The 72,089-nt window shown below is 36.8% G+C and overlaps 2 protein-coding genes and 1 long non-coding RNA gene across 3 annotated transcripts; all 3 read left to right on the top strand.

The window, feature by feature from the left end:
* The first annotated feature begins 18,629 nt into the window (after window positions 1-18,629).
* On the top strand, window positions 18,630-28,731 carry kcnj16a (potassium inwardly rectifying channel subfamily J member 16a). The gene is made up of 2 exons (XM_055177049.2): window positions 18,630-18,741; window positions 26,527-28,731. Exon 2 carries the CDS (start codon window positions 26,538-26,540, stop codon window positions 27,699-27,701), a length of 1,164 nt encoding a protein of 387 aa, XP_055033024.1. The 5' UTR covers window positions 18,630-18,741; window positions 26,527-26,537; the 3' UTR covers window positions 27,702-28,731.
* A 3,546-nt stretch (window positions 28,732-32,277) lies between these two features.
* Window positions 32,278-38,112, top strand: kcnj2a (potassium inwardly rectifying channel subfamily J member 2a). The gene is made up of 2 exons (XM_055177048.2): window positions 32,278-32,450; window positions 34,754-38,112. The coding sequence occupies exon 2, from the start codon at window positions 35,018-35,020 to the stop codon at window positions 36,299-36,301; it is 1,284 nt and encodes a 427-aa protein (XP_055033023.1). The 5' UTR covers window positions 32,278-32,450; window positions 34,754-35,017; the 3' UTR covers window positions 36,302-38,112.
* Window positions 38,113-54,475: 16,363 nt separating this feature from the next.
* LOC141363646 (uncharacterized) lies at window positions 54,476-56,160 on the top strand. Its single transcript, XR_012369128.1, has 2 exons — window positions 54,476-55,160; window positions 55,948-56,160. It is a non-coding gene; the product is annotated as an uncharacterized lncRNA (long non-coding RNA).
* Window positions 56,161-72,089: the final 15,929 nt, after the last annotated feature.

The following is a 72,089-nucleotide window of genomic DNA, read 5'->3' as shown; positions in this document are numbered from 1 at the left end:
ATTTTGTTGTTTTTTCCACATTTAAGTGGAAATTTTTCATTACCGCAATGTGTCGATGACTGGATTTGGGTTCTTTGACATGTAAATATTTATAATTAAAAAATCTAAAAAATTTAAAGCTTCAGTGCATGTTATACTATAAACATTTACAGTAAAAAAAACATGTGGTATTTGGTTCTATAAAGTATAATCCCAGAGAGAGACATAATGAAGATACTCTCTTTAACACAGTGGTTCTCAATTTTTTTGCTATGTGGCTGTACTTGTGTACGGTGCAACCCTTTCTGGCCCCACAAAGTAAATTTATGACATAAACCATTGTAAAACATTTGAATTAAGCAAAATATATTGTTATACAATGTAGTGCTGTTGGTTAGTAGCCTTATTTTTTATTAGGTTTAATTACAGATAATTCATGACAAATTCATGTATTTTATAAAATGTCCCCCATGGCACAATCTCGCGGCCCCCAGTTTGAGACCACTGCTTTAACGCACTGAACAATCATAGTTTAACATTTGCCTGAAAGCATGTTGTTTAATAAAATCTTCAAAGATGGAACTGGGTGATTCTCGCGAAATTAGACTTATGAGGTGTCATGAAACATTTTGATAATAAAAGTAAATGCTCAAATCAAAATAAGAAGCATACAGTTACAAACATCTCTTCATGTACTATTTTGCACATGATTTGACATCATACAAACCAATTTTGTTGTTTTTACGACATTTAAAAGGGAACATTTTCATTACCGCAACGTGTCCATGACTGGATCTGGGTTCTTTGACATGGAAATATTTATAATTAAAAAATCTAAAAAATAAAAAGCTTCAGTGCATGTTATACTATAAACATTTACAGTAAAGAAACATGTGGTATTTGGTGATCATTGGTAAATGGAGAGACAATAATAGGGAATATAAATGTGTCCAAGACCAATTTTCTCATCCTCCGCAACAATTTTCAATCATTGTTTAAGCCCTCAAGAAACTAACATTTAAAAAACAATTGTTGGAAGGGACATACTTGACTGTGACACTCAAGATGGCTACCAGGTAAGCAGTTCTTATTTTTTCTCTCCAGATAAAAGTAAAAAAAATTTTTGTCATAGTACCTAGACAACTTTTTAGATTTTTAGTTCTCATTACCGAAACATGAGTTTGTAAATGCATATATTTAATGTATGTAATGTAATATCATGTTGCGGTAATGATAATGTTTGATAATGCTTAAATCCTTTAAAAATAATGGTTATAGTAAGTTCAGACCTTAATCTTTTACAGTATGTGCAAAAAAGGGCTTTTTAAAAATTCAGATGCTGAACACCTTCTAAATCTGGATTTCGTGAGAATTACCCAACTGGTTGGAAACAAGAAAGACCAATGTGATGAATTGTGTGCTATAGTATTATATACAGTATAAATATGTGGATTTATCCATTTACACTGTAACTGTGTGAGGGTGTAAAAACAAGTTCAAAGTATATTATCTTCAAACCTTTGTTACAACTCCTCTTTCAGCTACAGCAATGGAAAGCGTGGAAAAGTTTGATTGCTGGAAACATTCACATGACTGTTTTTCTCCTGTGTTTTAATCTGCAAATAAACAGCAGATTTTCCAAAGCTATGTGCAACACAGAGAGTGATGGTTTGTGAGTGTGTGCATGTGTAAGAAAGAAGTGGGAAATGTACGAAAGGGTCTAAAATCTGTCATTTGATTCATTGATTGTAAGTATACACATGCAAACATACATTGGGGGAAACACACTGACTTTTGGTCAGCATCGTTTCATCAGTGCAATATTTAAAATGCTTATAATGCTCACCCTTAATAACAGTGTAACTTCTGTAGCAGTCGGCGCTCCATAAGTATTTTTCCCATTCATTTTCTCTAGAGATTCCCAAGAATTCTTCAATGACTTCTGAGCCTGGAAACAAACATATAACTTCCAAGATAAATCAAAACATTGGATTTGAATTACATAAAGTATTTGAAAATCACTAAAAAAGAAAGGAGAATGTCTACTTATGAGGGAACGATTGAAGTACTTATCCTGTGTAAAAACTGTAATGTAACAGAATGAGGCTAGGATTTTGTGCCGTTTTAAAGGATTTTCTCATCAATAAACACAAGAATCGTCTTTCACTGTGTAATACTGTGACATACCTACAAATAAAAAATAAAAACATTAATATTAGTTAATGATACGTTTTCACAGTGTGCAGATCATATAGCCAAACTTTAATGGGCGGTTTCCCAGACAGGGATTAGCTTAAGCCAGGACAAGGCCTTAGTTAAATTATGATATTTAAGTCATTTTTCATATGTTCTTACCTCAACTTAGATGAATTAATACATACCTCTCTTTTTTCAATGCTTGCACCTTTAACCCTTGTGTGGTGTTCATATTTTTGTTACTTAGACAATTTTTGTTGGTCTAGTGGACCCAGAGCATTATTACCTTAAATCAATGCAGTCATACAAATTTATGTAATAATTGTTTACAGATGTTTACTTTAGCCTTATTGCAAGTAACATAGACTTATGATTTATATTTATGACTTATGCCATAGATTTATGGTTAATATTTGTCATTTACCACTAGTAGAGGACTATTATAAACTAAAGTGCCATTCGTTTTTTGTGGTAATATGAAACAAAAGAAGAAAATTCTATTCTGATCCAGATTTTGGGGGGAAAACATGTTTATCTTAAATAAGTATAAATGAAAAAGTTTTTATCACTGTTGATGTTTAATTCTTTGAACTTTTTGAAATTGTACACATTTGTGTCAGTCTACACAGCACAGGACCCATCCATACTGAACACATAACCTGTTCATGCTAGCCAACACAACACATAAGAAGCAGATTTTAAATGTGTAGCTGTGTTGTGTATGCATTTCTTGCATTTTATACACATATACTGTGTCCATCTGGTCCACACACATTGCAGTACAATGTGTTGCTATTGGCCACAATATAAGGATAATATTTTACTTTCTCTATTATTCACTCTCTCTCACACACTCATGCACACAGCTGACATTTGGTCCCCACAATGTGATAAATACCAGGTACACACACACACACACACACACACACACACACACACACACACACACACACAAACACACACACACACACACACACACACACACACACACACACACCATAGGTTTTGTTGTAAACTCGTGGTTTTACAAATGGTAACCAATATACCAAATAACCATAATTTTACTACAATAAAATTATGGATTTTTTGTAAGGGAGATAATGGTAAAATGTAGAATTGTTCCTGTTAGACAGAAGGTAAAGTGTTTGGGACAGTGGGTACAGACAAATTTTCATGCATGATATATAACATGTTGGATGCTTGCGGCATTACAGCAAGAGCAGAAGGACAAAACTCTGACATGCATCCATCACATATGTACAGACATAAATACAAACACACTCATGCACTCACAGGAGTCCCAGATAGGAGAAAAACAGAGTAAAGTTACATAGCACATTAAATTTTTACACTCTTATTAAACCCGGGTCCAGTGGACCCGAACACCACATATGTAATATAAATGTGTAGGGGGGTACACAGTGTACAGTAATTATAAAGTTGTTTATTTTTATGTTCTTCATAGAAAATGAGCCAAGCCCAATGAATCTGAGGTTGAAACAACAATTAATTGCATAATTTTTCTTTCAGTAAACATTAAAAACGGGTCCCACAGACCCGAAAACCACACAAGGGTTAAAGGAATAGTCTATCCTTTTTCCACATTAAACTGTTATTACCTTAACTAAGAAGAGTTGATACATACCTCTATCATCTTGGTGCATGCACGTGAGCGCTGTGGCGCGTGGCGACACTTTGATAGCATTTAACCAAACAGAGATAAAGTTAGAAGTGACAAACACATCAACGTTTTTCCAATTCAAGACGAGTAGTTATACGAGCAAGTATGGTGGCACAAAATAAAACGTAGCACTTTTTTAAGCGGATTTGAAAGGGTTATGGCGGAATAGCACTTTTGGGAGTACTTCGACTCGGCGCAGTAACCCTTTCCCTCTCATTAAGAGAGGGAGAAGGGGAGCGGATTTTTCAGGCGCGCGCCACAGCGCATACGTGCACGCACTAAGATGATAGAGGTATGTATCAACTCTTCTTAGTTAAGGTAATAACATAGTTTAATATGGAAAAAGGATAGACTATTCCTTTAATCTTTGTACAGCGCTTCTTGAATGTATTAGCATTTAGCCTGGTGGCTTCGAAATTCATCCCTGTTTGGAGCCATAGGAATGAATGGGGCTAGGCTAAATGCTAACTAGAGATCGACCGATATATCTGTTTTCCGATATTTCCCCCGATATTTGAGCATTTTCCGATGATCGGATATCGGGTTTGTAATATCGGATTGACCGATAAACGAGAGAATTGAGAATTGCGCGCTGGACGCATCTGAGGAAAAGAGCTCACAGCAGCAGCAGCAGCGTGCACAGCAAATATGACGGCGGAGTGACGCGACTTCATTAAAAGGACTTTGAGTATACTTACTTTGCATCTGAGGCATTTATAACACATCTTATTTGTGCATTAATGCATGTTATGTTAAATAAGTTGATATATTAAAAGCAATGTATGCAGTTTGTCCAAGAATAGAGACGAACTCACAAAATCACGTGCTGTTCACTTACCGGGGTTGAAGGCTGAAGCTTTTAACAAGATTTACCCTAAGTTATATTAAAATTTACCAGATAAACATTATTTTGCTAAAATATCTATATAAATGTCTGTGGATATTAATTAATTATTTATTACCTCCGCAAGCGGTCACAGTTTGATACAGTTAATGCGTGAGTAAATGCATAGACAAACAGCGCTGTCAACAGCCATTTCATAAGCTAAAACAACTAAATATTAATTATTCTGACATCAAATAACATTACCAGTTAAGAAATTCAGTGATATATAAGCCGTTTGGTTTGTTACTTTCCTGAATGTAGTATTTCAGTCAGTGATATTATTTGTATAACCTCTTTGCCAACTACTTGTTGGACTGCTGAAGGCTACATGTTGCTGGTCAAAACAACCATATTATTCCAAAAAAAGGCACTTAATCCACCTGTTTTACTCTATAAACTATGTATAACAAGCAGCCAACTCCGCTATACTTTTCTCTCTCCCGCTGCCAACCGCAGGGCGAACTTTGGATCAGTCCATTTCTGACGAAATGATAGGGGTGTTTGGAATAGTCCATGTATTGGGAATATAGTTTCTACATTATTCATTAAATTAATATTATTCTTCACTCTTTCAGACCCCTCTATTTATTACTTTGTATGCAAAGATGGAGTGATTGTTGTGATGATGATTATTATTATAAGGGTTTGTTCAGTTCAGTAGTGTTGTAGTAATTATTATGTCAAAAACAGAAGTATAACAGTAAATAAAAATCGGTTTAGCATATCGGTTATCGGGCACATAAGCATCCAAATATTTGTTATTGGCATCGGTTTAAAAAAATGAGTATCGGTCGATCTCTAATGCTAACACATTCACAAGGCGCTGTACAAAGATTAAGTGCATGCACTGAAAAAAGATCGGTATGTATTCATTTGTCTAAGTTGAGACAAGAACACAGTAAAACATTGAAAAACTGTGGCGTTTTCCTTTAAAGGACAGTTTAAAATGGACTACTTGCATTTGCTTGTTTGGAGTGGTTTACCCAAACCATTTGGCTTTGAATTTTACGTTTTACCATGAAAAATAAAACTTAAGGTGGATTTCAAAAGGCACATATTTGTATACATTTTCCCGCTAGAACGAAATAAAATAGCCTGCCTCTGATTGCAAAGCTACAATCTTTCTATGCAACAATGTTAGAGAACACATTTACCCGAATCTTCAACAAAATTGAGTATCTATCTGTTCAGTAGTTTTTTAGTGGCATAGGTTAGATTTCAGTATGATACCGGTTTAACATCAAAAACATTGTGACATACAGCCTTCCAACTATCAATACTTCATCAAGTTATTGTTTGGGGAGAGGCCCGGTGCGATATGCTTCATTAGACCATTTCGGCTTTATGTACTGCACTAACCTGCATAATTAGCATATTGAATCCTTCCAAAGTGCAAATGGAAACAAGACTGCTGGGCATTCGTCGTAGAAATAACTTTCCAAGTAGAAACTGGAGAAGAAAACAGAGAGAGAAAGGGATATAGAGAAAGACGAAATGGTAAAATAATTGTGCAGAAGTCTAATTTGATATCGCATCATTCTGAAAAACAACATATTTCAAACATTTGCAACATTACCAATGTTCTCTGTGAAGCATCCAAAGTAAGCTAATAAAGAGCACACAGACCACCACGCAGACCTCCACCACACAGAACGAAAACAAATGGTATTTTTAGTGCAGTCATTTATATCTTACTATATCAAAAAGTGAAATTTCTAAAAACCACTCAGTTTAAAAGGGTTGGCAAAGGGTGATCTGTTCAATTTACGCACATAAAACATAACAAACGGCGGACAGAAGTGTTTATTTTGTACGAAAAACGAATCCTGACGGATCTAATATAGCCATGGAGACTGATGAAGTTTAAAAAATGGACATTAAAAATAGAATCGGTCAAAAACAAACTTACAAGCTCTCGTCTCGATAACAGGTTGATGCGTGACACTATTCACTACCAGTACTCTTGGATGAAGATCTTAAATATGGAAGCAAAACAGTCTGACAGGATGGTGACATCTTTATGAGGACTTCACGAAGGCCAGCAGACCTTTCAGTCTCACCGTTCCGAAACTTTAACTCAAATCACGGGGAAACGAAATCATGTGGATTCTGACAGAGGAATGAGATAATAAAGACAAGCTAGGACAAAGAAAATGGAAACAGAAAAGGACTGAATGTGAAATAGCCTATAACATGGAAAAACCAGGTCTGAGATGGAAACATGCATGCTGAGCCAAGCACTCGGGTCTCTCACAGGCAGGGCTGAGGAAGGGTAAAAACGGCCAGGGAAAAGTGGCTATTTCCCTTCGCCGTGCTCCATCAGATTAGCATCAATACGCGGCCTCATCGGCAGTGACGTGAGAACCGTATGAAACTGGGACACAAATGCAAACTTTAGTACAGAGACTCATACAGACACATATATAGCACTATTGTCAGACTTTCTTAGTGTGCATCCTGGAATCGATTTTCAGGGGCATTTTATGAGAGAATATTTCAAGAGTTTGGTTCCAAATCGCGATAAACGCCATAAAAAAAAGAGTTATTGCCAAAATCGGTATTGTATCAGTTAAAAAAAAAGTAAAAGTAAAGTAAAGTAAATTCTTAATTTCACGCAAAATACAATATTTCCTGTGTTATTCTGTCATCTTTTCTCCCTTTTTTCCCAAAACGCAATAAACCCCACTCAATAAATCCGCTCAACAAATCACAGCGCACCATTCCACGCATTGTAAACAATAATAGCGGCACGTTAAATACACGCGGAATCCTAGTTTTCTTCATCTACTTTGTACTTTCTGATCAATTAACAAACAAAATAACACTCGGGAGACGGAAAAATGCGGCTGTTGCATATTCTCCCAACAGCATCAAGCTTCTATCATGCTAACACACATCGACCTCAGGGGATCTTATGAAAACTTTCCATTATTTTACGTGAAGCCAACGAAAATCGAGCAGGACCAAAACATTTTACAGCTGATCGCTGTGAAAAAAGTTCAGCGACGACGTCCCAAGGATGACAGCAGCAATGACAGTGTTCTTAAAGTGCCCATATTATGAAAAACTCACTTTTTCTGGGTTTTGGGGTGTTATTTTGTGTCTCTGATGCTTCCACACGCATACAAACTTGGAAAAAAATGCATCCATGCTGTTTTGAGTGAGATACAGGTTTCTGAATGTCCTCTGCCTTGAGTCTCAGATTGCACGAGTTCAAAGTCAGCGCCGTTGTGACGTAACTAGCCGTTTCGTCACATTTCGTTTTAATTTTCCCGCCCACTACCCCACTCGCAGGTCTCCATCCACCAGGGAGCTAGAGAGCACAGAGCAGTCACTTTGCTGATATCCTCTATACTGTTATCATGGCTCACGGAAATAACAGCGCTTTGGATATTATGGATTATACTCCCGCCTACTTTTTAAAAACAAAGTTTTAACGCGTGTTTATTTAAACCTAAAACGTGATCTCATATACAGTGTGTTATGACGCAAATAGTCCTCAGATTGTAGGCGATAAGACGTTCATGCGAAATCTGATGTAAACAACATCAGTATATATATATTTCAGACTATATATCTATATTTCGCGGATTATACGCATTTGTGGACAAAAATGGTCATAGGATGTTTTTTATTGGACTTTCATGGATCCTTCACACATCGTTATATCAACACAAAAGGTAAGAAGTCACGTTATATTTTGCATGTTGTCATCTGTCATAAAATACTACATTTATGATGCTTGAGCATCTGTATCTCAAAACAGAGACCATACATTGATGCTTATCCTGTAAATTATACATTTTAAATGTATAGTGATATTATTATTGTTTGTAGACAGTAGGCTATATAGATATTTTTTGCAGGCTAGATAGTTTGCAGCGTGGTTTCGAAAGTTATAAAAAAAATTTAACGGCTTTATTTTACGATTCTACATGAACTAAGTAATAGTGCTTTGCCAAACTAAAAGTGTTTTGCCAAACAAACCGAGACCGGGCCTTACCGACCCGGCTTTTCTGACGAGGCTAACGTAACTTACCCGCGAGTCTCTTATAACGTTTTACGGTCTGGACCTCCCGCTAGCTTCTAGCAATTAGCACGCAGTCCACAAGCAGTATAAATCCCCCGCCGGGTCTTAATTTCTGTAATTTGCGAAAATAATGCATTTGAAAATGTTTTATAACGGGAATATGTTAGCATTGTCCAGGGAAAACGAGTGTATTGTTGAAACTGCTACATCACAATTTACTCTGGAATCATTATGTGTCATGAGTTTCTTCTCCTGGAGTGTACTTATTAGTGATACTTTTTTGCTTGATTTGTCTGTTGGCAACATAAACGGTTAATAATAATATATAAAAATAATAACACAGTATGGTCTGTACTGCTCACGATATCACTGAGCACGCGCACATGACGTTAGTAGTAGGGCGTGGCCAAAGGAGCAGCAGCTCATAAATATGTAATGACCACCTCAAAATGGCACAATCTGAAATGCACTGAAAAAGAGGCTACTAGAGATGGGTAACAATCTTTTCCTGCAAGCTATTTCGAGCAAACAACTTTTGAAACATGCTTTATGGAACTCATACACCTATTTAACTTGTGGAAAAGCAGTCATAATATGGGCACTTTAATATGACAAAATAAGTGTTTTGATTAATGCCATTAATGTTTAATCAGTGTAAACCACTAGTCAACTAAATTTTGAAAAAAAAAATATCATGGATTTATTGCATTTTGTGAAAAAAATAATCAGTTTTTATAATAAATCTTATTTTTTCATGTTTTTATAACCTTAAGATGCTATGTGAAAGTTTGTAACAGAAAATAGTGTTTTTTATCTTGTCACACATTTTTACCAAAATTAGTCAAAATGGATTTATTGCGTTTTGGAAACAAACTTTTATTTTCCAACCATATAAAAACATATACTTATAAAATATACATATACATATAAGAAAATACTAACTGAACCAATTAGGCCTAATTGAAATAAACTGATCATCTAAAAATTTAAAGCTGTTAATTATAAAACCAAATACATATAAAATTAAAGAGCACAGATGCAAAAGCCGTTAGTGATTTACTACAGTTTGTCTTGTCCAAAAAAGTGCAGATTTTTGCCAAAAAAGCTTGCATGCATTTAGATGGTTTTGCAGCGGAAGACAAATGAAATGACTAAAGTGACATTTGTGAAAATAAGGCATTTCAATTTCTGACTAATAACCTTTCATTGCCAATAAAGTGAAATTACTAATTTCTCACTAAACATGTCAGACGCACTTAAGAGGGTTTTCATCTTTAAATATTCACATTTAAATAACTATTTCTGACCGTTTTAGTAACATTTGGCCCTGGTTCATTTGTGACCTTTTGCCACATATAACGGCTCATTATAAATTACACAGTTTCTAGTGTTTATACGGAGATAAATAAATTGGGATGGAGGCCACAAACTTCCTGGTCAGGACCCCACATGTGAGTGATCACAGAACAATTAGCATGCCTGCGATTTATTTACTGTAAGCACGATAATAACAAATATCAGATTAAAAGCATTTCAGAAAACAAAAAGTAATAATTAAATTAAAGGCAACAAAAACATAATTTTGCATGCTTCTTAAGAACTATTCGAGTTGCAAAACCTAGGCTGTGTCCGAAACTATTACACTGTATTGGACATTATCGAGTACACATATTCAATATCATAAATCACCGCAATAACAATGATGTGAAAACTTACTTGATTCACTGTGGGGCTCATGCCACATATATTTACGCCTCTCGGCACACATTAGTCCCTGCAGCCCTTCTGACGCGCACCATGCATAAATTCACTGGTTTTCATTCACTGCTCCAAGTGGACTACAGTATTAATTAAGTGATGTTCGAAATAGTGAATAAAGATATATTTACAGGTACAGTTTTTACAACCACTTGCAACTTAAAAGCATAAGCCCTTTAAAATATTACATTTATGTATACGACATGCTTTTATCCAAAGATACTCGCAGTGCACTCAATCTATAAATGTTTATGAAACCCAGCTCTGAGCTACAAGAACACTTGATATTACACAAGGTCCTTTTCTAGAAGCACATCCATACAGAAGTCTGGCCCGTTTTTTCTTCTAATAGCTCACATGTGAGACAAACAAATGACCCACAGTGAACCAGGACTGACACCAGTACAGTGTTCTGTAGACAGGGTGGCCCAAAGGGTCCTTGCAGTAAAACTGTTTGTTTGTTTGTTTGATTTACTTGAAGAACAACATATAAATGGGGTATGCTTTCTGAACCATTGGACACCAAATACCTTGAATAGACTCACTGACACGCACAAGCCTTTAAAATCATTAGAAGAATGAGTACAAACCGTGACTACAGTATGTACCATGTTGAAGAGGACCATAATATAAAGCAAAAAGCCAGAAGAGGATATCACAGTGATTGTTTCCATAATTTAGAGTCTCATTAGGTTCAATGTTTTTTCTAATCTTTCATAAAAATGTAACTTTTCATCTAAAACAACCAAACCCAAACCAAACTAAACATAATTAACATAATTAAGTCCTGTCCGTTTCAATGTCATATTATAGGAACATGTCATGTTTTAGGAGTAAAATTCCCCGCTTTTGTTATGTAAAGGATGTTATAGCACTAGAAAATTGTTTATGTTAGCTACTGGAGACAATTTAGTAAGAGACACACAATATTTCTGGCTAAATATTATACAGACTAAACCCATACATTCCACATGGGATGAACACATTAGAAAGTATAACTATTTTGGTCTGCATGAGAAGCCGTGTGGGAACTGCACTATTGAACAACCCAAACACTTTAAGGTCAATGGTTAACAAAAAGGACAGTGGATTTGACTTGTCAGAACATCACCAATACACTGTACTGTAGCTCATGCGCCCCTGTATTAAACTCTCATATAAATCTGTCCACTGTACTACATCACTATGGAGGACCACAAGAGTCATGCAAAATGTAATAAAAAACTTAAATATTTAATAACTACATGGACAATAAAAAAAGCAATTAATACATTTGTTTAAAAAAATCATTAATTTATAAATAAATAGACAAAGTTACAAAAAAAATCATTATGTAACATTTTATTAGGCAATAAAAAGTGAGATTATAAAAATAACATAGAAATGAAATATTAATCCATTAATAATTAGTTCAAATTAATATAACAATTTACAAAAACAACATAAACGCTCAATAAGTTCATCATTTTAAATTGCATTTACAAATTGTTAATTAAATAGTCACGGAAAAGCTAAATAGAGAGGCTAAAATGAAAAGCAAATTGAATAGCGAAAAGAATAAGGAGAACCATCGGGAAATGAAAACAGAAATGTTAAACGTAAATGCCCTTTTAAATGCCTAATTTAAACCTGTATTTGTAGTTCAATTTATAAATCCAGTTTATTTCTCTTTTTAAATCGCTTTGTGAAATACATTTTGAAATTACATTATTTAATTAACAATTTATAAATGCAATTTAAAATGATGAACTTATTGAGTGTTTTATGTTGTTTTTGTAAATTGTTATATTAATTTGAACTATTTATTAATGGATTAATATTTCATTTCTACATTATTTTTGTAATCTCACTTTTTATTGCCTAATAAAATGTTACATAATGGTTTTTTGTAGCTTTGTCTATTTATTTTTAAATTAATGAATGAATTTTTAAACAAATGTATTAATTGCTATTTTTATTGTCCATATAGTTATTAAATATTGAAGTTTTTTATTACATTTTGCATGACTCTTGTGGTCCTCCATACATTACAACTCTTGGTATACTGTATGTAACTTAAAATGTTAAGTTATATACTTAATTTTAAAAAGGCTTTAATAATTAAATAGTGAATTTATAAACTACTAGCTAGTGTGAATAAATGTACATGTGTATTTCGAGTTCAACATTTAACATGTATGGGTCATTTTTATTAGTACCATGATGGAAAAGCTCCGGAGGCTGATGTGTAATCTCTTGTTTCCGCTGCCGGTAGGCACAAAACAGCAGCAACCATTTATAAGTCAATCTATCAAATTTCTTAAGCCATGGCGAGACAGTGAGATACAGTAATGGTCCTGCAAGTCTAAAATCTGAAAAAGAGTCTGCTTCTAAGAGTTGCCATGACCAGAACAAAATAATGTGGTCTATACAGAGACCGTTATGATAAGTGCTTTTGAGAGAATAGATGAGAGAAAGTTGAGTTAAGTATGACTGTGTTTACGTCGCATTCGGTTCAGCAGCCATATGAAAGTAAGTTAGCTGTAACTGTAGACATCTAACAACAAGCTCTGCGGGTACAGAACATGCCTGTGTTTATTGTGACAACATAGCCTCACTCCCAGGAGCACATAGTACAAGCTTTTTTTACTTCATGACAATTTTGTTACTTGTATGCATTTCTATATATACATGTCAAAGCCAAATCAGAGTTGCTTGTTTGTACTTTAAGTGTTTTGACAGACATGAAGTGACATTAAACAAGGTGTAAATGAATCCAAGCCATCTTAGATAATAGATTTTTGCAATGCTCCTCTTAACAAACTGCAGTTTCGCTGCAATTCAGCAGCTAGTTTTAACTGGAGCCAAGTTTGGCAATCACATAACCCAATTCTTGGAGACGCGACACTGGCTTCCTGTCAGGTTCCGTATTGCTTTTAAAATTTTAACATATAAATGATCTTTTAATACCTTATTCGCCAAATCTGTGTTTCTCTCAGTGGCTATGTTTGCATGCACAAAATTTTGTCAATCCGACTGAATTTAATCCGATTGAAGGTTACGACAATACAGTTTACATGCTCCATAAACATTGCAATTTGATTAAAATGTTAGTTTACATCAGTGCTTTAAGTGGGCCGGAACGCCCCGGTACTCAGTACCGCCACTTCTAAAAATAGCTCTTGAGCGTACCACCACATCTACGTGCGCCCAGAACGTGCTTTTAGCGTACCGGAACGCTCATCTGTTTAAAAATCAGAGGTTTAATTTAATCATTTGGCTGCGCTCCGCTTTTCAGAGCGCCCTTAATGTACGCTTCCTAATTAGTTCTACCGAGAGCAGAGACTACATTACCCATACACCCTTGCGTTTACAAGTTAAAAGCGCATGCGTCCTTCAGTCAGTGTCAACGTGCTCTGGAGATGTGTGTGTTTGTGTGTGAAACGCGCAACCATAGCCGCTCGGTTAAAATGAAAATACAATGAACACGTAATATGCCCTCCTTGTTTTAGACTCTGAGTAGTAAAAGAACAAGGTCAGAATCAGAGGACTCGCTGACATCCCACCAAGCCAGAATGATAGCTGCAGGTCAGACGCAAGCCTTGTAGGTACGTGATAATCTCCGCTGTCGCGGCTTTCAGTTTGGTTCCCCTCGACGCAACTTCGGATTTCCTCAGGCGATGTGCAGAAAACACTCTTGAAATTGTAATATACATTTAGTTTAATTGCTAAACTAAAAGTAAACGAAATTTCAATTAATTTAAACGACGTGCACAGTAGTTTTACCACTCGCAAAATGGAAAACAATGGGACAAAATAAATGACTTTAATTAGAGTTTCAAATGGCCAGTATTTGGTTATTCTTGACCCCATAGACATGGTCTTGGTGTCATTTTAAAGTTTTTTTTCAAGCTTTTTCTATCTGAACCACTAGTTTTAGCATTTAACCATGCTGAAAATTTTACTCACATATCTACATTTTGCACATTTTATTTATGTTTAAAAACTCTTTCTACAGTAGCTCTTTCTAATGGTATTTTTTTCAAAATCCTTTTGCACATTTTATTTATGTTCAGTGGCTATTTCTAGCTCAAGCAAATCCACAAATTTATAAAAGGATTAATTATTTTTTACAAGGTCGTCTGTTGACTGCTAAATATAAAACCCCTTCAATATAGGAGTCGAGTCAGCAAAAAAAATAAATAAAATAGAGTACCGGCACCTCTTTTGGGCCACTTAAAGCACTGGTTTACATGTAATCCAAATCGAACGTCTGCGCAAGCGCACAGCCAGGGTTGCCAGCTTTGCGTATCAAAACCATCGCAATGTACATTCAAAACTAGCCCAGAAGCCTCCCAATGACTATTCACAGTCCAAATACCAATAACTAATGAACAAAATCCTTTTATCTTTAACCCGCAGGAAAAAACAACCAGCGGAGACAGTTTAAACAGTAGCCAAATCTGAACTCGAAAAGAAGCAGAGTACTTGGCAACACCACCCAGCGCTACAGCATCTCTCGTCAAGTTCTCTCTGGATAAATGTACAAAGCTGAGTCGGAGAAAGTTGTTCTTAAGAAGTTATTAGATATAGGCAATGAAAACAAGATTTTTTTAAAAGGCACAGCACTATTTTATTGCTTTATGTATTGCCTTGAATTATGTGAGACGTAAATCTGAGGTAAATATAAGATGTGAACTTAACTCTTTCGCCGCCATTGACGAGATACAGTTGTGTTCAAAATTATTCAACCCTCCAATGCTGTTAAGGGTTTTAGGGAATTTAGTGTACATTTGTAATTGTATTCAGAATGAAATCCTACAATGACTTCTTAAAGAACCATATGCAACTAAAATGACATCAATTGGTTTTGTAATATAGTAGTAAATGTTTCTTTTGTGAATTCTTCATTGACACAATTATTCAACCCCTTAAAGAACTACCACTCTGAAGAACAGAGGTTCATTGAAGTGTTTTCAATCAGGTATTGAAAACACCTATGGATGTCAGGGAACAGCAATAAAGCCTAATAAGCACCAATTAGGCAGCTTTAAAATGACTGTGATACTCAACTCCTTCTAAACATTTACTGGTGTGGTTACAAACTTGGTGAAGTCAAAAGAATGGTCCAGGAAGACAAGAGAAGAGGTGATTAATCTTCACAGGAAGGGCAATGGCTATAAGAAGATTGCAAAGATGTTAAACATACCAAGAGACACCATAGGAAGCATCATTCGCAAATTCAAGGCAAAGGGCACTGTTGAAACCCTTCCTGGTCGTGGCAGAAAAAAGATGCTAACTGCGACTGCTGTGCGCTATCTGAAGCGTAGAGTGGAAAAAAGTCCCGGTGTGACTGCTGAGGAACTGAGAAAAGATTTGTCAGATGTGGGTACTGAAGTTTCTGCTTAGACAATACGGCGCACCCTGCGTACTGAAGGCCTCCATGCCAGAACTCCCAGGCGCACCCCCTTGCTGTCTCCAAAGAATAAGAAGAGTCGACTGCAGTATGCCAAAAGTCATGTGGACAAACCACAGAAGTTTTGGGATAGTGTTCTGTGGAAAATTAGAACTGTTTGGGCCCATGGATCAACGCTATGTTTGGAGGAGGAAAAACAAGGCCTATGAAGAAAAGAACACCTTGCCTACTGTGAAGCATGGTGGGGGGTCAATCATGCTTTGGGGCTGTTTTGCTTCTGCAGGTACAGGGAAACTTCAGCTTGTGCAAGGTACCATGAATTGTCTTCAGTACCAGGAGATATTGGATGACAATGTGTTGCAGTCCGTCACAAACCTGAGGCTTGGGAGACGTTGGACCTTTCAACAGGACAAGGATCCCAAGCATACCTCCAAATCCACTAGAGCATGGTTGCAGAAAAAAGGCTGGAACATTTTGAAGTGGCCATCGCTGTCACCAGACTTAAATCCGATTGAGAACCTCTGGTGGGACTTTAAGAAAGCAGTTGCAGTGCGCAAGCCTAAGAATGTGACTGAACTGGAGGCTTTTGCCCATGATGAATGGGCGAAGATACCCGTAGATCGCTGCAAGACACTTGTGTCAAGCTATGCTTCACGTTTAAAAGCTGTTTTAACTGTAAAAGGATGTTGTACTAAGTACTAAGATTGAATGTCACTTGGGGGTTGAATAAAACTGATAATGATGTGAGCACAGAAAAGACATTTGTGGTTATTTCATTATAAATGTTATGTTATATTTGTCTGACCTACACATGCCTCTTTGATGTAATTGTAAGCATTGTAATTGTAATTGTAACTTTTTAAACCCAGAAGTATTGCAATATGGCAAGCAGCTGCATGTCCGTGTCTGTTTTAAAGATCGCTCTAAATGGGATCTCTATGAAAAGTCCATCACAAAAATGGAATTATCTCTGCTTTTTGCTCAAAATGTGGTGTTTTTGCAGAAACCTACCCATATTCAAAAGCTGATTACAAAAGAACTACTGAAGGTAGGATGAAACGTGTTTTTTTTTTTAAAGCAGAGGGTCGGTTCTTTCATTTAATATATTGTATGTTTACATATTTAAAGAAGAACATTTTCTGGAAGGCATTAAACTTTTGTGAAAATCATGAAAAAACGCTGGCGCTGGCTGGCAACTTTTTTTTTTAAACGCTGGCGGTGAAAGAATTAAGAACAAATGTTCTGCACATGTGCACAATGTATTTTTGCATCCGATTGAGAAAATACTACGATTCACACGTTAACATGCGTACTTTTCTCCTGTTGATCGGATCACAGATCGGTCTACACCACCCCCTTCAATACGATCGTAATTAGCATCCGATGGACCTCAATCGTTTTGTTTAAGTTGTTTACATACAGGCTTTTCAGTACAATAGGCTTTATGCCCAGCTGCACTACTTCCTGAACTTCAGCCAGCTCCTTGTTTCCTGTCTGCCATTATTGGACAAACTGATTAATCCAGGTGTGCCTGACCCCAGTAGTCACAAACAAACTGATTAATCCTGGTGTGCCTGACCTCAGTAGTCACAACAACAATAATCAGACACAACTGGATTAATCAGTTTGTCCAATAATGGCAGACAGGAAACAAAGGCTGTTTCTCAATTCCAAGAACGCAAAGAACGGACTTGCGTCCTCGTGGAGATCGGTCTTGCCAGGCGACCTTGGAAGAACGAACTCGAAAGTTTTGCCGCAATGACTTCTGGGGCGTAAAGCGATTTCATCAAGTCTGCACTCGATGCATCCTCGATATCAAGAACACATCCGGGTATTTTCATGCGTCCTCTGTCCTTGCGTTCTTGAGAATTGGAATTGAACTTCGACCGTTAATGATGACGTAGAGCGAGGACACGAGGACGCAAGATCGCTGAAGAACGCATATTGAGAAACAGCCAAAGAGCTGGCTGAAGTTCAGGAAGTAGTGCAGCTGGGCATAAAGCCTATTGAGCCATCAATACGATTATAAACAAATGATTTGGTTGCATGTAAACGTACCTACTGTGGTTTATAAGCTGTCCTTAAAACACAGCTGCGTTCCAGGGGTGATAGGGCCTTCTCATCTTACGCCCCAAAATTATAGATTTCTCTCACAGCTGATATTAGGAAAGTACTTTTAAAACTTATCTTTAAACACTTTATTTAAGGATTGCCCTTTTCTTGTTTTTATTGTCTTTTGTTATATTATTAGTATATTACTTTATATTATTTTGCTTTGTATCTAACTCTCTATTCTGTAAAGAGCTTGGAAAAAGTCACTTTTACAGGTGCTATATAAAATACATTTATTATTATTATTAGATGGATTCATTTGATTGCATTAGACAGAAAATGTGCTGAAACTTAGACTCTTGCAGAAAATGTATTGCTCAGAGGATTAATAATTCAGGAGATCTGTTGGAGTTGCATTTACTGTAAGTATTAGCTAAAAAGATCTAATTTGTGGACATTCTTTTATATTAGTCTCTGTTTTGACAAAAAATAAAAGAAACATTTTATTTTATGTAAATATAAATGCAAATGATTACATTATTGTGTTTGTTGTCTTAAAACTAAAGTATTAGTCACTGTGGCTACAACCTCAAGTGCACACACACAGCAAGTGTGAATACTGTCTGAGCATAGGTACAGGTGGGCTGGATCTTTTACACTTACCCAATCCAAGCTCTGCAGTCATTGCAGTTTGTGTGCAGGATACAGGTGAAAACTTCAAAACAAATCCTACTTTCGAAGCAACAACAGAAGACGCAGAGCAGGTAGGGACCATTATTCACAGACTGTCTATTTATGCACCGTAAACAGCAAGCATAGCTGACCTGTGAGAGATAACAATATAAATGTTTAAAACAATTCATGTGGATCATAACATGTTACAGGTGTAGGTAGATGTGTGCTTATCAAACTTAAATTTGCCAGAGAATGAATTCTTAAGGTCTTAGTCTAAATGTAACATGCATGCATGCGTCTGTCATTATATACTCACCCTCAAGTCCTTTGTAAGTTTTATGTAGTTCTTTCTTTTCTTTCCTGAAACACAAAACTACTTATTTATTGCAGAATTTCCAAGCTGTACTTTCTCATGCAGTGAAAGTGAATTGTGACTATGGCTATTAATAAAAACTGTCAGTATACGACTGCTTAAATTAATCTTTTTCATGATTTAGATCTAAATTATACAAGTGATGCTTTCAGGGGCTTGCTGACATTTAGTTTACTTGCAACAATAAACAATCTTCATAACTTTTGGTTTAACATGTTTATGGAAAATAAGATTAGTAAATTGCACAAAAAAAAAAATAATAATAATAATAATAATAATAAATAAATAAATATATTATTATTATTTTTTTTGCAATTTACTAATCCTATTTTCTATAATATATATGGAGTGAGAGAGAGAGACACTGTAAAAAATAATGCAGCATAAAGTTAAAACAACTTGGTTTTGCAAGTAAATTCAACCTACCATTTTAAGTTTTGATCTGTTGACATAACTTACAAAAACAAGTTGAAATGGTTTAACTTATATTTTTATGTTACTTTAAAAAAATGCAAAAATTTTTACAGTGTACAGTATGGGTGAACTGTCTCTTTAACTGCAGGGTCACCATACAGTAGATCATTTCTCTGTAAATGGGCACAAGGTGCGGTCAAAAAAAACGTGTCGAGTGAAACCACTGTCCAAAAGTCCAGTCATTCACCGAATTTTATTCCCTGCTTCCTGTTGCTGTCATACAGTGATCAGAATCCATGCATGTGAGCAGAGATAAAAACTCGCTGGTTTTCGGGGCGTTAAAGGAAGGGCTGAGTCAGGATATGGGCGACACTTGAGCCACATTAGGGAGTCATTTTAAATGAGAGTGCAAAACGCGCACGAGTGTGTGTGCATGTGTGTGTGTGTGTGTGTGTGTGAGAACATGCTGTATTTGGGAGGCTGAAAATCACTGAACCCAAATGACCGACAAGTTGAATAATAGACCGCTATGTTTTTCCCACTGCCTTACGCTTAAAATATAATATTCACTTGTTATAAATTAACTGCAAATATCAGTTTTGAAACCTAATTAGTGATGTATGTATTGAAATACGTGCCGTTTAATTTTTGTTGACCGCCTGGGGTACTTTTCCTGGAATGTCATAGCAGCTGGCATAAAACAGAATGTTGCGTAAACATTTCAAGCTAATTTGTTTCTACTGATCTTTACCGTACACAGTTCTGTTGTTCATGTATGCCAGGGACATTAAAAATGTCAATATTTCTGTTTCAGTTAAAGTGTTACAGGCGAAGATTAATGAAGCATAGCTAACAAAGTACTTATGATAGTGTTAAAGTGACACAAAGCGTATAATAATACAGAAACGTCCGTACAAACGCCAAGGTTAATTTCAATTCCCCCTCAATCCTTGTAATCAAATTCGATGACTAACTTCCCAGCCGTGACTTTAAAAATATAAATCAAATACACTTGTATTTACACCTGTAATGCTGTTCTGGTCCATATGAGCCTGTGTTGGAACTAGTAAAACTTTAGCTAAATAAAGTGCCTTAAACTTCCTGGGAACACAGAAACTGAAGGTCATTATGGGTGAGACAGGGCCTGGGGTGAAGAACTTCTGCTCCCCACACACGAGATGGTTTCGTGCCACTGAACCTTGTGTAGCTGCATGGACGTTTTTGCTTTAAGTGGGCATGTAATGGTCTTGTTAAGCCCTGGAGCAATGCAGGAAAGGAGGTAGGAGGTAGGATTTACCGGGACTCTGACATTCAGAACATTGCCATATGTCACCCATCAGCGGTTTACAACCTTCAATAAGAGCAGAAGAATTAGTCGGCGACAAAGAGACAATCTAAACACACAAATACCGTACATATACAAAAATCTAGTGCCTACAAATGGCCTAGGAGAACTTCACTATACCAATTGTATTCGCACACTTATTTTGTGGACATAATTGCTTGGCAACCTCGAATATTGAGGGAGAAGAGCCTGGCTGGTCTAGCTCAACTAGAACAATCCAACCATAGTTTCAAATCCCAGGGAACACACACCAGTTAGACACTTGATCATTAAAGGGACACTTCACTTTTTTTGAAAATATGCTCATTTTCCAGCTCCCCTAGAGTTAAACATTTGATTCTTACTGTTTTGGAATCCATTCAGCTGATCTCTGGGGTCTGGCACTATCAGTTTAAGCATAGCTTAGCACAATCCATTGAATCAGATTAGACCATTAGCATCACGCCATAAAAAATAACCAAAGAGTTTCTATATTTTTTTCTATTTAAAACTTGACTCTTCTGTAATTATATTGTGTACTGAGGAGGCGCAATGATATTGCGCAGTGCCCGAAAATGGTCCCCTGCTATTGAAAGATACTAAGGGGACTGTTTTCGGGCAGTGCGTAATATCACTACACCTCCTGCAGCCATGTTACATCAGCAAAGTCCTTGATTATTACGCCAAAATCAGAGTATAGTTCCTAGAAACCTCCCTAGAAAATCACAACTTTTAATTTTCTGTCAATCTTAGTACACGATTTAACTACAGAAGAGTCAAGATTTAAATAGGAAAAATATCAAAACTCTTTAGTTATTTTTGAGTGCGATGCTAATGGTCTAATCAGATTCAATGGATTGTGCTAAGCTATGCTAAAAGTGGTACCGCAAGACCGAGATCAGTGAATAGATCTCAAAACGATAAGAATCAAATGTTTAACTCTATGGGAGCTGGAAAATGAGCATATTTTCAAAAAAGTGGAGTGTCCCTTTAAGGACCGAATCAATAAAGATAATCTATAATAATTATTAAATACTGGAAATTGCGTTTGTACCATTGTACTGTAATTGTGCAATCCACTCATGTGATTGAGGTGAAAACCACAAAAAGAAAAAACTACTGTTTGTGTTCCACAAGAGGAGAAAATTGGATGACACTCTGACTCTTTCACACGATTACAGAAACATGACTACATGATCTGACAAGCATTCATGGTTTCAAAAGGAAGTGGAGTCCAGTTCATCCAGTTAGCTATCTGAACCTGCAGTCCAGTTTGAATGGGTGGGAACAGTGATCAGAGAAGATGATGTTTACAGTGGTTTGGCTGTGATGGATCAAACTGCTGCCAATGGCTCTCCCAATGGGATGCTTCCCATTTCAATTCTCTCTAAATGTTGTAGTTAAGAATGGCTTCCTATAACGGTTAAAGGAGAAACTCAGGACTCGCTGCAAACCACCATAGTACATAGTTGGAGAAACTAACTAACTAGTCAAGAGTGTTTCCCGAAAACATAGTAACTTTGTTGCACATTCGTCGTTTGAACCATGTTGGTTCAACAACACAGTTGATGATGTCACGTGGAAGGTGGAGTATTAATTAATCTGTTCAAATCGATTTAATGTCAGATTACTGCTCTAAAAAACGGATATTGCACCGGACGACTGATTTAGTTATTGTGATTTAGTTATCTGTTGTTTAATTTCAAGATATTTCATTAATGCGCAAATCCCCTTTGACGTCACTCCTCCTAGGCATTCCCCAGGGTCTTAAAGTTCGTAGGCCTGCACACATGCACAGTTTTTAAATACAGCGCTTTTATTCTGTTACAAACTTAAAGACGTAAAATAAAATTTTGGACATAGAATGATGGACATAGAATGCACTAAATGTTTTTTTGCTTATTTTGTTCAAAAGCATGATCAACGTAAGTCTACATATTATAATAACAAGAAACTATGCTTCTAACCACAGATGAAAAGTTGTCGTTCAAACAACACAAGTTTGCGATGCAGCTTGCGAATGTTCGTTTGAACTATAGTTTTGGGAAACAGCAAATCATTGAACTTTGTCAGTAAAGACGAAACATTGTTAGTTGGCTAACAATGCTTTTGGGAAACGCACCCCAGATAAGCTGCATTCTTTTACTGTAGTGTGCTCTTTATCAATCCAAAAATAATTTGATCCAATCAAATTGTAAATTAGATGGAAAAGGAAATATAATAGAAAAGTCAAACATTAACTTTGACTATAACAGCAACTAATTTTATGTTATGCGCGCTATGGGATTCAAACTTACCACTTTGGCATTGCCAGCGCCATGCTCTAACAGCTCAGCTATTTTAAATATTTAAATGTGAAAAAATAATGACATGACAATTGGAAATTGATTGGGTTGCGAAAAACAGGCATTACAAATCAGAATGGAGCTACTGTACAGGTGAAGCAAAGGGTGGAAAGGTACGAGGGGGTTAGTTTCAACTGAGAATTGGGTAAAAAGCGACAAACCCAACCTGTTGGGTTGTAATTTAACCTATGGTGGGATGTTTCAATGAAAACATTTTCTGGAGTAATTTAACCCACAGCAGCTGGGCTTGTCCCTTTTTGACTGTATATAAACACAGACTAATTTTCTTTAAATATAAAATGAAGGCGAGCAATGCCTATTAAGAAAGCAAATTACCCATTTGCCTTCATAATGGACACTTGTGGCCATACCATTAAGTTTTTTAATTAATTTTAGGCCCATTAGAAATAAATTAATGAAGAATCTATTAATTTAGAAAAGAATGATACCTGATAACTACAGTATGTTCACTGGTTTGACGTGAAACCTACTTTAATAGGAGATTTACACGACATTCAGTAGGCTACTCAAATTACAAACAAACACATGCAAGAATTACTGAGCAACAAAGTCAAACTTCATCAGTTGAGAATGGACCAAGAAAGAAAAGCGTGTATTGAAGATATTAGATTTCTTTGCACACAATGCTGTGAAAAACCCACAACCTGTAATAATCTCAATGGTTTGTTGCAATGAGGTCTGTATCCCCAGGCAACCGGTTATTATGATAAACTGTATTGACACTAAGCAAAGAGAACATACTGTAAAAAAATGACCAATAGTAAACATTTCCAGATTGTCATCCTAAAATATCTCCGGAAAGCCAAAACATACCGGTTAAACCCACATCCGACAAAACTGATTGAAGCATGAAACGTGGATGAAATAACCACTAAAAAAAAAGCGATCCACGGTATCTTTTATTTTTCCTTTTTGCGTATTTACATAATTTATATAATTCTCCTAGTCTGGCATTCAACGTTTTATTAGACAAGACCAGTGAGATTCAATTCCATGGTCTGCAAGATATTTTTCTTCTCAATTTATGGAAGAAACTTCACCTTAATCATGTTCTTTGACAGTAAGTGCAAAAAAAACAAGCGGAAAATGCAAAAACCAGCAGCAGTTGAGTGGAAGGTCACAGGGTCCAATGACAACAATAATGTACATTTAAAGGAACATGGCTATACCTCATTCAGTTATACTTGGAAGTGAAGACCCTACACAGACACTGAAATTCTTAATTTAAAATTGTGTGTTCCCTATACCCTGAAAAATCTTTAGTTTACGTAGCGTACAACTGGATGAAGGCTGTTTCCAGTCTTCGAGGGCCAGCTGGAAGAACATCCTTTGATAAAGGACAGGGACACGTTTAAATCAACGACGCCAAGAATTCATGCTAAGAGATGGAACATAAAGTGCGTGAGATGTAATTTCAAATATCCGTTTGCGGTTCATTCCACGTTAAACACAGACGGACGTTGCTATTATGGGTGGTGTGGAAAATTTCATAATTTGTGTGATGTGTGCATGTGGTTAGGTGTGTGCGTCTGTACGAAAGAGTCAGAAAGCTAAAGCGAAGGAAAGTATGTGGTTGTGTGTGCAGAGAATTGTTTTAACCTCAGGCAAAGTTAGTTTTGCTGCTGTATCATTACCAGCAGAAATGTATTTACCTTCCCTCTCATTCATAAATGTACGGGGTGTGTATGTGTGTGTCCGAATGTTTGCGCTTTTGCGTTAAACTGCAAACAGAAGCAAGCACCTTTTTCAGAGGTTAAAGTCCACTTTTGAGATGTAAACAGACATAATCATCCACCATTACAAAGGCCAACGTGTCCAGAACATCTGTTTACATAACAAAATTTATGTGACACAAATATCCCTAATCTATAGCTTGTATTTCATAACAGGGAAATATAGCGCAACAGACCTAGACTAGCAGGGTCGAGTGGGACATGCTTTCTCACAGAACTCTGGCTGCAAGTCAAACACATTCAGAGTCCCCGGTTTCTCAGCGAGTTGGCCTTAAGCCTGAACGTTTTCTGTTTATTGAGACACTTATTCACCTTTGACCTGCTGATCTCAGACCACAAACGTAATAAAGACCCGGTCGCTACACTAGGCTGATGTTCATTATGGTATCCCAAAGCTGAGCTTGTGTTAAGTCCTCAATTTGACATGGCCAAACCACTGACCGCAAGCCGTCTCTTGTTCCACACATCACCACCCAGCCTTACAACACTTTTGCCCCAACACCACTGCGTATGCGTACTTATGACCAAGCGATAAAGCATGGTGGTGTACACGAAATATGTATTTGTAAAGGTCTGCAATTACCACATTTACCAAAAATGCACTAAAACAAAACAACACACTCTGAAGACATCTGATTTTTCTTCTCACACCGACAAAAACATCAATTTCAAGCCACATTTCACAAGATGTGATATGTTTACTGCTAGACCAGGCAAATAACAGCCTGGCTCCTTATTAAGACAACTGAAAATCGTTTCTAAAAAACAAGAGAAACTGTACGGGAATTAATTTAGTTTCTTCACTTTAATTCTGCAACCCTCATCAAAATCTGCTGCAGCAAATGGTTATGTTTTGCTGAAAGGCAAATTTGCATACTATACAAGAAGTTCAATAGCGCTAACATCATACCTTGTGGTTTTATAACTGCATTTGGTGTAAGGCATTTTTCTCGAAAAGAATAAAAATCTACCACAGACATCATTCAGAACAATTTAAAATATTTTTCCAAATAAATGATTAGTTAACTCCATAAATGTGTCATATTTACACACCTTCATGTCGTTCCTATCACCTATCGAAGAAACGTATCGCTTTTCTTTCCATGCAGTGTACAATAAATAAGTACTGGGGCCTTAAAGATTCTTCAAGAAAACAAGCAAAAGCATCATTAGTATCGTTAAAACTACAGTATGAAACTATACAAGTTCAGATTATATTAAGTAATATGGGGCGGTTTCCCGAAGAGGTCTTATCCTAGTCCCAGACTAAAATGCAAGTTTGTCCTGCCGTAATTTAAAAACACCTTGTACTGACATATGTTAAAATATATCAGTGCCATTGTTTTGTCTCAAGATGTACACCTGTATTGTTTTTTGTAAGGTTTGTTTGTAAAAACTCTTTAAATGTCCTAATTATTACTAAGGCCTAATCCTGGACTAATTTAAACCCTGTCCGGGAAACTGCCCCGTAAATTATGCTGAGGTTAATTCAGAAATCCTTATTCACATTAGCAATACATATAACAATGCAAGGAAAGATAAATTGTAATCATTTAATCTTTATTATTTAAGAAGAACAATAAATGATGTTTGCATTCTTTTTGTGAACTATTTCTTTAATGTCACAAGTAAACCTGATGACTCTGCATTTCTTTCATCTCTAGACTGACTCAGCATGAGCTCACGAGCATTGCAGTATTCTGGAGTGAAGTGCAGTGATGACGTACCCAGCGTGCATGCTGAAGACAGCTGTTACACTAAGAGAAAAAGATATGTAAAAAAAGATGGGAGCTGTAACATGGTGGTGCGTCATGTTCCTGATGAGTGGCTCCTCTGGATCACGGACATCTTCACCACCCTGGTGGAGATCCGCTGGAGGGTCATGTTCTTGACATTTGCCCTCTCCTACATTTTATCATGGCTTTTTTTTGGAGTTCTGTTTTGGGTCATTGCACTCACCCACGGTGATATGAATGACCCTACCAATGAGCCATGCATGTATGAGGTCCGAAGCTTTACGGCAGCATTTCTGTTTTCGTTAGAGACCCAGACCACCATTGGTTATGGCTTTCGGGGCATGACTGAAAACTGCATGATCGCCATCATTTTAGTTACTATTCAAGACGTCATCAGTGTCTTTATTGACACTTTTGTCATCGGAATTGCTGTCGCCAAGATGGCTTCTGCACGTAAGAGAGCCCAGACGGTTGGTTTCAGCAATTGCGCTGTGATCAGCTTACGTGACGGGCACCTGTGTCTGTCATGGCGGGTGGGCGATTTTCGTAGAAACCACATGGTAGATGGAATGGCCAATGCCCAGCTGATGCGCCACAGAGAACATGCCACAGGGAAAGTTGATGTTTCATACAAAGACCTCAATATTGAAGAGAGCAATATCATCCTGGCCACACCAACAACCATAGTTCATAAAATCGACCCTAGTAGTCCTTTATACAAGGTGAGCTTGCAGGACTTGAGGAAGGAGAGCTTTGAGCTGGTGGTATCGTTCACCTACACGGACGACTGCACAGGCACACTTCACCAGACACGTACATCCTACACTCCCAATGAGATTCTGTGGGGCCAGCATTTTCAGGAGATGATCAAGGTCACCAGCAAGAACTACAGAGTGGACTACGCCCTGTTTCACCACACAGTTAACGTCCTAGTCCCAGAATTAAGCGCAGAGGAGTATGACCTTAAGAAATGCTCTGAACAGCCAAAACACAAACCACTGAACGTAAGTCCTCCAACAGCAGCTGTGGAGTTGGTTAATGGGAAAAGTCCTGAGGTAGAAAAAGCGTCCGCCAGCAACGCCGTCCAAGTGAACAAGCTATAACATCAGCCCTGACACGTCTTGACTCTACTATATAGCACTTTAAATTTGGGCTTCTTCTGAAGGCATCAACAATGCACGCACATATAGCTTAAGTTTTTAAGGTGTGTTGTTATTTAGTGGGACAATATTACAATACCACTTCTAACAAAGATTGGATTGTGGAAGAATAATCATCACAACAGCCCTATAGATAGTTTGACTTTGACTAAAAAAGAAAAAACAATCATTAGAAAGTACTACTTTTAAAATTATATGGTTGTTTATACCTCTAGTTTTGTCTATCTAAAATCAACAAAACTTTTAGTTGTATCGAAGTAAAACTTTCTGGGCCGGTTTCCCGGACAGGGCTCAGGTCAAGTCCAAGACTTAAATGCTTGTTTGAGTTGTCCTAACTAAAATCAGCTTGCACTGACATATTTTAAAATATATCAGTGTCATTGTTTTGTCTCAAGATAGCAGTAATGTTTTTTGTAAAAACTACTTAAATATCCTAATATAACTAAGGCCTAGTCCTGAATTAATCTGAACTGCAACTATGTGTTAAGTCATAAAGTCATATCTGATGTGTCTATGTCACATATACACTGTATATGTATCTGTATGTGTACTGCATGCATTAGCAGTAATGCACAAACTCACTCTTTGCACACACACACACACACACACACACACACACACACACACACACACACACACACACACACACACACGCACCTCTTCTTGCTTCGAGATCACAGAGGTAGTTAAACTTTGAAGTGTATTGCAGACTCGTCTGCTATGAGCTTTAGGGTTCTTTGATATCCAAAGATGTTAAAAAGGCATCCTGATTAAATTATGACCCCAAATTGTTGACCCAAATAAGAGGCTATGGTTCAATTATAATGACACTGACATTAACCTGACCAAATTGCGGTCAGTCAGAGCCTCTTTGGCATCAGCTGAGGAAGTCCAGAACATTGTTCCACCTTATTTTTCAAAGTGGTTAACCTTTTCATCCAAACAGCTAATAAAACCTGGGTTTGGAAACAGAGCCCTGTCAGAATTTTCAATGCTTGCAGAGCAAGCATCCAATTCCTAATAAGGACAATTAAACAGGCAATATCAGAGGTGGTCAAGGTACAGCAGCAATAAATAACACTTTTGTTCCACTAATACAGCTTACAAATTCTGCCTATTAAAAAGCACCTTTTTGAGGGGTATATTTTCTCTATATACATTAATATGATCACATTAACTGTACTGATCATCAAATTTTATAATTGTTAGAATATACAGAATTACATTGGCCACACCCAAATATTTTACATTACAAAAAGCATGTGATGTGCTATTTAAGACATGAGCAGTGCGTTCCCATTTACATACTACCCATCCTGCGCGCCCATTCCCATCCATGCTAAATAGTATTCAAAATCACAATAGGGTATATGCTTACTTCCGCATTCCTGTTAAACTTAGTATATCGCTTCCGGTTCTGTATGCTCCAAGCTGACATGGTGCTGTTTTCATACATAAAATCTTTAGGAGCTACCAAAGACGAGAATAACCAATGTCCAGTGGATGTGCTCGTTAACATCTTAAACCTGAGTAAAAGAAAATGTCCTAACTTTTTTATATTTTATACAGGGTTCCCACACCTTAGTTAACTTCAAATTCAAGGACCTTTCAGACTTTCCAGATCCAATACCCTCAAATTCAAGGAATACATTTGGGGACAGATTTCAAGTGAGAGCAAGGTTACATTGTGTTACCTTTTAAGATATATTATTACAGTTCCCTTTCAAGGGAACTTGGCTGCGTCACTGCGGTGACACTTTGGGGACGCCTCCAGGGGTAAGTGCGTCTGAATGTGTATATCTAATTCAACCAATGGTGAGGCTTAACGACAAAGACAGGGTGACGTGGGAGGCAGGAAGTATGGCAAGGGAGACGCAGCATTTCGTTCCCTTCTCAGAGAGCAACAGTTACATACGTAACCCGAGACGTTGTCATGTGTCAATCACAACTATGCAAAAAAGCATTTTGGTATGAATCAACATTCGTACAAAAGATATAAGCATTTAAAGTGAACAGTTTAGCATGTGTGCTTAAAGGTGCAGTGTGTACATTTTAGCGGCATCTAGTGGTGAGTTTGCGAATTGCAACCAACGGCGTAGTCCACTGCTCACCCCTTGCTTTTGAAACACATAGAGAAGCTACGGTAGCTGCCACTGGACAAACATGTCATCTTCGGAGACAACTTAGTAAAAAAATTTGTCCGTTAAGGGCTTCAGTAGAAAAATGGGGGCACAAAATGGCGACTTCCATGTAAGGGGACTCTCTTTGTATGTAGATAAAAAGTTCTCGTTCTAAGGTAATAAACACATAACGGTTCCTTATGAAAGGTCTTTGTACACCCCTGATAATATAGTTTTGTATATTATTTAGCATTTCTGTCAAGAGATCCTTCTAAAAATTACACACTGCACCTTTAAAAAGTCTAGAATTTTTATGATATTATCCTACACTACACAGGGAATAATATGGATTTTTTTTTCAGAAAACTTCTTGCATAAAATAGATTCAAACACTTCCAATGACCTGTATCTATTTGTGTATATTTTCAAAAACTTCCCAGGGCATTGAATTTTTCCCCCAGATTCACAAACTTTCAATGATTTCAAGGACCTGTGGGAAACCAGTTTATAGATTTTGACAAAGGCATTTTCTTCTCATATACATTCAGATGTTAGAATAAAAAAGAACATAACACGAATAATAATACTACGAATAACAATAACAAGCTACGATAGCACATACCAGCAACCAGAAGCGATCAACACAGTTTTCCGGTTTGGTCATGTGACGTTCAACATATACTGTGCCATATTAGTATGTCCCACAACATACTATTTATAAGTACAAGGATTTGTCTTCTAGTTCCAAAACTCCACGTTTTCATAATTAGTTGTGGGAAATATCAGCCGTTAAGTGTGTGCATAGACCTTAAAACTTTAATGTCTTGTTTACTATTTTACAGTAATCATTACATAAGAAATAATGCAAGAAGGAGCTGTATTTTGTAGTGTCTGTAGTGTCTAGGCAACATTGAGGTGACTTCTGTTACACGTTAATATGTCCCAGTACTTGCATAGTCTTTAGCTATGCACTCAAATGTATATACTTTCCCGTATATACAATACATAGGTTAAGAGCATAGTAAAAGTAGACCAATTGGTATGCAGCACAGGGCCTAAACAGTGGCACGTTTGGTGTCAGAGTTATTAACAAAAACACATGTCCACTAAAATAAATAAAACCGAGTTGCCGGGTCTCTGGAAATCGTCCTGCAGTCTCCAGCTCTCCACCTTGTGGTTAGATGCAGCGCTGTTCAAGCATCGCCTCAAATTAGGCTGAAAGGTAAACAGTGAGGGGACAGCTCACGCACCATGTTTCGCCTATAAATAGTCCGTATTATTAATAGACTCGAACAAGAAAGTAACTAAAATAAGCTCTATGAAACAGCTTTACAAATAAAACCCTAACACGGCTCATTACGTGTAAGTAAGCAGGAAAAGCAAAGGCCTGTGAAACTGATGCTGAGTTTTCATTGGAGCTCATATAAAAGAGAATGTAAATACATTCATATGACTAAACAGTGAACCATCATTAATTTCTCACAATACTTTCGCATTACTAATTCAGAATAACAAGATGCAGTCATTATATGTGATTATAAATTTCATAATCCAGTTATGAGATTAGGAGCATCAAAGTTTGATTTTACATTTATTTTAATCTTTGACTTTGATGATATCAAGGTATATTTTCTCAGAATGTTCTTTACATTATGTAGGATGATTTATAGCTGGGTTTTTACAGGCTGGGTCATACATTGCTGTATTACAAAATAAAAACAAATATGTGGTGCTTTAAGATGCACTGTAACAAGCAAAATGCTGTTTTTATTCATATTTATGTATTTGATGACTATTCTTCATAGTCTATAAACTTATATCTACGAATATAAATAATGTTTAACGATAGTTGGGCTGCATGATCAACACTTGAGGGCAAAACATCAAAGCCACTGGTTAGTAAACAAAACATGGCAGTTCTGAATAACATTCAAATTAGACCAAAATACTTAACACTACATAAGATTTAGTACACGGTGTAACGTAAAACAAAACACTTTTTTAAAGATAAGTGAGTACTTAGTAAACTGCGCAGTCGTATATGGTAAATACTGTAGTGTTTACCTTTGGTCCTGTCATTTTCATCGTGTGTATCGTCGTTGTACATAAAACGTGCAAATTATAAGCATGTATCAAAGTTAATGTCCTACATTAAATCATAATATTGACATTAATTTACGTTTCTGTCAAGTCTACTCTTAAAAATACTTTCTTTTTCACAGAGATGAATCTCACCCTCACACACTCCAGTCAGTCAGACAGCCAGTCACAGTCAGTCAGATGAACGTTGCTTTATCCGCGTGAAACTCTCCCTCTCTCCCGATTGGTAGGTTTTCATGGAGAGGGCGTGTCTAGCCGGTGCGTGTTATTTAAATGGCTTTGAAGCCTACAGGATACGGCACATGAGTTACCGCACACTGCAAACAAGTGGCGACAAGTGGAGATTTCTGATCGTTAATATAAGATACTGTATAGAGCTTACGTGGAGCTAAGATCAATGAGAGGATAGTGTGGATAGTACACGTTTCGTGGGATATATATGAACTTCTTTTTCTTCATTTGCACATTTTAGGTAAGATCGCACATACAGCCTATATATATTCACATACATGTAGCACATAATTACATGTGGTTATGTTAAAAAATGCCTAAATCCTTCAATGACTAGTGTTGTGAAGTTTAATAGCATACACACGTGATAATTCAGTGCAACGTGCGCAAATATTTACGTGAGTTTTTTTTAATAACAGGGTCGCATTTTGTGAAAGCTACTTTAAGATTACTATTAAAGTAGACTGGTGTGTTGTTATTTGAAAAGAAAATGTGGAAAACTATTTATGGAGCAATTGGAGATTTTTTCCCTCCCGCACCTGTTGACTTCTTATAGCTGTATATAGGCTATTTATATTATGCATATTGTACAACCGTCAGGGTTTATTGTTTTAAATGGTTATTTGTAGTAGATCTGTTCTACTGAAGTCATTGCATTTTTGTATTTGGAGCAGCTGCGCTCAGCTGTCAGCCGTCAGCCGCCTGACAGACGCGCGCTCGCCAGGCTGAAACAGACGCCGGCTTTCAATCGCCATCTAAATGGCATCTTGTTTTTGTCATGACTATGCACGCCACAAATGTAAACCATTAACAGCAATAATAGAGGGGAAAAATGCAACCCATTTAAGAACATCCTTACTAGATCACTAAAAAGAATGTACTTTTATGTAACATTTTCCACTGGTCCTCACAGTTCCACTTTTATCAAAATAAACATCATTTTTTGGATACCAACACAGCATATTACATTTCATGTAATAAATGATGCCATCGATTAACCTGCTAGTTAACAGATCATCAGGGAGGGCGCATGTGACGACAGAGACAAAAAGAAATTAAAGTGCATGGGGTAAGATTAATAAAATAACAAATAACAACTAGATAGGACAAAATGTGAACTTTCTGTCTGCTAGGAACATTGATGGTTGAGTATAAGCTTTAATGAGTAGTGTTTTAAACCTCCATAGGGACTTGTCACAGGTCTGTCATTATACTGCTTTGAGAGAAGATGAGTTCCCAAAGGACAGGCTCTCGAGTCAACAAGCTTTGTCTCAGTCCCTGCTCTGCACCCAACATAAAACCAGTCTTAGCTTGTTTTTAGCTTTGCTGACGTTTAAGCAGTAGTTGATAATATTTTGTGCTTTCAACATTGTTTGATTAGGAATAGGTTTGATGAGAATGAGTGCTTTTCTCCAACTTTCAGTTTAATTGAAAGGTAAAGGTGAATAAAATATCAAAATGTTTTCTTTAATGCATAAGAATGAATGTGTACAGCAAATTCAACTTTTGGCTTTTTACCTGGAATATGTGTGAAAGATGTATAATAGTGTAAATGGGTCAAATCAGATCTGAGGAGTTTTAAGGACACAACTGTCGATTAGATATTTTTTGCTAATTTGCATTAGCACAGCACGTAACACTAGTAATAGACATACATGACTTAGCAAAACAATTTTCCATTAACCCAAATTCTGATTAGCACAGTACATGAAAATGGGTATTAATAATGGTCCTGTGAACAATAAGGCAACGAATAAGAGCGCATCAACGGACAAGCTGCCATGGCATTAACAAGTTATGTAGAGTAGTGTTTTGTAAAGACCTGGTAAATTTGGAGAAAATTACAAATTGCTTATTGTGAATATACATGGGTATTGTTTTGAATGGAAGGGTAAAAATAGTGCAGTTAGTGATGATTTTTTTTATATGACGCTCGACAAGATCCAATGAAGTTGTTAAGTCAAAATTACCAGCCAAAAGTATTAATATCAACCCATAAAAGGAAACTCTATAATTCATTAACCTACTACATCATTCTTTGCAGCCTCACTGAACTTATAAATGAAAGAAATCAGACTTCGGTTAAGCTTTGTTATTTTGTCTGTTTTGAGTGAAGTCTTGTTGGCTCACTCCACAGTTTTTTTCTAAATCTGAAAGGAATGGTCAGGGTCCTCTTAAGTTTCAAAGTATGAGTTTTTGATTAAGCACATACCATGCATCAAAGTTAGTATTATTCCATGTGATGCTAAATTCAGAGGGAAATGTGAACATTATGATTTAATCAGTGTACAAATTTATCAGTTCAAGCTGAGACTTGAGAATGCGTGAGATTTATGTACATTGCACGCAGTCTCGGAGACACATGTGCTATTAGAACCAAGAGTTCAGATTTTTTAACGATTTAAATACACAATATTGTAAAACTCGTAAAGTAAACATAAGAGAGGTTAACTTTCCATTAATCAAATTGCAGTGAAATGTTGCATTTTTTGCGTCTTTGTCGATGGATGCTAACTGTTGTTTTTTCTCTCTTGTTTCCGATAGGACATTTGACTGATGACATCACCAGATCAAATGAGACAAGACTAACCACCCCATCACTGGCCCTTTAGACCTTTCCAGAAGGTCAATCTGAAGGTCTAACTGGAGCAAAAAGAGACGCCTCCTGCGTCCTGCTCTGAACGGCCCCACCATTTCCTGCTTGTGTTGGTCCCCGTGAGTGTTTCAAAACTGTTTCTCCAACGCTTTTTCCAGAAACTAAGACTGTTTTCCAAAGCAGAAACAGCACAGACCTCCCAGACTGAGGTGATGGGAAGTGTGCGGGCCAACCGCTACAGCATTGTGTCATCAGAGGAGGACGGTATGAAGTTGGCCACTGCTGCGGTACCAAACGGGTATGGTAACGGGAAGGGCAAGGTCCACACCCGTCACCAGACCCAGAGCAGGTTCGTCAAGAAGGACGGACACTGCAACGTGCAGTTCATCAACGTCAGCGAGAAGAGCCAGCGTTACCTAGCCGACATCTTCACCACGTGCGTGGACATTCGCTGGCGATGGATGTTTGTCATTTTCTGCTTGGCGTTCCTGCTGTCCTGGCTGTTTTTTGGATGTATCTTCTGGCTGGTGGCCATATTTCACGGAGACCTGGACAACGGCAGCCCTAAGTGCGTTTCGAACGTAGGCACCTTCACGGCTGCGTTTCTCTTCTCCATTGAGACGCAGACCACCATTGGCTACGGCTATCGCTACGTTACAGACGAGTGTCCCATCGCTGTGTTTATGGTGGTGTTCCAGAGCATTGTAGGGTGCATCATCGATGCCTTCATCATCGGTGCTGTCATGGCCAAAATGGCAAAGCCCAAAAAGAGGAACGAGACGCTGGTGTTTAGCCACAACGCTACAGTGGCAATGAGGGACAGTAAACTGTGTCTGATGTGGCGTGTGGGCAACTTGCGCAAAAGCCACTTGGTTGAAGCCCACGTTCGCGCTCAGCTCCTCAGGTCTCGGACCACAGCCGAGGGCGAGTTTATTCCTCTTGACCAAATGGACATTGACGTCGGCTTTGACAGCGGCATCGATCGCATCTTCCTTGTGTCGCCCATCACCATTGTCCACGAGATCGACGAGGACAGTCCTTTCTATGACATGAGCAAACAAGAAATGGAGAACTCTGACTTTGAAATAGTCGTCATCCTGGAAGGTATGGTGGAAGCCACTGCGATGACCACCCAGTGCCGCAGCTCCTACGTGGCCAGCGAGATCCTCTGGGGACACCGCTTTGAACCTGTCCTCTTTGAGGAGAAAAACTATTACAAAGTAGACTATTCTCGCTTTCACAAAACCTATGAAGTGCCCAGCACCCCCTTGTGCAGTGCGAGGGACCTTGCTGAGAAAAAATATATCCTATCCAACTCAAATTCTTTTTGTTACGAGAATGAGGTGGCCCTTTCAAACAAAGAGGAGAAAGAGGAAGGGAACGAAGATAGCTTGGGCCCCGGGAGTACAAACACGGACATCAGCTCGGACTCTGACCACAGCCAGGCCACCGTTCCTTTAGAAACGCGGCCTTTGAGACGGGAATCAGAAATATGACTGTTCAGACTTTACGGAAAGGTTTAACAGACACCTCTTCATACAGGCACATTGTGCTGAACTGAGCCCTTCGGTGAGGCAGACTCAAGCTAACGGTACAGTTACGAGGAGGATCCGACATTGAAACTGTACTTACGAGTATGCATGGTTAAATAAACACCGCATAGAGGCACTGCATAGCTAATGAAGAATGCACGTCAAAGTGAAGAGAGGGCAACACTACCTGTTAGATTGTTGCTTTTGAATGACATGAGGAGATGGGAGATGTAACTGCTAGGCAAAACTTGAAAATGAGCAAGCATTGGTCCGTGTGCGTTTGTCCGATCAATCAGATCAATATTTGAATACATCAGTCATTCACACTTGCTGCTGCTATGGAAGTTGACTCTTTTTCAGATTGGCATGGGATTCAGTTTTGTCCAATTGTATAAGCAATGCTTAAAATGTTATCAATTTGAGAAAGGCGGGCCTTTAAAGATGCAGGTGAAAACGCACACGACCGTGCCTGTTTATTGCGATACACCGGACAGGGTCTTTACATCAGTATCAGACATCACAGTCACTTGTCCACAGGGACAAATCGAGTGAATGTGTTATTGAATGTCTACCTACAAGTGCTGCTATGTTGCATATGAAATAGAGTTTTAGACATAAACCAAAGAGTATTCAAAATTATCTTTCATAAAGAATCCATCAAATTCTTTATAGACGTATATGATGATCGACAAGTCACAACACGGAGTACTATATATATATATATATTTGTGGAATGAAATTGTTTGCTTATGCACATATATGGTTTATTTTATCAATTATTTTCTTACTCGAAGCCAAATGTGTATAGGGCAAAAACAGAATCTAAAATAAGTCAATTGGAAATAAGAAAGCTACAGGTTAGCCCTTATTTTCAAACAGATAATCCCTTATTTTCCTCCCATAACTTCAGTGTTACTGTAGTTTACGTGTTTAAGTTAAAACTAGGTTCTGTTTGCATGGATTTCACATATATTCATTTACAAACTGTGTGAGTGTATACTGGACGTAAGGTTTGGGTTTGTACACGTTTTGATGTAAAAGAGAAAAGGACAAAAAAAAAACGAATTCACTTTCTTGATTCTCATTACTTCTCAGTGAACTCTAACCTCTTGTCTTGCCTGACAAACTGCAATACAGCCCTAATGACTCAATTGGCAGGTGTACTGAGATCTGGGTATGTAGGACTGGGTAATGAGACTGAGATCATGGCACTGTGATCCAATGACAATCAGAACACTGAATCTGAGCTCAGAACCGCACTTGCACACGAAATGTGCTCTTGTGATGTCACTTTTTGATAGTGATATCAAACCTGTATCCTGTTTTCTACCTAAAGTAATTCAAAGACGCCGCTATAGAGCATGTTCTCCTGAAAGCTCTATAAAAGGAGATAATAAATTGGGAAATTTATTTTTAAATACTGCACGTTATCTGGCTGTGTTAAAAAAGAGTGTACATTGTTATTAATACAATTTCAACCTTAGTCACACTTGATGAACAGCCAAACATGCCGTTAATCTGGTGTGTAGCCTACCTGTGGGAAGCTAATGCTCATTTTATTGACTGAATGCAGCGTTTCTCTTTGTTGTAAATAACCCCATACAGTCGTTCTGTATCAGTCTTCCCTATTGTACTGAAAATAAAACAATGGAATGTACAGATTTTTATATTATGATTAATATTATTGTTCTTATTATTATTATTATTATTATTGTAATTATTATTGTACATGCTATTTTATTTCCTTTTTCAATAAAATGAGATTGAATGGTCAAGTAATTGCGTTTTTTATTTTTTTGAGAGAAATTTGGGTAACACTTTACAATAAAGTTCATTAGTTAACATAAGTTAATGTATTAACTAACATGAACAAACCATGAGCAATATTGTTATGCTTTTAATTGTTTGCTCATGTTAGTTCACAGTGCATTAACTAACGTTAACAAGATTTTAATAAAGTATTAGTAAGTGTTGAAATTAACGTTAACAAAGATTAATAAATGCTGTATAAGTGCAGTTCATTATTAGTGAATGTTTATTAATGTAGTTATCTAATGACAATATTGTAAAGTTTTACCGAAGTTTGGTAGTGTCTAATTTTTCAGATATTTAAATACTTTTTAAATGCTAGGTTTTATCCCAGTATGATGTGCAGAAATAGCCATTGGCCATCCCAACTAGAAAAAAAAATATTTTACCTAATAATGTGATTTTGGGGGTGAAAGTAGGCTACAGTACATGTTTTTGGTAAATGAGAGAGAGTTTAGGGGCACTTTGTTGAAAAGTTAAATACTGTTTTGTGTTGTAATTAGCAAAAAGTAACACTATATATAAAAACATTGTAAAGACTACCCATAATGCATTGTGCAGCTGTAAAGTTGCCTGGTTACTCTTTTTGCCGGCACAGCCCTGCAAGACAAAAGACTACAAATTCACAAAATAAAGAGAGAAAAAAATTAAATGAAACTAATAAAATATAAAACAAACGTTTATTATGTATGTCTTTGTGATGCCCAGCTGACGATAGAAATTAGACAATTATGGAGCTTTAATGCAAACCCCCCCCCCCCAAAAAAAACGCTAAACGTCACCAATTATAAATGAAATAATGATGCTTAAAATCTGCTTAATCCATAAATGTGTGTCGTAGTATACTGATGATGTTCACATCATCTCAATACTTCAAGTATTTTAGTACTTAATGTTTAAATGTATATAAATCTCTTTAATTATATTTTGCTCTCACAATGCTCATTTTATAATATGTTATCTTTCATGATTTCCATCCAAAAACTCATGGGAGGTCAGTTGTATCCCATAGCAGGTCATGGCCACAAGGACCTACATAAATCTCACGACCTGCTGCAGTGAAATACAGTGTGAAGCAGATTTCTCAAAGATTTCTTTCCAGTTCTCTCAAAGCAGCTCATTGGCACCCCCTATTAATTTTAACCATTTGCAGAAAGTTTAAATTCTAAAAAAAATAGACATGATAGAGCATTATAAAAGAAAGAATAAATGAATGAATGAACGAATGAACGAATGAATGAAAATTGCAATGAAACTGTGTTTTGTTGTACAAGAGCTACTACAATACACTTTGTAAAAAAGAAAAGGACTTTCTTTCACACCTCTCACACCAGCACTTCTTACAGTAAGTCCCAGCAACATCATGTCAAGATGAGAAATTCCAGTTTGTTAAGAAGGGGAAATGAGTTCTTTCATAATGCCTAATAGGGATGTCATACGCTGGACAATAAATGATTTGTGTTTTAGAAAAATGGAAAAACAAGATTTAAATTGGTGCCATGGAAAATATCTGTATACACAGGAGGATTAGATTGACACTAATGTCAACTGAGGTAGTCTGGATTTCTGGAACGATAAAGGAAGGAACCAGGTTTGTGTGTGTGTGTCTGAGAGAGAGACAGAGAGAGAGAGAGAAGGAGAGAAGGAGAGAGAGAGCTCATCTGTTCAATTCATTAGTGGTCATCTAAAGATGTGATACTCAGAGGAACAGCAAGGAGAAAGAAGCCAAAATGCAAACAGAAAATGATTTATTCTTTAAAATAAAAAGTTTATGTTAAATACCAAGTCTTATACTGCATTAAAAAGTCAATTACATAATACAAAACATCAAGATGTTGTAACTCCTTAAAGTTCATGATATCAATTCATTTCAAAGTCGCATTGTAGTTATTCATTTAAGTGCTACAGTAGGAGTGTATATACTGTAGTACATACATGCTACAGTAAATTGCTGTACTAAAAAAGCAATAACAAAAATATTCAAAGTTCGCTTACTGAGTTTTATTGGTTGAATTGTTGCAGAATCTACACTGTAAAAAAATCCGTAGAAATTACAGTGTTATTGCAGCTGGGTTGCCAAAAACCTACCTTAGATTTTAATGTATGTTATTTAGTGGCAAGAGTTTGTTCAAAGTTAAATAATGTTTAATATTAACAAGTCTTTATCTTTACAGAATAAAACTATACAATAACAGCCTCATGCAAAGCATTCTGGGAACCAGAAATCATCATCAAACTTTTTCTGTTTTATGCTTCAGATTTTGTTTCCCAGAATGTTTCGCTTGATGCTGTTTTTTTAGTTTTACTCTGTAAAGACAAAGACCTGCAAATGTTCAATGTTCATTTAACTTTGAACAAAATGTTGCCAGTAAATAACATAAATTCTAATCTACGGTAAGTTACCGGCAACCCAGCCGCAACAACACTGCAATTTCTACTGAATTTTTTAAAGGGTACGTATAGAGAAAAAAATTCACTTCTGACCAAAGGACAACATTTTAAATAATTGGTAGCAAAAATAAATTTACAGTTTGAGAAATCAGAGAAGAATGAACCTCACACAAAATTCAGCTCTCGTAGGCACTGCCTCATACGGGAGAGACTGTCACGCTGGTGGGAAAATAAGAAATAGGGTGTCACCCTTTCCGGTCACACCATTTGATATTCGATTTATTTATTGAATTATTCATTTAACGGTGACCAGGAAAGGCGCATTGAGTCTGTGCTTCCTGTCCGAAAGGATCGCATTGTTGGGCAAGATACAGAGTACCAGCTTAGTAGGTGATTTTTTTGCTTCCCGTTTCGATAACTACACCCACGCTCTTAAGATTTCTCCTGTGAGTCAAACAAGCTTCAACAAAGCTGCACGAGACCTAAGTGTTTTGATAATGGCTTTATAGCCTATACTGTATGATTAAAAATGATCAAATTTCTTAAATGAATTATGGTACGTGATGCCAGATGAACTGTTTTTGTACCTTTCTGGTTTAACTGTTTGGTTTGTTTAGTATATAAACATATAGGCACATACAGTATGAGCACATGTGAGCGGTTATGTGTTGACATCAGAAAGTTGAAGAAGAATGAGACATTCTTGCAGTTTAGTCTAATAAATGATCTTTTTTCTTGAGGACACATTGAGTATGTTTTCATAGTACAATGAGCCCTTGTATCTTAAAAGATCAAGGAAAGTTTGATTCCCCGTGATATGAACGCTTTAATAATTTTATTTATCCCATATGGAAGTGTTCAAGTGCCTTTTCACTCTGGTATTTATAACATTTTTGTAATTCTAATAAGAAATCAAAGCAATAACACAAGAGCCCATGAACAGGTTAACGTTTTGGGGCATTTAGAAGAGGATCTGCGTGTATCAGGCCATAAACAGGTGATTTCTTTCAAGTTTTCTGCCCAGCTGTGATCTAAGGGAGGGTAAACAATGGTGAACTCGCAGGCCCCCTGTTCACGCAATATAAAACAATCCATGTACCAAAAACTATAACCGGAAAACCTTCTAACAAGCCACCGTCTGGGAAAAAGCTTTCAGACACTCTGAGCGCTGTTGCAGGTCTGTGATCCTGACGCGTTTGTGTCTGTTTATAGAGCGCACCGTTCCGGTTTCACACGATCTTCAACACAGGAGCGTACTTCAGAAAGAGCCCTATGTTGGCATACTAAAAGACATGCACCGTGCAATTTTGACAACTGCCACTTTAAAGAAGTATGCATAACAGGATTATTACACACACATTTGGGGTTTTCATAGGCAAAATGATGCAAATATCCTGCCTACATTTTTTTTTTAAATGGAGATAGTGAGTAATAAAATGACATCTGTCAGTGAGATGCAATTCAGAGAACGATTACTCCACTTCCAAACCAGGAATTCCCAATAGTAGCTAAAGAAGTTTTTCCATAAGGTCTGGATGAATGAGAGGATGAGAGAATATGCAATAGGAAAAAAAGAAATAAGAGAATAAAAACCACAGAATACCACACTTCAAGTTTACATATTGCAAAAATGATAACATGCATCTTTTATAATCCAAATCTTAAAGCACCTTTTATGAAACTTTAGGTGTGATCCAGTGTAGCTCCAGTAGCACTTTTATGATGTCATTCAGCTCCTGTCTCATTATGTAATGGGAAGATTTTGGTATAACCTATGAAGAGTAGGAAGCTGTCTGCTGGTCAAGGCACAACATTTTTGAATCAGATGTAATGTAATTATATCCCAGTTCCGGTAAATGTGAAGGTCGGAACATCCCTGATTTACTAGCCGACCTTCCAGCTGATGCCTGACCAACGACCACAGGCAGAACCCATTTAATTTCCTTACTCGTTTACATATATACAGTATATATATAAATATCTCCCAAGGGTTTTTTCCTCCTAGGACTTTTTTCTCCCAGCTAAAAAAGTCTGGGTTTTTTTCTCCTAGGGGGTTTTTCAACCTGGGGAGTCAACCTTCATTGGCTTAACTTAGCAACCTCTTCTATACGTTACATTAGTAATACACTCGCTTATAATTTTGATTCATAGCCGCAGCAAATTCTGCTGCTTATGCTATCTGTATTATGTTATCTTATCTGTCGATTTTTCTGTGTTTTTCCCTGCTTCTATTAATGTAAAGCTGCTTTGAAACAATTACCAATTGTGAAAAGCGCTATAAAAATAAAATTGAATTGAATTAATATATTGCATTACAGATATACTGTAGCACACTAGTTCATAAAATATAGCTTCTGTATGGCATTTTTGGGTTTAAATGTAGATTATGTTCCAGATATATCAGATCTGCAAAATTTATGAGCTAACCTAGTTACTAAAACTTTCAGAAAATATTTGGTATGACCCCTGTATATCTCGCAATCTGAAGAGGAAACAAATTCCCTTAAGTTTTCCATGCATCTGTTGGTTATTTGAAGCCTCGGGCTACAAACATTGTCCTGCATGTGGGTCTGGTAAACCTGAGGTTGTAAAAGGCCTGCAAATTCAGCCATATCCTTTTGTAAAAGTTTATTGGTAAAAAGTTATAAATCACACTGAAGTTCCTTTTTAAATAGTTTTCCTTTGATGCTCATTTTCTAGTGGTTCACTGGAAAACATTTAAGGTATGGACCAAAAGCCAGCACACATATGCAATAAAAATATATATTATAGAAAGAATATTTTTTATTATTGAATGTTAATACCTTTGGTTTTGCACCAGCCCGCAGGCAGGTTTGGAAAAAAACATAATTTTGACTTTTAAAGCTTCTATTAAACAGGACAAACTCGCTAATATCCAAAGTTTTAATTCCGTCTGGTCTCTTTCACAGCGTTTTGTTAAAAGTAATAAGACCAAATATTTAGCTCTGGCTCAAAAATCTTATAGCCCTATATATCAGTTATAAAACCAGATGATTCCTGGACAATTTTTACACTTGACAGTAAATGACAGTTTTATAAAAGAGAATATCTGTAGAACTTCACTGGGCTTAAGTGTGTCTTTCAATCAGAGTGGAAACATTTCAATTCAGCAGAAAAAGTTGTGGGATAGAGTTGTACAATAAAATATGGTTCAAAAATTCAACAAATTGCTATAATAACTATAATTTAAATTGGTAACACCTAAAAAATGATTTTTTTTTCAACTTAAATTTTCTATTATTAATATTCTATTATTAATCTTTTTTTTAAGTGCTACCAGTTTAAATAATTTGTGATGATCCAACTTTCACTTTTTTCAGTGCAAAGATATTAATTAGTATCATTCCAACAATGTCGGAACGGTCCTCTTTCTCCACACTTGTAAACACTGGGGTGTAGTTTCACATACGTCATCCGTGACCTCTTGATGTGACGTGGCGCGTCACATGACCGGAGGAAGACGAGAAGTTGTGGTTTAAAAGTGCATATTTTTATTTTTCTTGCCAAAAATGACAATCGTTTCGCTAGACAAAACCCTTATGCCTCGTTTGAGATCGTTTAGAGTCCTTTGAAACTGCAATTTTAAACTGCATTTAAACTGTTAAGTATTGGGTCAATTAAAATTAGAATAATCCTGAAATGTTTTCCTCAAAAAACATAATTTCTTTTCAACTGAACAAAGAAAGACATCAACATTTTGGAAGACATGGTGGTGAGTAAATTATCTAGATTTTTTTTTAAGAAAATGGACTAATCCTTTAACTCTACGGTTGTGTTTGTCCCAGTTTTAGAGCTTTAGACTCGTTGTACAATTTCCTATTTTATTAACATATATGACAAAGTAAATACGTAAAATGAAATTTAACTAAGAAGTGAAACATTAAAAAAATGTTGGGTTATTTTAAAGGAACAGTATGTACGATTGTGGCCAAAACTGGTACTGCAATCACAAAACTTGTGGCTAAAACTGGTACTGCAATCACACAACTGGTGGCCAATACACACAATTACAAAATAAACATCAGTTGAGGGCTGCAACTCCACTTTTTAAATGACAATATCCTGGCGGGACCACTGTTGTCAGTGATATAAGTATTTGAAATGAAAATGATTTCTTAATGTATAGTGACATATCAGGACCATTTTATAATTAATTGATATACATTTCTTACATACTGTTCCTTTAAAGTTGGGTTTTACTCTTTATAATGCTGAGTAATTTTCAACCTAGCGATGGCTCAAAAAGGAACAAACCCAGCCTGCTGGGTTGAAAATTACCCAGCATTATAAAGAGTAAAGCCCCCTATATTGTAATTAAAAAGAGCAATTTCTGTACATGTTCTTCTGAGAAAAAAAACTTTAAAAGTGACATAGAATGATTGAACGGAGTATTTATCCTTGTTCTGTGATGTGACATGTAGACAAAAATTTTTGTTTGGGTCTGTAATGCCTTAGAAGCTTCCTAAAAACCTCTCTAAGAAAGCTCTATTAGGGTGGGGGATTTTAAACAAGTGGTTTTGCACCTATTTGGCTCCCCCTACTGGCTTAACTTGCAATCTCATTACTGATTGGCTGACTTTGCTGCCACTCAAAAAATGTAGCCAATTATTTTAAAGTGAAAGGGCAGTGAGATGCCTGTGATGTCATAAGTATCAGTTTTTCAGATTGGGCTGTTTTCTGGCTGACATTTCTAAAAGAGGAATTTCTATGAGACTGAGATGTTTAGCATGTTTAGCACTTTTTGTATGTTTGTGAATGTGGGTAGACTACCATTATTTAACAAAGACAAGGTAAAAATGTTTTTTCATTCTATGTCCCCTTTAACAGAGGAGGGCATGGCCTGCTTTGTTGTATTCTCTAAACACACATGTTTCCTCTCCCGTGTCAGACAGAATTAGCCCTGATAGACAGGAGATAGACCTGACATGTGCAGTCATGACCTTGATGAGACCATACAGCCAAACAGAGTTCAGGCTTTTGGCAGCTGGCCTTTGGTAGGCACATGGGATAAAAACCCTAACAAATGTTCTTATGGTCACTCTCGTTTATCTAAAGGAAGAGGAACAAATGATGCAGAGATGATTGGGTTGGTTTCTCCAAGTCACCGTCCTTTATATGAGAAGTGCTCTTGGTCAACATTTTCCAGCAAAAACAAGGCATGGCTGATTTGAATTGATCAAAAGTCCTTTGTGGCCACTATACAGCATTCTTTCAGTAGTTGCACAGAGTTTGAGAACAATGATGTCTCTTAAAGTCTCCTACTGACCTGCAGGTTCAAACAAAAAAAGTTGACCTAAAACTTAAACTTATACGCTAAAAAATGCACCATTATCTGTAAACTTTCAAATGGAGATGGGGTAAAGCCTGACATTCCACTGAGTCATGTCTCACTGGGTTAATGTTGGTAAAGAGATGATGAAGTAGTATTTTTCCATCTGTCAGGCTCACTGTAATACTCCAGACTTAAATAGATCTGTTGTAGGGAGAATCTAGTCAGAGTTCAGCAGCTGTGATATTATAACTGAAGTGTAAATCCCATGCGTTTGTATGCACCGATAAAAGTTACTGAAGAACGTGAGGTGCTAAACTTAAACGTGCACGGGTGTATTTTTAATCGATCAACTGGTATTTATTGGTTATATTTATCCCTGTCAACTAAGAGAGCCAGAAAAATTCTGACTTGTTTTAATCTTGCCAATATACTGGAAATCATTTTTATTAAGACAAAAACAGTCTATAGTTTTGGCTCTGATTTACAGAATGAGGCTGAAATGATGAATGGAGACTGAAACAGCACACAGCAAACACTATTTAACCACACACACTTTCCCTCCTAATTTACTTATTTTCAAGATATTTCCAGGAACTGAAACAAAGTCAACAATTAATAGCAAAGTGCACTTCTCGGAACTTAATCAGGGCAAACAAGAGAAAAGGGATTTTAATTTTGGTATTTCCGTGTTTCTCAGTCGCTGTGGAGCATTTTTCAAACTAAAAATCAATTTATTCCAACACTTTGTTCAACCTCCACATCATCAACATAAAAGCAAACTCTTATTGTTTTGGACAAATCGTAAATGCTTTGATACAATCATGTACAATTGTCTGCTGTTTGCTACATTTTCAGTTTCTTATGTCATTTTCATCAAAATACATTATAATGGTTTCTGTTGAATAGTCTTACGCCTCTAAACATTTAGGAATAAGTTCAAGGCATGTTGTGCAAAATTGTTGACCTTTGCATTGGCGGACGGAAACTTCTTTATTCGAGGGCGCTCAATGCGAAGTTCGTCACAACATGTATGTATCCCGTCATGTGTGTGGTTCCTTATTTCAAAATATGTGTTCTGCGCATCGAGAGATCCTGTGTGCATCACGTGTCCCGTCAAAAATCAGTGCCTGCTGAAGACGCGTCCAAAGGGTTTATGATAAAAGAGACGCTAGCGTTTGCCAGATACTCATGCTTAATCATAGTTTACAGTTAAGGGAGTGTCATGCGTGTATTTTGTGACCGTGAGTGTCTCTTTTATCATAAACGGTTTTGACGCGTGTGCAGCAGGCACTTATTTTGACAAAACACATGATGCACATGGTTCACATGACGCAACAAACACATATTTTGAAAACGCAAGCAACACACATGACACTCCGAACACACATTTTGAAAAGAAAAGGTTTGTACTCTAAAATTACAAACAAGAGCTAAAGAATTTACAAATGTGCGGAGAGCCGAAGCATTTCAGCACTAGAACAGCGCCATGGGATTTTTACAAAGCATTACTTAAAATGTTTCTCATCTCACCATATCCACAGGTATAGAGTCATCATATACAATAAATACGTAGGGTTGCATTTAAAAAACATTTAAAAATAGATGCATTTGTTTAAAGCAAAGCATTTATTTACTTACCAGGCTACAGGTGAAGCAGCTCTTTACGCCTTTTAACATCTCATAATCGGTCCTCATTTATGTCCAAGAGACTCAATAATAATCCTTTACATTTTAATCCTTAAATTTTTCATATTTAAAATCTTTTTTGTGCTGCTGCGAATTCATATATGTGCCAGGTTGTCGTCCCGTTTATAGGCCCATATTACTAACGGGCTCATTAAATAACAAAAACATATTGCATCATTTACTTTAGACTTTAGACCAGGTTTTTGTTGGTCAATGACGTAGTCTATTTAGTTGCCTCAAAATAGCAACGCGCCAATAATGCGCCTAAACACACCTCGTTTTCAGACCAGAAGGCCCATTGGCGCAAATTGGGCGCACATGCATTTGCTATTTAAACAACGTAGTGCTAAACGTGAAAATTATCATTGCGCCGGGTTAAAACTAGCAAAAGACACTTGCGTCACGCATTCGGCTGGATTTTACCGGGTGTATGATAGAGCCCTTAAACTGTCTTGTTCATGAACAATGACACAAGGACTTGCCATTTCGATGGGAGATGAACTAAGGATTTTGTACAAGTTCAGGCTTTTGCAGGACATCCATGCTGTTGTGCAGTTTTACGAATTGTTCTGAGAAATGCACTCATTATTTTGAAACTTTAAGAATCATTCAAGAAATGCTCCAAAGTGACTGAGAAAAACTGTAAATGTTTTTAGTGTTGCAACAAAGCAAGAAGGTCCCTATTTCAAGCCTCAGCTGGTAAGTTGAATTGGAGATTGTACTACCCCAACATTTGTATAGATCAACTTAACCAGTCCTCGCCATGAGAAATAGAGATGTTGTAGCATAGAGATGGATGGATAAATGGATGGATGGATAGATAGATCTGACGAATGGTCTAAGAAAGTGGTCAAAATTAAAAAAAAAAAAACCTTTTAAATGTAAGATTGATCATCTGAAACAGGTTTAGATACCCATCATCCTGCTTAAATATCATAATAAACCATAACAATAATGACATTTGGTATCTCCCCATTTGGTATCTTGATCATTTCATCATGATCCACTAATGAAAGTTGGATAAAGGAAATAATACAATTATTTTACTATCTGATTCTATCTGGATTTGGTCCTGCTGTCTAAATCATGTCCTGTACTACTGACTTGTTGTGACAAAGCATGTGATGGTCTATAGCTTCATTCATGAACACAGCCCATAAAACCAATCAGAAAGAACCTTCATCATCATCATCAAGATCATTATCCAGTTAGATCCTTGAACTAATTTGATCTGGCCACCCTCGATTCTAATTTTAGATCATGACACAGCCGTCTTTCCACTCCGATGTTGAGGTTACACTGCAAATTGAAGCTATATCCTGGTTTTGTTTCCTATTTAAACTTTATAATGCAAAAATGAATTAACAGCCATAACAAAACATATCCACAACAACATGCAAACGCAGATGTTAGGTGTTACGGTAACAGAAAGCACATCTGCCCTGGTGACTAAGCATCACATTTAAATGTGTCATGTGTTGCTGTGTGACAGTAAAAACTCACATCTCAGTTACTCACATAAACAATTATGAGATTATCTGGAAGTGTTTGCAAGGATATGGCAGATGTGAGGATATTTTTAAGCATTTTTGCATCCAAAACATGCCGATGACAGATTCGTCCAGCAGCAAAACAGTCACTTTTGGGAAAAACGAAGGCCTATGTATTGATTAACACACTGCGTCTTATGTTCTTGAATCAGTTACATTACACTGAATTACAGTAATTGTGGTCTAGCCTATCAATACATGATTTCAGTTGTTGTTGTAGATCGCCTTCACCTATGGGCCAATTTCAATTATGCAAACCAATGTGTCTGACATATGTTTTCTTGTAAATTAGTATTTTTTTATCAGGCTCTTATGTTTAGATTCAGAAATTTAATTAAAATGCTATTAGTCAATAATTGAAATTATTTTTTACAAATGTCACTTAGCAAATTTTAACCAATCTGACCATCTTACGCTGCAAAACCCTTTTCTAAAAAATTCCACTTCTGTGGACAAGGCATAGTAAACAATTTAAATTTTTGATGGAGGTTTTTTGGGTTTAGCATCTGAGCTCATTGTTTGTACCACCTCTCACCCCATTTGCGACAGTTCAGACCACACAATCCCACATGTAAGCCTTTGCTGACATTGATGTATGGATGTGTACTGTAGAGTCAATGACAGAAACCAAACTGTTAACTCCAACTGTGCCTGCAGTATACATGTATGCGATGCAAAGACTTTTCTAAATATGTGACATAGTGTTCATGCCAGGCTTTTCCTGTGGATGGTAATGGTTGCGATTTCAGCATGCAAGCAGTGACAGTACAATTTACAGTTTAGTCACATTGTGTGAATTACACTAATTAGTTAAAAGAAAACACCACCGTTTTTTAATATTTCACTATGTTCTTACCTCAACTTAGGCAAATTAATACATACCTATCTTTACTCAATGCGTGCACTTTATCTTTGTACAGCGTGTTGTGAATGTGTGAACATTTAGCCTAGCCCCATTCATTCCTTAGGATCCAAACAGGGATGATTTTAGAAGCCACCAAACACTTCCATGTTTTCCCTATATAAAGACTGTTACATGAGTAGTTACACAAGTTAGTATGGTGGCACGAAATAAAACGTGGTGATCTTTAAATATTTTATTTTAAATAATAAACCCAGTTAGGGGCAGATCACACAGAACACATTTATGGCAGTGGGAGGCACCTTTTTCCAAATGGTTTTCTATGGGCAGTGATCGTTATACGTGCTGTTTATGCATGCAAAACGTCTCGCGTTTTTGCCACCTGCCTCGCCACGTGTTTTTTGCAGGAGCGCTCTAAGTGGCTGAAGTTGAACAAAAGTAAACTCTAAGCAGAAAAGCACCCAACGTCATTTGTGTTTATATATTTAAAGTGCTCCTATTTCATTGCTACAACAACTTTATTTTGTGTATTTGGTATAATACAGTGTGTTCGCATGGTTTATGGTTAAAAACATATTATTTTCCACATATCGTACATTTTTTAGCTCCAGATATTCCTGTCTTTCTGAAACGCACTGATTTTGCACAAAGGTCATCGATCTAAAAAGCTCTGTGTTTCTGATTGGCCAGCTAATCTGTACGTTGTGATTGGCCTTTATACCTCTGATGTCAGCCAGAAATTTGACGATCTTTACCATGTTTGAAAGATTCGCTGACAATGCAATGCTAAAAGTAGACGTCAATAGGCCTAGGAAGTAAACTGTTGCCTACCAGTGATGCGTGGGTTGATCCAAAACGAGTGGGTGCCTGCGGTCGCCCGCGGTTACGAGTCATCCAAAAATATTTTTAATGATATTCAGGTCGCGGACGGTTGGGTCGTTTGAAATTAAGATGCCAATTAACTATTTTAAACAATTACTACTTTTAAAAAAAATGCGGGCCAGAAAGCAGGTCGGGTACACTATATTTTTTTTGCGGTCCGAGTTGCAGGCGGGTTAGTTGAAAACGTCGGTCGGGTGCAGGGTGTTTATACATTGACCCGCGCATAACTGTTGGTTTATGGTTAAAAAACACATTATTTTCCACATACTGTACATTTTTGTAGCTCCAGATTTCACTCTCTTCCTGAAATGCACGGATTTGAAAAGCTCTGTGTCCTTGATTGGCCAGCTAATCTGTACGTTGTGATTTGTCTAAATACCTCTGACGTCAGCCGGAAATGTGACGCTTGTTACCATGTTACCATTCAGTTGCTAACAGGAGTTAACTTACAGGCAGTGAGTCCGAAGCGGGATGAATTATGATAATGTCGGTCTTGTCTACATCACCAATCCCAGGAAGTAAACTGTTGCCTACAATCCATGTGTTTGTTGTAGTCAAAAAAAGAGATTTATGTTGGAGACGATAACTCGCGTCATCATTTACTTTGGGGTATGTATCTTTTGCATATTTTTAATATGTAGTAATACACACTTTCACATCAAAGGAAATGTTAAAACGTGAATCAGACAATAGGTGCTCTTTAATAAGGTCATGTAAAAAAAAATTAAATCAATGAGGGAAATCAACACTGATGCTCAAAATCTCAAATAGATCTGAATTTCTTTGCCATATATATTTTAACATAAACAGAATTAAACACATTTAAAATAAATTACTTTATATAGTTTAAAATGATGTATGGACAAATCTAAATGCAAACTACCAGTGTTTAACATCTTTTTTTTTTTTTAAGAACGCGCACAACCCAGCAGTTTTCCTTAACATTTATGCATTTGTCAAACACTTTAATCCAACGCAATTTACAGTGCATTCAACCATTCTTCAATGTATGTGCATTCATCAGTATGTGCATTCTCTGGGATCAAACCCATGATCTAATGCAATGCTCTACTAGTTGAGTTACAGGAACTCCAAAAGCGAACTAGGGTGTGTAAACGAGCGACTAGACCCCTGACAGCTGGGATCACTGAGCCGACATTGTGGCGGATCAGGACGGGTCACACAGGTCAGGAATTTCATGAACAATAGGAAGAGCTTTTTCTGTCTGGCACGCTTTAGATGGGAATTTAGGATGAGGATGTGATTAGTGCAACAGTTGCACAGGTAGCAGCTTTAATTATTCGGCTTGCTGCATATTCTGTGTTTGTCTTGGATTGCTTCACTTTTTCCAGAAACAATTCTGCTCAAATCTGTTGTGACTTAGCAACCACAAATTTTTTTAAGGTCATTACTTGGCTTGTATTTTATGTATTTTAGAGATGGGGAAAATGCAGGTTTTTAAATTGGACTAATTTGATCTCTGGGTCAGAGCTCGTCTGAATTAAAAATGAACAGCAGCTATCCGCCCATCCCATGCGCTAGAGTTGTTCTTTTCGTTTACACGCCTCACTGATCGCAGACTAAATGTTTCGAATGAAAACAGATTCATCAGCAGCGAGGGACTGGCACGCATCCTGCCGGCTTGCTACAGCAGCATCTGAGTAATACAACAACAAATACATGCACAAAACACCACAAATTAACAGAAATAAGTCATTTGTGTACATTGTATGGGTCATCACAAACAATATCTAGAAATTTGGTACTGTATATGGAAATACTGTCTACAAGACACATACACTTTTGAATTAAAGAGCACCAATTGTCCGATTCACGATTTTACATTTCCTTTGGTGTGTACGTGTGTATTAGTACATATTAATGATATGCAAAAGGTACATACCTCAAAGTAAACAATGACGCGAGTTATCGTTTCCAACGTAAATCTCTTTTCTTGGACTACAACAAACACACGGATTGTAGGCAACAGTTTACTTCCTGGGATTGGTGATGTAGTAATGACCGACATTATCATAATTCCTCCTGCTTCAGACTCACAGCCTGTAAGTTAACTCCTTTTAGCATTGCATTGTGACCGAATCTTTTAAACATAGTAAGGAGTGTAACATTTCCTGCTGACGTCAGAGGTATTCAGACCAATCACAACGTACAGATTAGCTGGCCAATCAGGGACTCAGAGCTTTTAAAATCCGTGCATTTCAGGAAGAGACTGAAACCACACAAACAATGTATTATACCAAATACACACAATATCGTTGTTTTTAGCAATGAAATAGGTGCACTTTAAAGCGATTGTTTACCCAAAAATGAAAACTTTGTTCATTATTTACTCACCATCATGTTGTTTGAACCCCCAAAAGTTTTTCTTTGTTCTTGAGAACCCAAACACAGATTTTTAAAAAAGTGATGTTTTGGGTTTTCTGGTTAATATATGAGAGTAAATGGTGACCACCTTGATTATTATCCACTCCCATAGAAAACCCTTCAAGCTTTAAAGTGACCCAAAATTGTTAAATTATTTATTAATTATTTCTATTAATTAATTATTTATTTTATTTCATATTTATTTATTTATTTATTTATTTATTTATTTATTTATTTATTTATTTATTTATTTATTTATTTATTTATTTATAATGTCTGTCTATTCTGTTTTCTGTACAGCTGCTTTGTAACAATGCAAAATTGTGAAAAGCGCTGTAGAAATAAATTTGAATAGAAATCTAATTGAATTTGAGCAACGTGTCTAAACAAAGTTTCGTAACCATGTTGATCCCAAACCCCCTTAGTGTAAGTATGCAGTATTTTTGACCAGTCTGTACTAAAGCTGGGTCAACACTGACCTGCATTTGAACGCTGCCCTACAAAGCAGGTCCTGTCGGTTTCATAAATGACGCATTAGCATGTGTGGGTTTCTATGTGGTTTTATTGGTTGTACAGTATATGTGGTTGCTTGTCTCTGGCTGCACAGTTGCGAAAGTACATCTGTTTATAATTATAGGTGTGTATGTGTCAGCCAGTGAGAATTTAACACTTCTGTCCCACATGCGTTGGCCGTGGTGTAACCGAGGGCCATTTGACATCTGTTGAGTTCTGGTCATCTCTCAGCAGACACTATAATTTTGGAAGCCACACTCCTGCGTACGTTTCTCTCTCTCCTCAACTTTCTCTTTTTGTCTGCTTTGATATCAAACACGATTACCCACACCTGATACTTTTATCAACGACAACAACAGTCACTTAGGCCAGAACAGGTGTCAGGCTGTATTGAAGCCATACTTGGATAATGTCAAGGACAAGTTTTTGTATCTATGAAGCCATTCTGGAAGGACTTTGGGAAATGTGCTTGTCCTTCCAATGTTGACCCGCTCAGGATAACCCAAGACTGACTGATCCACGCTGACAGTCAACAAATCGTTGGTCAGACTGCTGTATGACAGGCGTTGTATGGCTGCATTAGAGGTTGATAAGGTTTACAAGCGAACATACTTTTCAAAGCATGTGTTTGATTGCTTTGGCTCAACATGTAATCCTGTATTGGCCTGTCAACCTACACAGTTATGTCAAATGAGTTGTAACCATTTCAAGTGTGCACAGTGCAAACTCACTGCTCATGGATATAAACAAGCCGTCATATGTGTTAACCCCCAGGGGTCCAAAAACGCGGGGACGCGTTTTGACGTGTTTTCTCCTTATCATAGCAGAATCAACTTAAAATACTCCATCATTAATAATCAAACACTTACGTGTTTGACATCATTTGAAACTCTGAAGGGTCCTCTTTAAGTAGTGTACATTCACAATAACAACAGATCTTTGTGTTTTTGTCAAATAAAGAAAATAAACAGGGTGCTCATTCAGACATTTCTGTCTCCGCCAGCTGTCTCTCAAATCACGTTACAAAAATTAGTTGAAACTCCGCGAATACTCGTCACACAAACATAATACACATATCCAAAGAAAGCCTGAAATGTCTACTTTTAAACACGCTGATTATTATCAAAAACAAATATTTCCTGTTTATATAATCTGCATTGAAGTAAAGAGAGTACCGTTTTTCCTGACTGAGCTCATTATCTCTAATGCGGTCACGCCCACACGCTGTTGACATGGTAATGAAGAGACGAGCTGTTCAAACCAGCAAAGCGTAAAGTTTGATCAGATTTAAAGACTTTACCGCATGTTTGGATTATAAACTTTATACACACACGTGAGGAATATCTTCATTTATGTCTGGACATTGAGGAAGAGAAGCGTTTATCTTTAACGTTACCTAAGAAGAAGAACAATGGAAGGCGCAATGGAGGCGGATATATTCCTGAAGAAACTGTAAGTCATTTGTCTTCATTTATATTTGCTATCATGTAATATGTTATGGCTTGTGCAGTTCAGCCTACATAAGCAACCTCAACAGACTGCACGCTTCGGATTGAAAAACGTTCGCATTGTTTACAAACGAGTAACTTACGCATGATCATGTAATGGCGGATTTCATTGTTTGCTGTACAGTGTTAGACACAGTTATTCACTTTCGTATCCTTCGTGGCAACTTTGAGTAATGATGCACTGCTGTGTATTTTAAGTGTGTGCTGTAAGTTAATATGATTCCATGTTTACATGCTTATTTACAAACGAGTACGCGTGATCACGTAATGGCGGATTTCATTGTTACATGCTGTACAGTAGACACTTTCGTATCCTTCGTGGCAACTTTGAGTAATGCTGCACTGGGGGGATCTGCTGTAATATGATATTGTTTACATGCAACGCATTCCATACATTGCGCTTTACACACGACACCGTTTTATTATGAGCTCCGCGTTGTTTACACGGAGACGCGCCTTTTTTTTTTAATTATAAATTTACCTTGGCGAGTCTACCTAGATGTGTGTGAAAGACGCCAATCACGTGACCAAATGGTGGCGCAGCGGTAGTGCGTTAGGCCGCCACGTGGTAGACCCGGGTTCGAATCCCGCCTAGGCCAAGTTTTTTTTTATACAGTATATTGAGTTTAGGCAACCACCGTTACAAGTGCTATCATTTACCCATCAGTTATGTATGTAAGGGTATTTCTGTGGACAATTTATGCTAACAGCTGTTCATAACTCTCTTACAGGTCTGCATCCCTCTCATCAGTAAACTATGAAGTGGAAAAACATATTCACACTCTTTGGACATAAAGTTGTATGGTAACATGAGCCACATGAAGTTTACAGCTCTGTTGTTTATCAGTTTCTTATACAAGTTAAGTTTTTGAATAGGGTCCTACTGACCTTCATTTCTATTTTGATTATATTGTTAACTTCTTAATAAACCTCAAACAAACATGTTCATTTGTCCTCACATTCTTTACTGTAGTTCCCTCCTGCCTCATTATTATGCAGCTCATTATGCAGCTCATTATGCGAGCCTTTGTTTGCTAGCTGTCAATCAATCCTTCTCGCATACGGCCCCTCTTAACAAAAAGTGTCTTACAATTTCTAAATCAATATATTGGTTTATGAGAATAAGTAGGCAGGATGATTTTCACATCATTTTAAAGAAAAAACTCTAGACTACTAGATTCTGTTTGGGAAAGTCTTGTTAAAACATGTTTAGTATGGGTTTTGTGGACTTATATCAGTGACTTAAAATTTTTGCTTTTTTAAAAACCACGCATAAACCTTTTTCTCTCAAAAATACAAACATGTACATACATATAGCTCATATAATATTTTAGCTCAGTTTGTGCTGAACACAGTGGTATGAGACACTTGCCATTATTATGTTTTAAAGCAACTGAAAAAAGACCAAATGTAAGAGCATGTCAGAACCTCTAACAGTGTCCCAAAATGGTCGGACCCCAGAGGGTTAAAGAGAATGCAAAAAGTGTGTTGCTGGGCATAAGAGGTCAGACAGGGATGTAAAAATAACCCGGTTGCACTTCAAGAGGTATTTGGTGAAATATCTGCAGCTCTGTTACAACAAAATAAAAACATAACGGTAACACTTTACATAAGGATGCATTTGTTAACTTTAGTAAATGCATTAGCTAACATTTAACAATATTTTTACAGCATTTTTTTAATCTCAATTCATGTTATTTTTAGCATTTACTAATGCTTTTTTAATCAAAAGTAATGCACAATGAACAAACATGAGCAATTGCATTGGCATTAAGTAACATTAACAAAGATTGAAAAATCACGAAGAACTATACTGCTTATTACACTGAAAAATTTATTAATTTAATTTACAAAATTTTTTAATGTAAGTGGTTGCAATCAATTTATTTAAGCTACATTTAAACAAAAAATCATTTAAAAAAAGTAGCTTAAATAAATTGATTGCAACTACTTACCTTAAAAAAATTTAGTAAATTGAATGAAAATTGAATTTTTTTCAGTGTAGTTTATGTTAGCAAATGCATTTACTAATGTTAAGAAATACCAGTGTTTTACCGCAATTGTTTAACACTTAAAGATGGAGTCCACGGTGTTTGAAAGACAATGTTGATATTTGAAATCACCTAAACAAACACGCCCCTATACCCCAATAGAATCTGGACCTTCTGTTGATAGACCCGCCCCACACATACGCAACCCAGCAAGGATGTCGGTTAGTAGACACGCTCTTTACTGCTGATTGGCTATAAGTGTGTTTTGGTAGTCGGCCCGTCTCCTTTTTCAAAGCGTTTTTCAAACATCGTGGACTCCGCCTTTAAAGGATTAGTCAATTTTCTTAAAAAAAAAAAATCCAGGTCATTTACTCACCACCATGTCATCCAAAATGTTGATGTCTTTCTTTGTTCAGTCGAGAAGAAATTATGTTTTTTGAGGAAAATATCCCAGGATTTTTCTCATTTTAATGGACTTTAATGGACCCCAACTAACACTTAACTTAACAATTAACAGTTTTTTCAATGGAGTTTGAAAGGACTCTAAATGATCCCAAACGAGGCATAAGCGTCTTATCTAGCGAAACGATTTTCATTTTTTAAAATAAAAATAAAAAATATGCACTTTTAAACCACAACTTCTCAGCGCGACCTCACGTAATTGCGTAGTGACATAGAAAGGTAACGTGTTACACATATGAAACGCACATTTGTGGACCATTTCAAACAATAAACTGACACAAAGACATTAATTAGTATCATTCGACATACAACAACGTCGGAACGGTCCTCTTTCTCCACACTTGTAAACACTGGGACGTAGTTTCGCATACGTCATCCGTGACCTCTTGACGTGATGACGTATTGCTTAAGGTCGCGCTGGCGCATCACAGGACCGGAGGTAGACGAGAAATTGTGGTTTAAAAGTTCATTTTTCGTTTCGCTAGATAAGACACTTATGCCTTGTTTGGGATCGTTCAGAGTCCTTTGAAACTCTGTTGAAAAAAACTGTTAAGTGTTGAGTTAAATGTTGAGTGTTGGGGTCCATTAAAGTTTATTAAAATGAGAAAAATCCTGAAATGTTTTCCTCAAAAAACATAATTTCTTCTCGACTGAACAAAGAAAGACACCAACATTTTGGATGACATGGTGGTGAGTAAATGATCTGAATTTGTTTTTTAAGAAAATGTATTAATCCTTTAAGAGTAACACAATGATAAAAATGATTCATTCAATTTACTTAATTTTTTTAAGGTAACTGGTCGCAAACAATTTATTTATGCTACATTTAAACAAAACAAATTAGAAAAACAAAACAAAAACTTTTGTTTAAATGTAGCTTAAATAAATTGATTGTGACCACTTAACTTAAAAAATTGAGTAAGTTGAATGATTAATTTTTTTCTGTGCAGCCCAAAAACAAGAAAAAAATACATAACTTTACCAGAAGGAAACCCTGGGTGTGGTGGGTCAGAATGTTGATGTGAAAGTCAATATGAGACTACAGTATGTTAAATCTGGTTCACTAGAGTAACAGGAGATTGGTGTGAAGACAAGCTATGGGAAGGATGAGGGTTGGAAAAAAGAAAACAACAGCTGTAAAGAGGATGAGTTTTGGAAAGCATGCTCACCGTGCCAGGATGCTGGCAAACATCTCTGATCGCACCTTTTGTGTGGACATCTTTCTGGTTTCCTGGGTATAGCAGCCAGCTGACACACCGGTCTGCACCAGATAAAGTCGCTTTGAAAGACAGCTGCCAGCACAGACACATCCAAAACACAGACTGCAGTGGGTGTTGTACGTGGTCCTAAATGAAATATACAAATTTCTACAGCATTGTTCATATCACGACATCCATTCAAAACTCTCCAGAATCAAAGGAGCGTTTACTGAAATGTCAGCAATTAGCATTTCAATGAGATCTTCAAAAAACAGTGCATGTACAGCGAAGATGCAACTGAGATGCAGAAACTTGATTGAAAAACATATTTGTCACACAAGAGTGAAACTCAGCTAAAATTGTTTTTTTTTGTGATTTATTGTTTTCATTCATGCACGATGTAGAACATTTTATTGAAATACAACCTTGATATCTTTCATATTGACTGAGTAAGGCAATGACAAAGACTGGAAAAAATGAAATTAATGATTGAAATCCAACTCTTTGTTATGAGAGAGAGAGAGAGAGAGAGAGAGAGAGAGAGAGAGAGAGAGAGAGAGAGAGAGAGAGAGAGAAAGGTGATACAGGTTCAAGAGTCACAGAGGGAGATAAATCTACCGATGTTCAGTTTCAGGACGGCAGGAGTGAGGTGAACATCTGATACTAACAAAACTGACACAATGACAGGTGTAAAGTATGTACAAGTGTAATTAAAGAAAGTTAAAGAGAAAAGAATAGACAGTGAGAAGTGTCAGAGACGTGTGAATAATAAATGTTTGAATAAAATAATGGATTATAATCTTTAGATATCTGATAAGCTCTTGGTTTCCCTGAGGTTTGAAATTACATACATTTTGTACCGTACCGCACAATAGCTTAATGTACCGCAGTGTACCATACACTAACCAGTTATGTTTAACCCAGCACTGAGTAAAAACGAACAAACCCAGATGTTGGGTTAATTAACTGAGAAAATGTTTATATTTGACCCAACAATGGGTTAAAACAACTTAGCATAGGATAAATTACAACCCAACAGCTTTAGGTTTGTCCATATTTTCAACCCAATGAATTATTATTATCAGATAACAACCACTCAAAATTTATAACACAGGGTAACTCGGATGCTGCAAATCATTTTGACAGGCACAGTTTAACATTATACAAAAATTAAATATAAGTATGTATTTTAATAACATATATGACATTATATTTACAAATAATTAAACCAAATAGCGTGTTTGTGAAATTTGAACGTCTTGTCTCATCTTAAAACCAAAAATCATATAATATTTAAGCAATATCGCTCGAGTAGGAGTGTGATATAGCTCTATATCATCACGGCTGGGATTAGGCCAGAGGCACGAAGCCGTAGGCCGAGTGCCAGAGGCAATCGCAGCTGTGATGATATAGAGCTATGTCGCACGACTCCGAGAGCGATATTGCTTTTATACAACAGTTCGACGGCACACGTTTGAAAAACGAAAACTAGAAAACAACAACGGAGTCATTTTAAAAGCCTCTTTGTTTGAGAACTACTTCTTCCGCCACGGATTTGAGGGCGGCCAGAATGACAGGTAACACTTTCGGCTGCTTTGAATCTCATATTAACTCAATGGACGGATTCGCCGTTTTTAAATATTACAATTTCTTGGTCACAAAGTGTAGTTTTAAGATTAGTTCAGTCGAGAATATATATGTATTATATTTAAATCTACAGTCGATTAGTAAAGATAGCTCCTGTTTGAACGGTTGCTTAGTGAGATTCGGTACGTATGAGAACCAAAGCATGAGCGGACGTCAGTGTTCACTCGCCCCGCTGACCACAGCCCTCTCTGGGCTACATCTCTGACAGGGATTCCCTGGCTCTCATGTTGGCCTAATGGTCAAAAAATAGATCAAATCAGCAGTATTTGGTGTCATGATGGAACTATTACTTGTTTTCTTATTCATATTTAGTGTCTTTTGTGTTGTTATTGTTTTGGCGCGAGGTAAAAGTTAATAAAACTATACTTCTATAATGTTACTATTGGTTTACCATTTCATCTTAACGCGATACGAGCACTTGGTTATTATTAGACTTCGTTCTTGTCAGTACTATATAAAACTGTTTTTTATAAGTGTCAGAGAGATGTTTTTGCATGCTGCTTATAAATATATCAGTGGCGATATGTCATAACATGTTTTAATAGTCAGGTCGCGATTAAATAAATGATCAATGTCCACATTTAAAAGCTGCGGTGCTTACCTGCAGTTTCACGGTGTTTTCGCGTTCTGATAAGAGATATAGCTCCAGAAAAAAACGAGTGTTTACATTCCTCTTTCCAAGTGTTAATCGTCCACACGATGTGACAAGACATAACTCCCATTAACTTTAACGTAACATCCAAGAGCGCTGATCTTTGACGGAATAATAACTTCCGATTGGGGATTCACAGACTGATTTATGAGCTAGTGAACTAATGAGACACACGGAGAGTGATTCAAAACAGCGCGGTTGTGTGTGTCTGCAGTTTTTTCATTCAGAGATGAGCCTGTTTAGGGGACCTCCATTCACTAGGTGGCGGAATGATACGAAAGGTGAAGCGGTTACTGTGCCGTTATCAGTAGAATATTGCACGCCTCTTAGCCAATCAGATTCGAGAACCAGAAAGAACTGTTGTATAAAATATAATATATCACTTATTACACACTGTAAAACTAATTAAAAAAAAAATGGGTAAAAGTCAGTAGAGTTTCTAGATGAATTCCGTCAATTTACGGAAAAAACACATTTTTCAAAATTACGTGCAATAAACTAAAAAAAAATACAGAGATGATTTTACACTCATTTTAAATGAGTTCATTGTTCTGTAAAAATTGAAGCAAGTCTTTTTACACAAAATAATTGTAAAAGAATAAACATTTAAATACTATGAATTGTCTGTTAAAAAAACGTAAAATTTACATGACCTTTTTTGTATTTTAATGGTAAAACATTAAATTACAGAAAATATCTGTAAAAGAACAGACTTTCAGTGTATAATATGAGAAATGTTGTAAAAAAAGTCTGTAAAATTAAAATTTTTTTACAGTGCAGCTTGTTGAATGTTTAATTCTGATTGGTCAGTTGCAACATTTGCAGGTTTGTTATTCCCAGATAACAACTGCTGAAAATTAATAACACACATAACTACATACGGTAACACAGATGCTGCAAATAATTTTGAAAGGTACAATTTAATATTACACAAAAAATTAATAAAAATATGTATTTTAATAACATACATGGTATTATATCATATCGCCATATCATATCATATGTCATAGTGTTTCACATGTGTTTGTAAATGATATACTCTATCCTAACACAAGTACTAATTAAACCTCAATGCAATTCAATTAATCATGCTTAATTTCTAAGTAGCAGTGTGTATATAGTCCATTGTGTACTCGATAGGTGTACACGAGAGACTCTGGACCTCTGGACCCTTTTAAATTACCATGAATCATCACCATACTAATCGTTGCCGTCATCACTGGCTCCATGAAAAAGTGGAGCAGAATGAACCAGCGCCTCCTCCATGCTCTTCAACCAATTAACCATCCAATAATAGCACAGACAGCGCCACGGCAACACATAGGCATCATTGAGTCGTGGGAGGGGAAGGATATGGTGATGTACGCACAAGAATAAGCACATATGTCCGCTTATGCATATGTTGCACATTAAAGAACATATTCAAACGTAGTGATTTAAAACTTGTAGTCCATTCAAACTCCTACATTTCTTATTCCCACGAACAAACCCACAACCTTGGCATTGCAAACACCAGGCTCTATCAGCTATAAGATACGGAAACACTTGGTGCACGTAAAGCAAAGACATTTGCACGCTAACCGACACTTAAAGGGGTAGGTGGGGACAGGAGCATCTTGTACACTTCTGGTAAAATACACCTACTTTACAGGTCCAGGTTAGATTAATGTTTACATGAGTTGTTTTCGGCACTAATGGTTTGGTGTAAGTGTTTGCTCCCATCACCTGATCTTTCTCAGCTGCTCTTCCATCAGCTGAAGCACACCTCCATAAACCTCACATACGCACAGTCATAGCAACGAGCCACACGGGAGGACAGGTAAACAACGCACTCGACAGAGTGAGAAATAGGGGAGAAAAGTCGAGAAAGAGGAGTGCCAGGAAAATGCTCTAATGGTTTGCACCATCATGCAAGTCTGCAGAGTCATTATGAAAATTAAATGCCAATATTTGACCTGCTGTCTGCTAAAGAGAAATATATGCAAGGCACTTAAAACAGATGTTCAATGTTCACTTTATTTCTAGAGCACATTACAACAGTTGTTGACCACAGTGCTGTACAAACCAAGATTAACAAGGTAAACAACATTATCTGATCACAAGATTTCCGTCTAAAACAAATGCAAACCGACAAAGTACAAATACCTCATATTAACGCAGGCAATTAATAAAAGCGAGTAAATCCCAAACAACTCTCCTGTCTATTTAATGGCTATCATTAATTATGTTTTCATGTAGCGCTTACATTTTTTGATGGAGGAACATTGTTTAATATAATGTGGTAAGCCGTTCCATAACCTAGGTGCAGTGGCCACAGAAGAGCGGCCACCTCTTGTTTTCCGAGAATTATGAGATTTGGGGCATTGAAGTTTGATTTTAATTGTTGATTTCACTTTAATTTGGCACTCAATTTTAAAAATGTCTGTATTTTATTTTAGCAGAATGTTCTTTACATTATGCAGGAAGATTGTATGTAGAAAATAAATAAATATAATGAAGTAAATATAATGAATTAATGACATTTTTGAAGATTACTGAATTCATATTTTTGTGTAAAAAATGAAAAAGTATGTTTTTTTTTTATTTTCTGTATTTCCCCCCTCAGGTTTTCACAAAACATGAAGCTGATGATGATCAACTTTATCTCAGCATGATCTTGTTTAAAAAAAAACATTGAGTGTGCCTCAGTGAACCTTTTTCAAATTTGAAAGTGACACTGTCAGAAACAAATGGTAAAAAATGGTCTCAAGCTCTCACTGGGGCATTACCCTTAAAAAAGGTCCTAATATATACTATTTAGGTACAGATATGTATACATTTGGTACCAATCCGTGGCGGCCGGTGACTCCTTATTTTGAGGGCACTAGATGCGAAGTTCTTCAAAACAAGTACTGTATGTAGCCCGTCATGTGTGTGGTTCCTTTATTCAAAATATGTGTTCTGCGCGTTGAGTGATTCTGTGTGCATCACGTGTCTCGTCAAAATAAGTGCCTGCTGCAGATGCATCTAAAGTGTTTATAATAAAAGAGACGTTCGCGTTTGCCAGATACTCGCATAATCTCATGCGCAATCAGAGTTTAGTCTTCAGGGAGTGTCTTGTGTTTATTTTGTGAACGTCTTTTTTATCATGGACGGTTTTGACGCGTGTGCAGCAGGCACTTATTTTGAAAAGACACGTGATGCACATGGTTCACATGACGCAACAAACACATATTTTTTAAACGCAAGCAACACATGACACTCTGAACACTTATTTTGAATTTGCGCCTCTCGGATGAGCAGTCACAAGCCACCACTGATACCAATATGTATCTTTGAAGTTCTAAAAATGCACTCTTTGGTACCAATATGTAGCTTTGAGTTATATTAACTGTTTAGGTGTAAAGGTATACTTTTTGAAAGGGTATCTTTCCAGTGACAGTCAGGGACTATTCATTTGACCATACAAATGGTGCAGAAAGATTTATTTATTTATTTTCCAGAATCCAAAAAACATATTTTTATGTAAAAACAGACATGTACTGCCATCTCAGATTGTTGGACACATCAGATGACAATTGTAATATTATTTGTACAGTAAAATGGCACTTGTGCTATATTAACAGCTGCTAGAATTTTCCGTCAATAGATAATCATTTATGACAGTGATATATTAATTTCCTGTCGGAGTATCATTAGAAAACGAAGGTAATAAAAACTGTAAGCAAATGTTTGCGCTGTGGGTCTTTGTAAGAAGTACAGAAAATGGATTGAATTTATAGATACCCGACACCACTGGGCATCTCCTACAGTACATGTATGTGGAACTACTGCACAAGCTCATGTTTCAGTGAATGAAGACAATTACATCGGTAAATGACAAATGTGTACATGGTGTGCCTGGGTGGCTCCGAACAGTAAATTAAAATCACACACACACATAACACATATACACCCTCAAACAAAAGCAAACACACAACCATCTTATGTACACAGTGTCTGTACATGAAAGTGCATTTTTCCAGGCAGAACAGATCAAACTGCCACACATGCACGCATTGACAAACACATTAAGTTAATGTAATCTTAACCTTATTGGCCCGGCTTGGGATAGAAAATCCCATTAGATAAGAACGGCATTAGAGATGCTGTAAAGGTTGGTTTTCCACATCTAATCAGCAGGCAAGTAACAGGAGAGCCCTGTTAAGGAACATGGATCTTCCTTGAGTCTCTCTGTGTGTGCGTGTGTGTATGTGTGTGTGTATGTGTGTCTTTCTCTCTTAAAATATACCATCATGTCCCCTACATGTGCATTCATGCAGAACCGCCCATTTGGAGCCTGCAGCACACAAGCATAAGTGTGTGTGTGTGTATTTAAGGTATAAGATTTAAATACTGATTCAGACGGTGAAGTGAAAGGAAACTTGAGAGGCACAGTTTCATCAGTCTATTTCTCACACGCATTTAAATTCATCCTATTGTACTTGCACAAGACTTGTTCAGTCGTTATACACTAAAGACCTGCAGTACAATGTGGTTCAAAAGTCTGAAGCTACATTGACTTTGCACCTGGAAACACATTTTTTATTAGTTTTGTGATTTTGCAGAGTTGTTGTAGGACTGGAGCCCATCATTTTGGGCCATTTAAAAATGTTAAGCAAAAACTGTAACTTTTTACAATAAGGTTGTATTTGTTAATATTAGTCAATGCATTGGCTAACATGAACAAACAATGAACAATACTTCTACAGCATTTATTAATCGTAGTTCATGTTAAAGGCGGGGTGCATGATTTTTGAAAAACACTTTGGAAGAGGGAGTCGGCCGACTACCAAAACACACTTGCGTATGTGTGGGACGGGTCTATCAAAAGAAGGTCCAGATTCTATTGGGGTAGGGGCGTGTTTGTTTAGGTGATTTCAAATATCAACATTGGCTTTCAGAGATCATGCACCCCGCCTTTAATTTTACTTTACTATTACATTTTTTAAATCAAAAGTTGTAATGTAACTGTAATGCGATTGCACGGGCATTAAAGGTGCAGTGTGTAATTTTTAGAAGGATCTCTTGACAGAAATGCAAAATAATATACAAAACTATATTATCAGGAGTGTTTAAAGACCTTTTTTATAATGAACCGTTATGTGTTTATTACCTTGGAAGTCGCCATTTTGTGCCGCCATTTTTCTACAGAAGCCCTTAACGGACAATTTGTTTTACTAAGTTGTCTCCAGCGATGATATGTTTGTCCGGTGGTGGCTACCGTAGCTTCTTTATGTGTTTCAAAAGTGAGGGGTGAGCAGTGGACTAAGCCGCTGGTTGCAATTCGCAACCTCACCACTAGATGCCGCTAAAATTTACACACTGCACCTTTAACTAACATTTGCAAAGATTAGTAAATACTGAACTTTATTGCTCATCATTCATGTTAGGCAATGCATTTACTAATGTTAACAATACAACCTTTTGGTAAAAGTGTTACCACAAAAATATAATACTACGAAATTAAGATAAATTGTTGGGGGGGGGGGTTAAAGCTATTTTATGCATTCTGACATATTAACACTGTTTAAGAGTTGGATTCCTCATGCTAAACATTGGCAAAGTGTCAAAAAAGCAATTGAGTATTTCTGTGCCGAATGCACTTTGCCATGTTTCGTAAAAGTATTTTTCAAACATGAAGGATTTATCCGTAACAATCTTGCTGTATTTCAATTTCAGTGCAGGAAGTACAGTGGAAGACCTTATATGGGCACTTTAACTGGAGTATAACACGCACACACCAAGAACTGACACACAATCAATGTCACCAGAGAAGTGTGTTGGTGTTTGTGAGGGTAATTTAAAGTCGAAATGAAATTATAATCAAAAACTGTGGTTTGTTTTGGAATATTGTGGGTTTTCTTTTTTTTTACAAATGACATACCTGTGAGCTTGATTATTTTTTTAAACATTTATTTGCCCTCATAATCTTTAATCAAAAATGCAAATCTCTCTCAGGTACTGTGGTATGGCAGGTGGGCGGAGTCTGTGAAAAGATTGCAGTGATTAGCAACTAGCAACATGACTTCAAAAAATCGGAAAAAAAGTCCAGCCCAAGTCCATGTGTTTTAATAGGGTTTATTAGACTGTTAAAAAGTAGAAATTACAGTATTACTGCCTGTTTGCCAGTAACTTACTGTAGATTTAAATGTATGTTATTTACTGGCAACAGTTAAATAAACAGTAAACATTAACAAGTCTTTATCTTTACAGAATAAAACTAAAATAACACCCTCATGCAAAGCATTCTGGGAACCAAAATCTGAAGGAAATAAAGCATATAAGCATAAAAGATGACATGGATCATCAGATTTTAAAGAGCATTTTGAATTCATGTACATTTTGCAATTAATTTTTTATTATTATTGTTATGATACTTGTTTTTTTGTGTGTGTGTGTTAAATTGGAAACAAATAAAATTTTTTATGATTTTTATTAGTGATCTTAGACTATACACTTTAACAATGCCAGTATCTTTCCTCACTTATCAGTTTTAAATAAAAGTCCTTTGTGAATGTAAAACATCAATGCTAATTTTCCTATCTCTGTTCATTCTAAATGAATTCCTCTTGCTCATTTCCGAGAAGCTCACCCACTTCCACTGAAGACATTAGGTTTTTTTTTTTTCAAGTTGCAGTTACTGTGCAGTTTTCTTCCTCACAGTCTCAAGAAATGCCTGACAGTTCATCAGACCGTTTAGTAGGCAGTCGACCTCCTTAAGTTTACCGAAAGGACCAAAAACAAGTGCTGTAGCTGTGCAGAGCATTACATTAAGTGCACTGTGCCCACACAAGAGCTGAGAGGTGTTCTTGCAGCTCGTCTCCATGACAATTGAAGTGTCCACCTAATGAAAGTAAATGTGGCATTAAAATAGACTGACGGTAAGCTGATGGCAAAGCTTGGAAGGCCTGAGAGGAGTTTTATTAAATCATTCACACACCTTAATCACGCGACACATTAAAGGTGCTACACCATGCCATAGACAAACATTAGTTGTTTGTAGTGGAAAATGTAGTATATTAGTGGTTTATTACACTGTTAAAGGAAAACACCACCGTTTTTCAATATTTTACTGTGTTCTTACCTCAACTTAGACAAATTAATACATCCCTATCTTTTTTCACTGTGTGCACTTAATCTTTGTACAGCGTGTCGTGAATTTGTTAGCATTTAGCCTAGCCCCATTCATTCCTTAGGATCCAAACAGGGATGAATTTAGAAGCAACCAAACACTTTCATGTTTTCCCTATTTAAAGACATGAGTAGTTACACGAGTATGTATGGTGGCACAAAATGAAACGCGGCGATTTTCTTAAAGCTCACGTAACACACGCTGTTTCTGCATTTCTGATATAGAGTAGTATGCAAGGCCGCCTTAATGCACGGGCTTACCTGGGCTGAAGCCCAGGGGCCTCCCAAGTTCAAGGGCCTCCCAAGTTTGCGTTCATGACAAGCTGAAAATGTCATATTGTTTTGTAACTTGTCGGGTTTTCTGTCAATCACTCTAATTGCACGTTACATGGCTGCTGATTGGTCCGTTGTAACTTAACGTGAAATAAAATGTCAGACGTAACATATTTTTTATTCCGCGTAATGTAATTAAGTGCGCGTTGTCAACTTGACATTCCTGCGCGTTAGACTGAGTGTGACAGAGAAACGGGAAATAATCCACCAACAAATGAAAGAGTCATTTCTTAAATTTCATAATAAGCACTAGTGAGGTGCAGCTCTCTCTCTCTCTCTTTCGTGCGCGCGCTCGCTCTTTCTCTCTCTGTGCTCGTTCAGCGGAGTCTCTGGCATGCAGAAGTCTCTGACCCGTGCTCAAGAAACTGTGCCGCTAAATTAAGAAAGGAGTTCCCGCACATAATGCTGTTAGTTGTTATAAAGTTTAAGTTTACTCGCGTTTATATCAGTGACGCGTGCGCAGCTGGAACGAAGTAGTTTGACGCGACGTCAGCTCACAGTACACACATCTGTTGGTAGAAAGACGAGAAAGAGACGCAACGGTAAAGGTGCAAGTCTAAGAAAGTAAAGAGCGACAAAACCATCTCAAATGATCATCCCCTGATAGCACCATTATAATCTCATTATCTAAAGATCTTATATACAGGTATGTTCCCTGTCTGTCTTGTGGATATTCATACTTGGTCGTTTTACATGCTTATGTATATGTATGCATAAATACAAGATACAATGCATATATATATCTTCAATAGCCTACAAAATAAACAACTGATTAAAAAACAAGATTCTGTTCATAAAGACTTAGCTTTTGTTATCATTAATGCATTTAACAAGATTCTGTCTATAAAGACTTATCTTTTGTTATCATTAATGCATTTTCACTTTAAAACTAACTTTAAATTATTATATTTTTAAAACTGTGGTGAGCATTTAGTTAGTGAGTGGCAATTTTCTGCAAATTATATTCCAAAAACTATATAAACATGAAGCTTATAAACATATAAACTTTCACACATTTTGGTTTTATTATCATCACAAGTTGATGTGTGTGGTTGTTAAATAAAGTGTCTTGTGTTTATACTCAAGTGGGCTCAGTGATATGTTAATGACAATATTATGGTGTTTTCTGGCTCAAAGAGGGAAAACTCACTGTTGTATGTCTCGAAAGAAACTAATGCATTTTGTGATGTAGATTACCTAGATAATACACTTAAAAAAGAGACTATAAATCGAGGGGAAGGGGGGCCTACAAAACCTCTTAGCCCCGGGGCCTCACATTAGGTTAAGGCGGCCCTGGTAGTATGACATCCTTTATATCTCTGAAGAGTCTTTAGTTTAATCAGATTTATAAAAGAAAGATTAGCTTTACCGAATCTTTCCGATAACGTACGAAAAAATGAAGAAGGAGGAGTTATAACACGGGAGGAGCGAGTACGAGTCATGCAACACTATACAACACTGTTTTAACTTATGATTCACTACATGTTCGTGTCATTTATATAATATACACGCGCCTATTTCCAACATAAGACAGAAGTCTTACTTACCACGTGTAACTCGTCATGACCCGGTTCTGAAAATCCACCGCATCAAACACACGCAAAACTCCGCTGCTAATCCGGATAATAAACTATATCCATTGTTTCCATAAGGCTGGATGTCTTCTCCTTACATCCAAAAACACACTTCTTCTTGTGCCATTGTTGACTTTTGAAATTAAACAAAGCTGAGTGGCGTGATAAGCTGTTAGCAAGCTCTAGCGTCTCCCGCTGACTGACGGATGGGCGGGGTTTTCCGGGGGAAGTTTTCCGGCGGAAGCCCATATAAAGAAGTGATACGTATCGAAAACCCCTGAAACGTCAGTTAGAACCGTAATCGAAAAAAACTAGCCGAAACTTGTACGAACCCTGGCGAAGTGCATTCGGCACAGAAATACTCTGAAACACGCCCAACTGCATTTTTGACACTTTGCCTACGTTTAGCATGAGGAAACAACTCTATAACTGTGTTAATAAGGCAGAATGCTTGAAATACCATTAAACCCCCTCTTTAAGTGGATAAAAAATGAGAACTATATTGTATGGTGAAAGAGCACATTTTGCAGCACTTCAACCTTGGGCGCAGTAATATTGACGGAAGTTTGCGAGAGCGAGGGGGGTAGTTAGTGATGATGTTAATGCGCACAGAGGTTGAAGTGCTGCAAACTAAGTGCTCTTTTGCCATACAATATAGTTCTTATTTTTTATTGGCTTAAAAAATTGCCACGTTTTATTTTTTGCTACCATACTTACTTGTGTAACTACTCATGTAACAGTCTTTAAATAGGTAAAACATGGAAGTGTTTGGTGGCTTTTAAATTCATCTCTGTTTGGATCCTAAGGAATGAATGGGGCTAGGCTAAATGCTAACACATTCAGGACTCGTTATACAAAGATTAAGTGCATTCATTAATAAGGAGGGGAATAGGTATGTATTAGTTTGTCTAAGGTGAGGTAAGTACATAGTAAAATATGTTTTCCTTTAAAAAGTAGAAATTACCGTAAAACTGGCTGTTTGCCAGTAACTTACTGTAAATTTAAATGTAGGTTATTTACTGGCAACAGTTAAATAAACAGTAAACATTAACAAGTCTTTATCTTTACAGATTAAAACTAAAATAACGGAAATAAACAAATAAATGTTGATGAGGCATTTTATAGTTATTTTATAGTTTTATTCTGTAAAGATAAAGACTTTTAATGTTTAATGTTCATTTAACTTTCAGCAAACTGTTGCCAGTAAATAATATAAATTTAAATCTACAGTAAGTTACTGGCAAACTGTCACGGTTAATCCGTGTCATGTCTTGTCTCTGTTCCGATTGTTGTCACCTGGACATTCATTGATTAATTACCTGCCTGTTTGTCATATGGGGCCCTATCTTGCACCCAGCGCAATTGACTTTGTCAGTGACGCATGTATCATTTCGTATTTTACACTGGCGCACAGCGGGGTTTTCCCTCCACAGACGCACGTCGGCAAACTAGGGAATGAACTTGCGCTCCCTGGGCGGTTCAGCGCAAAAAAGGAGGCGTGCTCTGGCGCAAATCATCTCTTCTGCTATTTTGCAGTTTCAAAAAACAATTGTGCTACTAACCAAAAAAAAACTAGTCTAAAGTCAGTGGCGCGTTGTGCGTGGTTCATTATGCTATTTTAAGGGCGCATGCTTGACGTTGCATAATGTATAGCGTGCACAACGCGCATTGCTTATCTAATCTACACATATGCAACAGTTATTTTTGCAAATCATAAATTGTTACAATAAAAAATATAAGATAAGGGAAATCATTCAATCATAAATTGTTACAATAAAAAATATTAATACATGAGATATCATTGTGGTGAGCATTGTGGTGATAGTTTTTATTTATTTTGTGTGGCAGTGTTAAACAATTATC

Source organism: Misgurnus anguillicaudatus, chromosome 4, assembly GCF_027580225.2.
Source record: "Misgurnus anguillicaudatus chromosome 4, ASM2758022v2, whole genome shotgun sequence".
Classification (NCBI taxonomy): Eukaryota; Metazoa; Chordata; class Actinopteri; order Cypriniformes; family Cobitidae; genus Misgurnus; species Misgurnus anguillicaudatus.
The sequence above is the reverse complement of the archived record's forward strand: the minus strand, read 5'-3'. Positions and strand labels throughout refer to the sequence as shown.

Excerpts from the sequence above, each read along its gene's own strand:
- kcnj16a (XM_055177049.2), top strand. The coding sequence starts at position 26,538 with ATGAGCTCACGAGCATTGCAGTATTCTGGAGTGAAGTGCAGTGATGAC.
- kcnj2a (XM_055177048.2), top strand. The coding sequence starts at position 35,018 with ATGGGAAGTGTGCGGGCCAACCGCTACAGCATTGTGTCATCAGAGGAG.